At 42.0% G+C, this 70999-nt stretch overlaps 6 protein-coding genes across 8 annotated transcripts in view; all 6 read left to right on the top strand.

Annotated features, from left to right (window-relative positions):
• The window catches only part of LOC311120566 (uncharacterized protein), an 8945-nt gene extending 5445 nt beyond the window's left edge, over nucleotides 1–3500 (top strand). Inside the window, exon 2 of the mRNA XM_084195156.1 lies at nucleotides 2897–3500. Coding sequence (XP_084051282.1) covers nucleotides 2897–3264 — 368 coding nt within the window. The 3' untranslated portion in view covers nucleotides 3265–3500. The remainder of the gene's footprint in view (nucleotides 1–2896) is intronic.
• An 8291-nt stretch (nucleotides 3501–11791) lies between these two features.
• LOC311120556 (uncharacterized protein) lies at nucleotides 11792–28478 on the top strand. Of its 3 annotated transcripts, none has more exons than XM_084195143.1 (2): nucleotides 11792–12589; nucleotides 27142–28478. In XM_084195143.1, exons 1-2 carry the CDS (start codon nucleotides 12058–12060, stop codon nucleotides 27915–27917), a joined length of 1308 nt encoding a protein of 435 aa, XP_084051269.1. In that variant the 5' UTR covers nucleotides 11792–12057; the 3' UTR covers nucleotides 27918–28478. The 3 variants fall into 3 exon arrangements, 2 of the variants coding, with proteins under 2 accessions (XP_084051269.1, XP_084051270.1); XM_084195144.1 differs by lacking the exon at nucleotides 27142–28478 and adding an exon at nucleotides 20354–21783; XR_014612169.1 differs by lacking the exon at nucleotides 11792–12589 and adding an exon at nucleotides 23641–23751 and having other exon boundaries at nucleotides 27142–28325.
• An 819-nt stretch (nucleotides 28479–29297) lies between these two features.
• On the top strand, nucleotides 29298–41483 carry LOC311120522 (uncharacterized protein; the record flags this gene model as incomplete). Its single annotated transcript, XM_084195107.1, has 3 exons — nucleotides 29298–30133; nucleotides 39923–40271; nucleotides 41477–41483. Exons 1-3 carry the CDS (start codon nucleotides 29509–29511, stop codon nucleotides 41481–41483), a joined length of 981 nt encoding a protein of 326 aa, XP_084051233.1. The 5' UTR covers nucleotides 29298–29508.
• On the top strand, nucleotides 30958–34213 carry LOC311120571 (uncharacterized protein). The gene is made up of 2 exons (XM_084195161.1): nucleotides 30958–32339; nucleotides 32896–34213. Exons 1-2 carry the CDS (start codon nucleotides 32182–32184, stop codon nucleotides 33515–33517), a joined length of 780 nt encoding a protein of 259 aa, XP_084051287.1. The 5' UTR covers nucleotides 30958–32181; the 3' UTR covers nucleotides 33518–34213.
• A 696-nt stretch (nucleotides 41484–42179) lies between the features above and the next one.
• On the top strand, nucleotides 42180–53734 carry LOC311120552 (uncharacterized protein). Its single transcript, XM_084195138.1, has 2 exons — nucleotides 42180–43084; nucleotides 52674–53734. Exons 1-2 carry the CDS (start codon nucleotides 42376–42378, stop codon nucleotides 53423–53425), a joined length of 1461 nt encoding a protein of 486 aa, XP_084051264.1. The 5' UTR covers nucleotides 42180–42375; the 3' UTR covers nucleotides 53426–53734.
• Nucleotides 53735–66917: 13183 nt separating this feature from the next.
• LOC311120536 (piggyBac transposable element-derived protein 3-like) overlaps nucleotides 66918–70999 on the top strand; it is a 4432-nt gene continuing 350 nt past the window's right edge. The window contains exons 1-4 of the mRNA XM_084195119.1: nucleotides 66918–67449; nucleotides 68539–68736; nucleotides 68841–69014; nucleotides 69187–70999. The exon at nucleotides 69187–70999 is cut by the window's right edge and continues 350 nt beyond it. Coding sequence (XP_084051245.1) covers nucleotides 67179–67449; nucleotides 68539–68736; nucleotides 68841–69014; nucleotides 69187–70739 — 2196 coding nt within the window. The 5' untranslated portion in view covers nucleotides 66918–67178 and the 3' untranslated portion in view covers nucleotides 70740–70999. The remainder of the gene's footprint in view (nucleotides 67450–68538; nucleotides 68737–68840; nucleotides 69015–69186) is intronic.

The raw sequence follows: 70999 nt of genomic DNA, 5'->3' as shown, positions 1-70999 counted from the left end.
TGTTGGTCTGTACTGTAGGAGTTGTTATGTTGGTCTGTACTGTAGGAGTTGTTATGTTGGTCTGTACTGTAGGAGTTGTTATGTTGGTCTGTGCTGTAGGAGTTGTTAAAGACTGGGGGCCACCAACAAAACGTTAACTATGAAAAACAGCGTCTCTACAGGGAGAGGAAGAAAGGCCAGATTAGAGAAAAGACCTGGAATATAAAAAATGCAGAGAGGAAATGCAATGCCAGATCAGCCAAGCCTGAGGCAGTCGAGAGGAGATGAGGAAATGGAAAATCCAAGGAGGAGGCTGTAGTTGTTTAACTTGCACGTAATGACAGACATCTCTTTCTGTAGCGCTTTGTTCAATACTCAACATCCCATAAGAACCACACGTTTTGAATGACGCATCTTAGGAATGACCCAAACAACTTAATAATCATTTAAAAATAACGAAATATGTGGGTCATTCCACCAAACCGGTACGATGTTTTACGGTGGCGTATTGCTGCCACTGAGATTTTTTATATATAATTATTATGAGATAAGATCACGTTATTCTGAAATAATTCAGTAAATGAATGATAACATTACTAGGAAAAAGTTCTCGTTATTATGAGAAAGATTGTGTTATAATTAGAAAGATGTCGTTATTGCGAAATATCCCAGTTGCACTTTATTATGAGAAAGAGCCTTCATTATGCTGAAACGTCCGCATTAGCTACTGGCAAGCTTGGCTTCCTCTCAAGCACAGGTTGACATTATGGCCGGTTTGTTTGAGTTGATCAACTTTTATTTTCTCATTGGTTTGAGGCATTGAGAGATATTCATGTAATTGAGCAATATGGATGGTGTTGTCAATAGTTGACATACATTGCGGAGAAATATCGGACCTCCTTGACATAGCGTTATTCCTTCTTGATCAACTGGGACAACGTGAAGCATCATGGATACAATCTAATACATCTTAAATGCATCAAAGTGGGATATGCAGTGATCCAAAATACAGTCAGACGTTTAGTGCAACGGAGACGCAGGAATCACATTCGACTACGTCTTTACAGGAACCGAGGTCCGATTTTTTTTGTGGCACGTTAACTCCTATGATAAGCTGAAGCCATATGGCATTTGTAATAATACGTTTAGGAGATAGGTTAAAGGGTTAAGGTTAGGGTGAGGGGAAGGGTTAGCTAACATGCTAAGTAGTTGCAAAGTATCTAAAAAATAGTAAGTAGTTGAAAAGCTTCTAATTAGCTAAAATGCTAAAGTTGTCCATGATGAGATTCGAACTCGCAACCTTTGGTTTGCTAGACATTCATGTTATAAGACCAATCATTCTACTTTTGTTTGTGCCTTAAGTAACCATACCATACATAGCATATCATACTAATTTGAGTGTCCCGGATTTACATTTTCTATGTTACGTTTAGTCTATGAGACCAGGCTGGGTGAAGGGATAAAAGAGGATGATAGCAGTGTGATGATTGTCAGGTGTTATACAAATTCGACAGTCACAAGATGGAGACGTTAAATGGGACTATGGCACATCAAGGGAACTGTAGCCTTCCGTTCAGATGTGTTAAATGTTAACTGAAATCTGGACACTGACTGTAGGTCTATAACCTCTCACATAGCCTTAATAATAACTCCTGCAGAATTAAGCATTTCTTGCAGTAAAATGATACACCAAATGTAGGCTAAATTATTACTCGGGAACAGGAGTGGAGAAATATGATTTCTTTATTTCAACATCTTGAGAGAATGCGAATGCACAATTAGATACCACCTGTAGAGGTACTATCTTTATCAGCATCATAAAAGCTGATTAGTATTTCAAGCACATAAAATATGCATCCTAGCCGAACTGCAATCTTAGCAGAAGAGTCAATATCACTATGAGGTGCCTTTGGTGTCCTCATCAGACTCACTCAGTCATCATGAAAATGTAGCAGAATAATGAAAGTCTGAGGTCTTATTATAAGTGGCCAAACATTTGCACACATATCAGTAGAATGATAAGTCTCTAAAAAAGTGTTTCCTTCATTTTATAAAAAAAAATTCATTGGATGTACGTGATTTTGGCATGTCCCACACACTGCTCTGCTAACTACAGTGTGTGTAATAAGTGGTTAAATGATACTAAATCCAATTTTTTTTTTTACATGGTTTTACTGTCCACAATAAGTTATTTGATAAAACAAGTAATTTTGATCATGCATATTGTATTTTCATAATCATATTGAACATTTTGCATGTGTCCCTGAAATTGCTGTCCACCCTGTCATTATGGGGTAACTGCCCCTTTAAGAAACCCACTGATGTTTTCAGTGACATCACTACGAGCATTTTGTCTTTCTTCAATGAAGGCTGAAGCAGTGTCTAGTTGCAGAGTAAGTATTTACACTTATGTTTCATAATTTTCATCATATTACGTGTGTAGTTGGATGTTGTCAAGCTTAACATGTCCACTCTGTCATAGTGAAATATCAATTGATAGAAAAACCTATCAGAACTTTGAAATATATTTGTAAAACAGTACAAAGTCAGCTTGTTAACTGTAGTATGTTGCTAAGTGAAGGTCCACCATGTGCTCATTAAATGCTAACATTAGACAAAAATGTCCACCCTGTCATTGTCCACCCTGTCAGCAAGCCTTCCATGACAGGGTGGACATGGTTCATGACAGGAAGGACATGTGCATAGTTTAGGCCACATACTGATAATGTTACACATATTACAACAGCTATTACACACATTTTATAACAGTACATGCTATACATAGTAAGAATGGACAATATGGACAATTTTTTTGCCGATATCGGTATCAGCAAACCTAGTTTGATAATGCAAGCCTAGTTTACCGGGACTGCCAATTAAAGTGTGTAAGGGAACATTTTGAATCGTCTTTTTCAAGGAATGAGATCAAAAGGAGCTGAGATAGCAAGGAGATATCGGGAACGTCGTGATGCTGACCCAGACAGAAGAAGAAAGTACCTTGAGAAAGAAAGGGTCAAATGGAAAAAAGACAGAGAGACTGGAAAGAAGAAGGGTGTCAATGAGCTCAGTGAGAGAGAGAAGAGGGCTAAAATAAAGAAATGGAGAGAGGCAAAAAGTCAAGCCAGAGCCAGAAACAGGTCCAGTGCTTTGCTACAGTCAGAGACACCACCCAACTCCCCTGCTGAAACTCCTGAAAATCAGCATGGTCCAGGGCCTTCCAGGTTGCGCTCTGTACAGATTGAAGTGTCTGCATGGAAGTATGTGGAAAAGCAACTGCAGAACTGAGCCATGTCTCTGCAGAAAGGGAGAGACTGTTTGGAGATGCGTCCAAGTGATCTTTCTGTAATATTCTGTTTTTTCAAATCAACTGTTCTCCACTTAAAAAACATTTTCCTTCTTGTTCTACAGTTGAATGTTTGACTTTCACTGTGCAGAATGATATACAGAGTTTAACGCTAGAAGGCCACATTAATGTCTCATTTTGGGCATCTTTATTCAGTGGCTGCATGCAGGTAGAGTGGATCAAAAACAGTCTGTTCAACTTGTAATTTCCCCCTACATGGGAAAAGGCATTTTTTACATCATTTTCTTGCATTGTTCCTTGCATTTATGAGGCCATTCAATGACATTTCACAACGTGTCCACCCTGTCATGCCCAGGGTCCACCCTGTCATGTCACTGTCCACCCTGTTATTTTCATGTTCTATGAAAATAAACAAATTATTTTCACAAGTTAGCAAAATCTTTTGTGTGATTCCTTTATAAACAAATGAGGGCCAAATAGTATTGTTTGAAAGTTTGACCAGATATCTTTTTTGTTAGATTTTATTTAGAAAAGAAAGTGCAACTCTCACTGATTTTATAGAGAAACAAATAGTTTGCCATAATTTCATTATTATCCAAATACTTTTCCCATAAACTAAAATATATTGTTGAGAAAGTGACTAAATAGTTTTCTGAAAATGTACGTTTTATAATCACTATGTAATTGCAATGTATTTATTCTGCTTTGAAATTGTCCATGACAGGGTGGACATATTTTGCTGTTTGCATGTAAATTGTCTGCTTGCAGTTAATTTATAAAAAGTGTGGGAGCTTGACCAATATGCATTTCTAACAGCATAACATATACTTAATACAATGAATATGAAGTTCAATGGAAAATCTCAGCTTTTTGGGGGGGAAATGGGGAAGTCTCAAAGGCACCTTATGGTGATATTGACCCAAATGTGTTTTGTCTGAAAACATGTTGCTGATCATGCTGTGGAGGACAAGGAGATCCGCTGACACTGTACTTTGATTATAAAGGTTTATTCATAACAAAGGATTTCAGCGTCGATTTACAGATACCTGCATGCATCTGGAGAACAGTGGACCCAAACGAATATGTTGTTCTGACCTCCTTTGTCCTCACCAAGTATTTATAATCTTTACCAAGATAGGGGTGGTTTCCCCTACAGACCAATCCCATCACTCCACACAACAGACTTCCTCTGTTTTAGGGTACTCCTATAGAACTGCTCTCCAGATGTCTCCCTGGGCCAAATCAACATTCTCTAAGCTACCATTTGCAAACACTAACAAAGTAATAAATTCCTTAGATACCACACTACCATTTGCAAAGATAACAAAGTCATGAATTCCTTAGATACCACAAATGTTAACTGAAATCTGGACACTGATTGTAGGTCTATAACCTCTCACATAGCCTTAATATTACTTCCTGCAGAAATGTACACCAAATGTAGGCTAAATTCTTACTCGGGAACAGGAGTGGAGAAATATGATTTATTTCTTTCAACATCTTGAGAGAATGCGAATGCACAATGAGATACCACCTGTAGAGGTACTATCTTTATCAGCATCATAAAAGCTGATTAGTATTTCAAGCACATAAAATATGCATCCTAGCCGAACTGCAATCTTAGCAGAAACAGGTTGGCTCGTTTTCACAGCTTTCTATGTCCTTACAACCGGTCAAACTGATGGCATTTGGAAATGATGCAGATAAAATCTTTCCCGTTTTTAAAATGTTTATTGCATTTTCTCCCAAGTCCCTAAACGTCTTTGCTCCGCGAAAGAAGCAGAGATGACAGAGAAAACGTTACCGATTCAAACTAGATTGAAGCATTCATTCTATCGATGTGTGACATTATTCTGGTGAGCAAGGGTTTATTTAGCCTTCTAGGGCAACATAATGACAGAAGAGAAGCTGCATGTATCTAATTATAGACAAGATGACTAACAAATAGCCTACCAAAATGTCGAGAATTATAAGCAGTAACATCTAAATCAGGTTAAAAAAAATATCCTGCACCCCCTGTAAAAAATAAATAAATAATTCCGCAGTCTCTGACTGTAGTCTACAGCGTATTTCCTATATTAGCGAGTTAGGGTCGTGTACGTGCCTCAGATGTCCACTTTATCACATATAATCGGGCTGTTGCGGTTGCAGATGGGTTATTTTCAATTGCGGGTGAACAATCAGCTGACCCGCGCACCACTAGCCACCATACTATTCAGATTCTACATCTGCGTAGAGGAAATTATTATCTGTAAGAAGTAAGAGAAAAGATATCTGGTTATTTTTTACAATTATTTGTTTTGACATTGTTTGCAAGAATTGTTTTTTTTTTGTTAAACTGCGTTTCCCACTCCAGTCAGCAGATGGCGATGTGAGTCTTTCAGGTGATGATTCTTGCGTGACGTAAAATCTAGTGGACGGGACGCTTCTTCTTCAACAACAACAACAACAACAACAACCACCATCTCGGTAACTTGCTAGCAAACATAAAACCAAAACATTGAAGCTATTTGGACCATTTTTGTGTATATTAACCTCAGTGTTTTAAACACACTGTATATGTATGTACTAGTTAATCCATTTAATTTCATATTTACGTTGTCAGCTCTCTGGCTTGTTCAGTTAGCCCAGCACTAGGTTAGTCGCTAATGCTAACTAGCTAGCTAGCTCACGTCCCCTACTATGAGCTCACTAAGTTACTCTCCCCCTGCTAAAGAAAATGAGGTCTGTTGGACGGAGAAAGAAACTCCCGTGCTGAACATTTACGTGAAAGAAGAAGAATTTACTGTGAAAGAAGAGGAAGTGGAGGAAGCTATCACAGTGAAAGAAGAAGAACAGGATGTTACGGTAGAGGAAGAAGCTTTCGGAGTGAAAGAGGAGGGTACTGTGTTTGTAGTGAAAGAGGAGAAGATGACTGGTGCATTGAAAGAAGAGGAAGAACGTTTTGAAATGAAGGAGGAGGGGGAGATTACTGTCACATTGGAAGAAGAAGAAGAGGAGACTGGAGATCTGATTAACACCAGTGAGTTCAATCTTAAACAGGGGCACTCTGCAGTTGTTGAACTAATGTGTGCTATAAAAATGGCATTCTACTGCAGTTCTACACTTGAATAATTTACCGCCGTAAATTTGTTTTCACGGTAGATCAGGGGTCTCCAACCTTTTCAAGCATGAGAGCTACTTTAAAAAATGAAACATGTCTGTAGCTACTCCTTTTCTTCTTCTAGCTTTCAATTAGGCACATTCTTTATTCTCTTCTAATCCCCAGGAGCGGTGCGTGGGTAAAATCACTGGGGGAACCAGGGGGGGAAAAAGCCATATTACAACCTATGTGTTGTGATAATTGCGTTGTTTGCTCTATAACCTGTTAGTTCATATGCCTCAGGACCGTGATATATATAGGCCTAAAGGCAGAGACAATAAGAAGACAGTGGCAGAATAAATTCAACCACACCTTTGTTTCATCACAAAACCGGAGTGCAACCTCTGTCTGGTGAAGTCCACAAAGCATATTGCATGTAACAAACAGTTACATGACCTACAGCATGGTCAAGCAAGTTAACGTTTCCGACATTTTTGTACCACTAAACAACGATTGATTTAGAACGACAGAGTTACCGCAAGTCGCAAAGATAACAGGAGCTGCCTCCACTATTCCAGCACCATTTCAACTTCAACATTTCAACATCATCAAATCACCTATGTTTAGTCTAATACAGTGACAACTAAAAGATACCAAAAATGATTTAGTCCAATCAACGTAAGCTAAATATCATGTGCCTGTCCATGTTTCTGATTTCTGTGTGCATGCATTCGTGCAAGTAGAAAAAACATGTTGACTCACCCTACTTGTAGAGAAACGCCAATGCCATCCTCCTCTCTTTCATGTAGACTAAATGGTCTAGCACTCTTTAATACAGTACATGTTTTTATTTATTTGTTGTCCTAGGCTACCTGGCTAAAATGCTTGCTCGCTAGCCTAACTTCCTTTCATGGGTAACGTTAGCCAGTTAACATTAGCCTTCTACATCTAGCTACATATTGAACTTTCATCCTCTCAGGACAGGGGCACAATGTATAAATTAATTGTTGGATCAGAATCGACATTATAATCATTGGCCAGTACGGAGAATTAAGTAAAACCACAAATCCCTATCTCCATCGATGGCTAATTTAGGAAAGGGCCGATTTTAGCTAGCTAGCTAACCACCGGAGGACAACAACACAACGAGATGCAACAAGAACAGAACATCTGTCTGTCAATTATGTATTTCTCTTGATGCGATTTGATTGGAGTGAAGACAAATTCAAACTGGCTTCCTTGACACTTTTTATTGGTGCGCCAGGACCATTCACAGTTGAGCTCACTCAGTTTAGCTCAACGCTGATTGGCTATTATTTTATACTTTTTTTTAATCAAGTGAGGACAAATGCTCGCTGGTTTAACTTGCATTCAATGCTATGGGCGGCAACAATGTCATACTCTTTCGGACCCGACAGCATCAGATAGATGGCCTACCCATACAGAGATAGAGGGGCGCTGTTTCGCTTGCTCTGATGCTTTCTCCGGTGAGATACATTCAGCCTCTTGCGAAGTGAAGGAAACACAGAGGGACAAAAGATAAATGATTGTATGTTTTTTGGGAAAGCCTGGCTTCCCTTGGCATACATGAATATATGCCACTGCTCCTCTCCCCTGCAACTATTCCCCAGGTCCTTAGTGTACAAGAGAAAGTAGTGCACTATGTTGTCAACTTTTCCTGTGGTCCTTAGTGTACAAGAGAAAGTAGTGCACTATGTTGTCAACTCTTCCTCTGGTCCTTAGTGTACAAGAGAAAGTAGTGCACTATGTTGTCAACTCTTCCTCTGGTCCTTAGTGTACAAGAGAAAGTAGTGCACTATGTTGTCAACTTTTCCTGTGGTCCTTAGTGTACAAGAGAAAGTAGTGCACTATGTTGTCAACTCTTCCCGTGGTCCTTAGTGTACAAGAGAATGTAGTGCACTATGTTGTCAACTCTTCCCGTGGTCCTTAGTGTACAAGAGAAAGTAGTGCAGTATGTTTTCTGTCAATATACACTACCATTCAAAAGTTTGGGTCACTTAGACATTTCCTTGTTTTCTAAAGAAAATCATTTTTTTTGTCCATTAAAATAACATCAAATTGATCAGAAATACAGTGTAGACAATCATGTTGTAAATGGCTATTGTAGCTGGAAACGGCTGATTTTTTTAAATGGAATATCTACATAGTTGTACAGAGGCCAATTATCAGCAACCATCAGTCCTGTGTTCAAATGGCACGTAGAAAAAGCCTTTGATTAGATAGTAGCTGGGAGCTTGTGTCGGATACTTGTGAGATTTGTTTATGACAGTTGGCGATGGAACACATGAAAAATTGCATTTACTTTCGGAATTGTTTGGCGAGCTATGAGCTGTTGGAGACCCCTGCATCAGACACTTGTTTGATATTTGGGAGTTCGCTCGTCAATACCTCTTCAATGAAGGTCATAGGATGATGAGAGTGATATGTCTAGAATCAGATTAAGGTAGCGATTAAGCTACACCCTACATTTTGGCCATTCCATTCCGTTTTCAAAAAGTGACTATTGGGTTTCAATGGGGGAATGTTTGCACTTTTGGCAAAGGGACCGTCTTAAAAGTACAATCTGCAGAACATGGTGTTTACAGAAAAACTGGCAATTCTCACATAGAAACTTCATCGGAAGGAAGGATGTTTGACATGCCAAAACATTCAGGAGGTAGAGGTCCTCAAAATTGACCCTTTCTGCATACCCCACCCTACCGTGAGACACGCATATCTTGGTCATTGATCAAGACAAAAGGGTTGATTTTGATATTATTCGAAATCTTACAAATAGTATTGAAGCTCTGTGTCATTTGTTTTTAAAATCTGAATGGTGTTATTAGGTCCTTAATATTTTAGCTGTAAGGTAAGACGGACTGATCTGATGGAACTCTGCTACCGCATCATATATCCTATAATTACAACTCATGTCTGATTTCATGACATTTTGGTTGACATTTTCCGTTTCTTTTCAAATGATTAAGAGGACAGAATCAAGACCATGCCTGATCATTTTTGTTCATTTGATCATTGTGGATTAAATGTTTTTTAATTTTTAAATGACCTCCGGTTATTGAGGGATCTAGTCTGTATTAAACCTATTAAAGAAGGCAGTTTGATCATGTGGAGGTTTCATTCAGGGCTCGAATCCACACAGCGTCTCAGAGTAAGAGTGCTGTACTAGCATCAGTATTGACTTTTATATAATAATGAATTAGATTGTATGGACCTGATCCTAGATCAACATCCCTACTATGAGACGCTTTGTGAATATGGGCCCAGGTCTCTCTGTTTACTAAATACTGTCTGTCTTTGGCAGGAGAGAGACTAGACTCTCACTCTGATAGAGGGAAGAGTCCTTCAGGGGAACCAGACCCAGAGACTTCCAAACCAGCAAGACGACACCCCTGCTCCCAGTGTGGAAAGAGATTTTCTGTATCAGGGCAATTGAAAAAGCATGAGAGAATACACACAGAAGAGAAGCCCTACCAGTGCTCCCAGTGTGGAAAAAGATTTTCTGTATCAGGGCAATTGAAATTACATGAGCGGACACACACAGGAGAGAAGCCCTATCAATGCTTCCAGTGTAAAACGAGATTTTCTCAGTTAGGGAATTTGAAATCACATGAGAGGACACACACAGGAGAGAAGCCTTTCCACTGTTGCCAGTGTGGAAAGAGTTTTTCCCTATCAGGGTCCCTTAAAAAGCATGAGCAAACACATTCTTTAGAAAAGCCTTTCCACTGTTCACATTGTGAAAAGAGTTTTACGAATTTAGAGTACCTGAAAATGCATGAGAAAAGACATACACGGGAGAAGCCTTTTCACTGCTCCCACTGTGGAATGAAATTTACCTGGTTTCAGCAACTGAAGGAGCATGAAAGAATCCACACCAGAGAGAAACGTTATGAATGCTCCCAGTGTGGAAAGATATTTACCCAGTTAGGGCACCTGAAAGACCATGAGATAACACACACAGGAAAGAGGCCTTACCACTGCTCCCAGTGTGGAAAGGAATATAACACGTCAAATGGACTAAAAGTTCATGAGAGAACACACATGCTGCTCCCACACTTGTCTCATATTTTTGACTGAGAAATTGTGCTTTTGTTTAACGGCACATGAAATCAAATTGTATAAAGCGCATTCCAAAAGACATTTGTATGTTTTTTTTATTTAAACACCTGAACTGAATATGGAGGATGTCAGTTTGAAAGTAGAGTTTGTCAGTTTGAATGTAGATACTGTAGTGTCGAGATAACGATGCTAATTATGCTGTGATGACAAGAAATCCGCTGACACTGTCCTTGATTATAATGGTTTATTACATCAAAGATTTCAGCGTCAATTTACAGACTCCTGCAGACATCTGGAGATCAACTGACCCAATCTCTAATATGTTATATTCTCCCCGTCCTTTGTTTCAACCATGGTATTTATAATATGTAACATAATATGGGTGGTTTTCCCACAGACCAATCCCAGGCCTCCACATAACAGACTTCCTCTGTTTTAGGGGGCCCCTATAGTAATGCTTTCCAGATGCTTCCGCAAGCTGAGTCAACTTCCTCTAACACACCATTTGCAAACGTCAGCAAAGTCATAAACTGTTTAGATACTACAATACTCTGTGATTAAATTATCATTTTCAAACTCTGTGTTTTCTTTCTGTGTGTGTGTTTATCTGCGTGTCATTCCTCGAGCACTACACATCATCAAGTGTCTATCTGCTGTTTTCTCCATTGTTTATATTTGTGTTGGTGGCTCATGCTGACATTTGTATCTTACAGAGTGTGACTTTAAGGGAATAGATTTTGTCTTTAAAGGGGCAATCTGCTATTGCTACATCCATTTTCAAATGAATGATATACAGTTGTGGCCGATACTGTAAGTGCCTTTGAACGGGGTGTGGTAGTACGTGCCAGGCGCACTGGTTTGTGTCAATAACTATTTTGGAAGCGATATAATTGCATTTATTCATGTCTACATTCGTTTTTGACACATTTATTCAATTACAGACACCTTAATGCATACTTTTAAATTATATTCTGTGAGCTAATCATACAAATAAAAAATGAAAACCATTATTTAAAAAAATGCCTTAAAGTATTTGTTTTGAGAGTTCTAATGTAACTGTCCCCACTACATCAAAAAATACTTGAATACATGTAATTTCATTCATTACTATGCTATGGAGGACTGCTCCTACTGGCGAGTGCCAATATGGCCGACCCGTGGCTTGAAAGCCTCTCAATGGCCAATACATAGCATCTGCAATCCAGGATTCATATACATAATTTCTTATGACATTGTTTGCCAGAATGATATGAATATTTTCCTAAACTGCGTTACCCACTCCAGTCAGCAGATGACGATGTCTCTTTCAAGTGATGTTTCTTGCTTTAACCACGTGTAATCTAGTGGACGGGACGGGAAGCTTTTTCAACAACAAGATGACTACTCATTAGCTGCCTCGGTATCTTGCTAGAAAACATCAAACCAAAACATCGGGGATCTTGGAACCATTTTGTGAATATTAACCTCAGTGTTTTAGACGCACTGTGTATTTACTCCATTTCGTATATATGTTGTTAGTCAAGCTAGCTGGTTAAGATAGCGTCTAGCCGAGTGCTAGGCTATCGCTAATTAACAAGCAAGCTAGGTAGCTAGCTAGCTAACATCCACAACCATGAGCTCAATAAGCTACTCGCCCCCTACTAAAGAAGAGGTCCGCTGGACGGAGAAAGAAGCTCTGGGACTGAACATTGTCGTGAAAGAGGAAGAGGAGGATATCACAGTGAAAGAGGAGGAGATGACTGTCACAGTCAAAGAAGAAGATAAAGAAGGTTTCGGAATGAAAGAAGAAGAGGAGGAGGAGAAAGCTATCACATTGAAAGAAGAAGATGATGATGTTACAGTGAAAGAAGAGGAAGAAGGTTTTGGAGTAAATGGGGTGATGGATGTTACAGTGAAAGAAGAGGATGCCGTTTTTGGAGTGAAAGAGGAGGACATGACTGTCACAGGGAAAGGAGAGGAAGAAGCTTTCAGGGTGAAAGAGGATATTTTAGTGAAGGAAGACGAGGACCTTTTTCAAGTGAAAGAGGAGGAGGAGGAAGAAGTTTTGAGAGTGAAAGAGGAGGGGAATGAAGAGAAGATGACTGTCACAGTGAAAGGGGAGGAGGAGGATGAAGAGGAGGAGACTGGAGATCAGATTAACACCAGTGAGTATTGTCTTAAAAACAGGGGCACAAACTATGCAGTAGTTGAACTAATGTGTGTTTTTAAAGGGGCGAGTTGTTATGTTGGTCTGTACTGTAGGAGTTGTTATGTTGGTCTGTACTGTAGGAGTTGTTATGTTGGTCTGTACTGTAGGAGTTGTTATGTTGGTCTGTACTGTAGGAGTTGTTATGTTGGTCTGTACTGTAGGAGTTGTTATGTTGGTCTGTACTGTAGGAGTTGTTATGTTGGTCTGTGCTGTAGGAGTTGTTATGTTGGTCTGTGCTGTAGGAGTTGTTATGTTGGTCTGTGCTGTAGGAGTTGTTATGTTGGTCTGTGCTGTAGGAGTTGTTATGTTGGTCTGTGCTGTAGGAGTTGTTATGTTGGTCTGTGCTGTAGGAGTTGTTATGTTGGTCTGTGCTGTAGGAGTTGTTATGTTGGTCTGTACTGTAGGAGTTGTTATGTTGGTCTGTACTGTAGGAGTTGTTATTTTGATCTGTACTGTAGGAGTTGTTATGTTGGTCTGTACTGTAGGAGTTGTTATGTTGGTCTGTACTGTAGGAGTTGTTAAAGACTGGGGGCCACCAACAAAACGTTAACTATGAAAAACAGCGTCTCTACAGGGAGAGGAAGAAAGGCCAGATTAGAGAAAAGGCCTGGAATATAAAAAATGCAGAGAGGAAATGCAATGCCAGATCAGCCAAGCCTGAGGCAGTCGAGAGGAGATGAGGAAATGGAAAATCCAAGGAGGAGGCTGTAGTTGTTTAACTTGCACGTAATGACAGACATCTCTTTCTGTAGCGCTTTGTTCAATACTCAACATCCCATAAGAACCACACGTTTTGAATGACGCATCTTAGGAATGACCCAAACAACTTAATAATGATTTCAAAATAACGAAATATGTGGGTCATTCCACCAAACCGGTACGATGTTTTACGGTGACGTATTGCTGCCACTGAGATTTTTTTATATAATTATTATGAGATAAGATCACGTTATTCTGAAATAATTCAGTAAATGAATGATAACATTACTAGGAAAAAGTTATTGTTATTATGAGAAAGATCGTGTTATAATTAGAAAGATGTCGTTATTGCGAAATAATCCAGTTGCACTTTATTATGAGAAAGAGCCTTCATTATGCTGAAACGTTAGCATTGGCTATTGGCAAGCTTGGCTTCCTCTCATGCACAGGTTCACATTATGGCCGGTTTGTTTGAGTTGATCAACTTTTATTTTCTCATCGGTTTGAGGCATTGAGAGATATTCATGTAATTGAGCAATATGGATGGTGTTGTCAGTAGTTGACATACATTGCGGAGAATTATCGGACCTCCTTGACATAGCGTTATTCCTTCTTGATCAACTGGGACAACGTGAAGCATCATGGATACATTTACATTTACATTTTACATTTTAGTCATTTAGCAGACGCTCTTATCCAGAGCGACTTACAGGAGCAATTAGGGTTAAGTGCCTTGCTCAAGGGCACATTTACATCATTTAGCAGACGCTCTTATCCAGAGCGACTTACAAATTGGTGCATTCACCCTATAGCCAGTGGGATAACCACTTTACAAATAATTGTTTTGTTCTTTTTTTATTTTTTTATTATTATTATTATTATTTTATTATTTTTTTTGGGGGGGGGGGGGTAGAAGGATTACTTTATCCTATCCCAGGTATTCCTTAAAGAGGTGGGGTTTCAAATGTCTCCGGAAGGTGGTGAGTGACTCCGCTGTCCTGGCGTCGTGAGGGAGCTTGTTCCACCATTGGGGTGCCAGAGCAGCGAACAGTTTTGACTGGGCTGAGCGGGAACTATGCTTCCGCAGAGGAAGGGGAGCCAGCAGGCCAGAGGTGGATGAACGCAATGCCCTCGTTTGGGTGTAGGGACTGATCAGAGCCTGAAGGTACGGAGGTGCCGTTCCCCTCACTGCTCCATAGGCAAGCACCATGGTCTTGTAACGGATGCGAGCTTCAACTGGAAGCCAGTGGAGTGTGCGGAGGAGGGGGGTGACGTGAGAGAACTTGGGAAGGTTGAACACCAGACGGGCTGCGGCATTCTGGATGAGTTGTAGGGGTTTAATGGCACAGGCAGGGAGCCCAGCCAACAGCGAGTTGCAGTAATCCAGACGGGAGATGACAAGTGCCTGGATTAGGACCTGTGCCGCTTCCTGTGTAAGGCAGGGTCGTACTCTCCGAATGTTGTAGAGCATGAACCTGCAGGATCGGGTCACCGCCTTGATGTTAGCGGAGAACGACAGGGTGTTGTCCAGGGTCACGCCAAGGCTCTTCGCACTCTGGGAGGAGGACACAACGGAGTTGTCAACCGTGATGGCGAGATCATGGAACGGGCAGTCCTTCCCCGGGAGGAAGAGCAGCTCCGTCTTGCCAGGGTTCAGCTTGAGGTGGTGATCCGTCATCCATACTGATATGTCTGCCAGACATGCAGAGATGCGATTCGCCACCTGGTTATCAGAAGGGGGAAAGGAGAAGATTAGTTGTGTATCGTCAGCGTAGCAATGATAGGAGAGGCCATGTAAGGATATGACAGAGCCAAGTGACTTGGTGTATAGGGAGAAAAGGAGAGGGCCTAGAACTGAGCCCTGGGGGACACCAGTGGTGAGAGCACGTGGTGCGGAGACAGCTTCTCGCCACGCCACTTGGTAGGAGCGACCGGTCAGGTAGGACGCAATCCAGGAGTGAGCCGCGCCGGAGATGCCCAGCTCGGAGAGGGTGGAGAGGAGGATCTGATGGTTCACAGTATCAAAGGCAGCAGACAGGTCTAGAAGGACAAGAGCAGAGGAGAGAGAGTTAGCTTTAGCAGTGCGGAGAGCCTCCGTGACACAGAGAAGAGCAGTCTCAGTTGAATGACCAGTCCTGAAACCTGACTGGTTTGGATCAAGAAGGTCATTCTGAGAGAGATAGCAAGAGAGTTGGCTAAAGATGGCACGCTCAATAGTTTTGGAAAGAAAAGAAAGAAGGGATACTGGTCTGTAGTTGTTGACATCAGTGGGATCGAGTGTTGGTTTTTTGAGAAGGGGTGCAACTCTCGCTTTCTTGAAGACGGAAGGGACATAGCCAGCGGTCAAGGATGAGTTGATCAGCGAGGTGAGGTAGGGGAGAAGGTCACCGGAGATGGTCTGGAGAAGAGAGGAGGGGATGGGGTCAAGCGGGCAGGTTGTTGGGCGGCCTGCAGTCACTAGTCGCAAGATTTTATCTGGAGAGAGAGGGGAGAAAGAAGTCAAAGCATAGGGTAGGGCAGTGTGAGCAGGACCAGCAGTGTCATTAGACTTAACAAACGAGGATCGGATGTCGTCAACCTTCTTTTCAAAGTGGTTGACGAAGTCATCCACAGAGAGGGAGGAGGGGGGGGGAGGAGGGGGGGAGGATTCAGCAGTGAGGAGAATGTGGCAAAGAGCTTCCTAGGGTTAGAGGCATATGCTTGGCATTTAGAGTGGTAGAAAGTGGCCTTAGCAGCAGAAACAGATGAAGAAAATGTAGAGAGGAGGGAGTGAAAAGATGCCAGGTCGGCAGGGAGTTTAGTTTACTTCCATTTCCGCTCAGCTGCCCGGAGCTCTGTTCTGTGAGCTCGCAATGAGTCATCAAGCCACGGAGCTGGAGGGGAGGACCGAGCCGGCCGGGAGGATAGGGGACACAGGGAGTCAAAGGATGCAGAAAGGGAGGAGAGGAGGGTTGAGGAGGCAGAATCAGGAGATTGAAGGGAGAAGGATTGAGCAGAGGGAAGAGATGATAGGATGGAAGAGGAGAGAGTAGTTGGAGAGAGAGAGCGAAGGTTGCGGCGGCGCGTTACCATCTGTGTAGGGGCAGAGTGAGTAGTGTTGGAGGAGAGCGAGAGAGAAAAGGATACAAAGTAGTGGTCGGAGACATGGAGGGGAGTTGCAGTGAGATTAGTAGAAGAGCAACATCTAGTAAAGATGAAGTCAAGCGTATTGCCTGCCTTGTGAGTAGGGGGGGACGGTGAGAGGGTGAGGTCAAAAGAGGAGAGGAGTGGAAAGAAGGAGGCAGAGAGAAATGAGTCAAATGTAGACGTAGGGAGGTTGAAATCCCCCAAAACTGTGAAGGGTGAGCCATCCTCAGGAAAGGAACTTATCAAGGCATCAAGCTCATTGATGAACTTTCCAAGGGAACCTGGAGGGCGATAGATGACAAGGATATTAAGCTTAAATGGGCTAGTGACTGTGACAGCGTGGAATTCAAATGAGGAGATAGGGTTAGGGGAAAAATTGAGAATGACCACTTGGGAGAGATGAGGATTCCTGTGCCACCACCCCTCTGACCAGATGCTCTCGGGGTATGCGAGAACACATGGTCAGACGAGGAGAGAGCAGTAGGAGTAGCAGTGTTTTCAGTGGTAATCCATGTTTCCGTCAGCGCCAGGAAGTCGAGGGACTGGAGGGTAGCATAGGCTGGGATGAAGTCAGCCTTGTTGGCAGCAGAACGGCAGTTTCAGAGGCTGCCTGAGACCTGGAACTCCAGGTGTGTGGTGCGTGCAGGGACCACCAGGTTAGAGAGGCAGCAGCCACGCGGTGTGAGGCGTTTGTGTAGCCTGTGCGGAGAGGAGAGAACAGGGATAGGCAGAGGCATAGTTGACAGGCTGTAGCAGATGGCTACAATAATGCAGAGGAGATCGGAATGAAATGAACTAAACATCTGGGAAAGGAGAGAGCAGGGCCTCCCTCACCAAAAAAATATAACTCTCCCAACTTCCACCTCAGAAACTATAATTGTTTCACTGAACCACCCGAATAAAACTCTCCAACTTCCACTTTGGAAATTAGAATTGTTGTAAACTACAGCGGTTCAATGTTTCAAGGAATGGACTCAACTTACTTTATTCAGCTAGCTAACTATGACGCCATAGCTAACTAGCATGCTAGCATCCAATAACACACAGTTTAGCACCAATACTTGGTTACAACAAACTACCAATAGTGTGTTAACACACTAAACAGATAATTCGTGTCCGTGTCTAGTTCTTTCATAACGCAGCAATAATTAAACGTTGGCTAGCTAGCACAAAGATATTGTATTTAGCTACTACAGTACAGCTAGCTGGTAGTGTTGGCTAGCTAGCAATGGCTGCTGTGTTGACTTTGTTTGAAAAACGGCGTCGCTGCGAACGAATGTAGCTGGCTAAAAGGATATTGTATTTAGTAGCTACCGTTGCTAATAGCTACTCGCCAGCTAGTTCAGGAGGTGAGTTAGCTAGCTAGCTTCGTGCTACACCCGGCACCGCCGAATACAAAAGTAACCTACAATAACTACATACAACAACTACCCACAACAGCCCACGATGCCTACCTATAATACCTAATAATATACAGCCCACGATGCCTACCTATAATACCTAACTACAATCTAAATACATAGTTTAAGCCTTACTCGACAAAGCCCAAGTTATGTATAAAGCCAAACTTACCCGACGCCAGCTGTCTGGGTGGCAGACTGCAATCAGTAGCTGTAATTAAGTACAGCAGCTACCAACCACCTAACGTTAATGCCTCGGATAAGGAGGTTAGAAACACAGCTGAATGGTAGGCAGCTAGCTGGCTCAATCACAGGTACTCTTAAGCATGAAATAACATTGGAAACAACTAACCACAGTTGCTAAAAGTTACCAGTAGCTACCCGCTAGCTAGCTAGCTTTGTTGGTCCAAGTAGTGGGTTAGCTAGCCTCGTGCTTCGCCGGGGTCCGCCGAATACAATACTTACCTACAATGATTACCTACAATAACCTACAATAACCTACAATAACTACCTAAGTAAGCTACCTATAATACCTAACTACAATACCTACCTACAATCTAAATACATGGTTTAAGCTTTACTCAACACCATATAAGAAGCCAAGCTTACCTCCTGCTAGAGAAAACACAACCTCTCCCGACCACCGTCCACCTCTGTGATACAATCTAATACATCTTAAATACAATCTAATACATCTTAAATGCATCGAAGTGGGATATGCAGTGATCCAAAATACAGTCAGACGTTTAGTGTAACAGAGACGCAGGAATCACATTCGACTACGTCTTTACAGGAACCCAGGTCCGATTTTTTTGTGGCACGTTAACTCCTACGATAAGCTGAAGCCATATGGCATTTGTAATAATAAGTTTAGGAGATAGGTTAAAGGGTTAAGGTTAGGGTGAGGGGAAGGGTTAGCTAACATGCTAAGTAACTAAGCAAAGTAGCTAAAAAGTAGTAAGTAGTTGAAAAGTTGCTAATTAGCTAAAATGCTAAAGTTGTCCATGATGAGATTCGAACTCGCAACCTTTGGGTTGCTAGACATTCATGTTATACGACCAATCATTCTACTTTTGTTTGTGCCTTAAGTAACCATACCAAACATAGCATATCATACTAATTTGGTGTCCCGGATTTACATTTACTATGTTACGTTTAGTCTATGAGACCAGGCTGGGTGAAGGGATAAAAGAGGATGATAGCAGTGTGATGATTGTCAGGTGTTATACAAATTCGACAGTCACAAGATGGGGACGTTAAATAGGACTATGGCACATCAAGGGAACTGTAGCCTTCCGTTCAGATGTGTTAAATGAGTCAATATCACTATGAGGTGCCTTTGGTGTCCTCATCAGACTCACTCAGTCATCATGAAAATGTAGCAGAATAATGAAAGTCTGAGGTCTTATTATAAGTGGCCAAACATTTGCACACATATCAGTAGAATGATAAGTCTCTGTCCTCTGTAGCTCAACTGGTAGAGCACGGCGCTTGTAACGCCAAGGTAGTGGGTTCGATCCCCGGGACCACCATTACACAAAAATGTATGTACGCATGACTGTAAGTCGCTTTAGATAAAAGCGTCTGCTAAATGGCATATTATTATTATTATTATTATTATAAAAAAGTGTTTCCTTCATTTTATTAAATTTTTTTCATTGGATGTACGTGATTTTGGCATGTCCCACACACTGCTCTGCTAACTACAGTGTGTGTAATAAGTGGTTAAATGATACTAAATCCAATTTTTTTTTACATGGTATTACTGTCCACAAGAAGTTATTTGATAAAACAAGTAATTTTGATCATGTATATTGTATTTTCATAATCATATTGAACATTTTGCATTGCTGTCCACCCTGTCATTATGGGGTAACTGCCCCTTTAAGAAACCCACTGATGTTTTCAGTGACATCATTACGAGCATTTTGTCTTTCTTCAATGAAGGCTGAAGCAGTGTCTAGTTGCAGAGTAAGTATTTACACTTATGTTTCATAATTTTCATCATATTACGTGTGTAGTTGGATGTTGTCAAGCTTAACATGTCCACTCTGTCATAGTGAAATATCAATTGATAGAAAAACCTATCAGAACTTTGAAATATATTTGTAAAACAGTACACAGTCAGCTTGCTAACTGTAGTATGTTGCTAAGTGAAGGTCCACCATGTGCTCATTAAATGCTAACATTAGCCAAAAATGTCCACCCTGTCATTGTCCACCCTGTCAGCAAGCCTTCCATGACAGGGTGGACATGGTTCATGACAGGAAGGACATGTGCATAGTTTAGGCCACATACTGATAATGTTACACATATTACAACAGCTATTACACACATTTTATAACAGTACATGCTATACATAGTAAGAATGGACAATATGGACAATTTTTTTGGCGATATCGGTATCAGCAAACCTAGTTTGATAATGCAAGCCTAGTTTACCGGGACTGCCAATTAAAGTGTGTAAGGGAACATTTTGAATCGTCTTTTTCAAGGAATGAGATCAAAAGGAGCTGAGATAGCAAGGAGATATCGGGAACGTCGTGATGCTGACCCAGACAGAAGAAGAAAGTACCTTGAGAAAGAAAGGGTCAAATGGAAAAAAGACAGAGAGACTGGAAAGAAGAAGGGTGTCAATGAGCTCAGTGAGAGAGAGAAGAGGGCAAAAATAAAGAAATGGAGAGAGGCAAAAAGTCAAGCCAGAGCCAGAAACAGGGCCAGTGCTTTGCTACAGTCAGAGACACCACCCAACTCCCCTGCTGAAACTCCTGAAAATCAGCATGAGCCAGGGCCTTCCAGGTTGCGCTCTGTACAGATTGAAGTGTCTGCATGGAAGTATGTGGAACAGCAACTGCAGAACTGAGCCATGTCTCTGCAGAAAGGGAGAGACTGTTTGGAGATGCGTCCAAGTGATCTTTCTGTAATATTCTGTTTTTTCAAATCAACTGTTCTCCACTTAAAAAACATTTTTCTTCTTGTTCTACAGTTGAATGTTTGACTTTCACTGTGCAGAATGATGTACAGAGTTTAACGCTAGAAGGCCACATTAATGTCTCATTTTGGGCATCTTTATTCAGTGGCTGCATGCAGGTAGAGTGGATCAAAAACAGTCTGTTCAACTTGTAATTTCCCCCTACATGGGAAAAGGCATTTTTTACATCATTTTCTTGCATTGTTCCTTGCATTTATGAGGCCATTCAATGACATTTCACAACGTGTCCACCCTGTCATGCCCAGGGTCCACCCTGTCATGTCACTGTCCACCCTGTTATTTTCATGTTCTATGAAAATAAAAAAATTATTTTCACAAGTTAGCAAAATCTTTTGTGTGATTCCTTTATAAACAAATGAGGGCCAAATAGTATTGTTTGAAAGTTTGACCAGATATCTTTTTTGTTAGATTTTATTTAGAAAAGAAAGTGCAACTCTCGCAGATTTTATAGAGAAACAAATAGTTTGCCATAATTTCATTATTATCCAAATACTTTTCCCATAAACTAAAATATATTGTTGAGAAAGTGACTAAATAGTTTTCTGAAAATGTACGTTTTATAATCACTATGTAATTACAATGTATTTATTCTGCTTTGAAATTGTCGATGACAGGGTGGACATATTTTGCTGTTTGCATGTAAATTGTCTGCTTGCAGTTAATTTATAAAAAGTGTGGGAGCTTGACCAATATGCATTTCTAACAGCATAACATATACTTAATACAATGAGTATAAAGTTCAATGGAAAATCTCAGCTTTTTGGGGGGGAAATGGGGAAGTCTCAAAGGCACCTTATGGTGATATTGACCCAAATGTGTTTTGTCTGAAAACATGTTGCTAATCATGCTGTGGAGGACAAGGAGATCCGCTGACACTGTACTTTGATTATAAAGGTTTATTCATAACAAAGGATTTCAGCGTCGATTTACAGATACCTGCATGCATCTGGAGAACAGTGGACCCAAAAGAATATGTTGTTCTGACCTCCTTTGTCCTCACCAAGTATTTATAATCTTTACCAAGATAGGGGTGGTTTCCCCTACAGACCAATCCCATCACTCCACACAACAGACTTCCTCTGTTTTAGGGTACTCCTATAGAACTGCTCTCCAGATGTCTCCCTGGGCCAAATCAACATTCTCTAAGCTACCATTTGCAAACACTAACAAAGTCATAAATTCCTTAGATACCACACTACCATTTGCAAAGTTAACAAAGTCATAAATTCCTTAGATACCACAAATGTTAACTGAAATCTGGACACTGATTGTAGGTCTATAACCTCTCACATAGCCTTAATATTACTTCCTGCAGAAATGTACACCAAATGTAGGCTAAATTCTTACTCGGGAACAGGAGTGGAGAAATATTATTTATTTCTTTCAACATCTTGAGAGAATGTGAATGCACAATTAGATACCACCTGTAGAGGTACTATCTTTATCAGCATCATAAAAGCTGATTAGTATTTCAAGCACATAAAATATGCATCCTATCCGAACTGCAATCTTAGCAGAAACATGTTGGCTCGTTTTCACAGCTTTCTATGTCCTTACAACCGGTCAAACTGATGGCATTTGGAAATGATGCAGATAAAATCTTTCCCGTTTTTAAAATTTTTATTGCATTTTCTCCCAAGTCCCTAAACGTCTTTGCTCCGCGAAAGAAGCAGAGATGACAGAGAAAACGTTACCGATTCAAACTAGATTGAAGCATTCATTCTATCGATGTGTGACATTATTCTGGTGAGCAAGGGTTTATTTAGCCTTCTAGGGCAACATAATGACAGAAGAGAAGCTGCATGTATCTAATTATAGACAAGATGACTAACAAATACCCTACCAAAATGTCGAGAATTATAAGCAGAAACATCTAAATCAGGTAAAAAAAATATCCTGCACCCCCTGTAAAAAATAAATAAATTATTCCGCAGTCTCTGACTGTAGTCTACAGCGTATTTCCTATATTAGCGAGTTAGGGTCGTGTACGTGCCTCAGATGTCCACTTTATCACATACAATCGGGCTGTTGCGGTTGGGGATGGGTTATTTTCAAATTGCGGGTGAACAATCAGCTGACCCGCGCACCACTAGCCACCATACTATTCAGCTTCTACATCTGCGTAGAGGAAATTATTATCTGTAAGAGAAAACATATCTGGTTATTTTTTACAATTATTTGTTTTGACATTGTTTGCAAGAATTGTTTTTGTTTGTTAAACTGCGTTTCCCACTCCAGTCAGCAGATGGCGATGTGAGTGTTTCAGGTGATGATTCTTGCGTGACGTAAAATCTAGTGGACGGGACTCTTCTTCTTCAACAACAACAACAACAACAACCACCATCTCGGTAACTTGCTAGCAAACATAAAACCAAAACATTGAAGCTATTTGGACCATTTTTGTGTATATTAACCTCAGTGTTTTAAACACACTGTATATGTATGTACTAGTTAATCCATTTAATTTCATATTTACGTTGTCAGCTCTCTGGCTTGTTCAGTTAGCCCAGCACTAGGTTAGTCGCTAATGCTAACTAGCTAGCTAGCTCACGTCCCCTACTATGAGCTCACTAAGTTACTCTCCCCCTGCTAAAGAAAATGAGGTCTGTTGGACGGAGAAAGAAACTCCCGTGCTGAACATTTACGTGAAAGAAGAAGAATTTACTGTGAAAGAAGAGGAAGTGGAGGAAGCTATCACAGTGAAAGAAGAAGAACAGGATGTTACGGTAGAGGAAGAAGCTTTCGGAGTGAAAGAGGAGGGTACTGTGTTTGTAGTGAAAGAGGAGAAGATGACTGGTGCATTGAAAGAAGAGGAAGAACGTTTTGAAATGAAGGAGGAGGGGGAGATTACTGTCACATTGGAAGAAGAAGAAGAGGAGACTGGAGATCTGATTAACACCAGTGAGTTCAATCTTAAACAGGGGCACTCTGCAGTTGTTGAACTAATGTGTGCTATAAAAATGGCATTCTACTGCAGTTCTACACTTGAATAATTTACCTCCGTAAATTTGTTTTCACGGTAGATCAGGGGTCTCCAACCTTTTCAAGCATGAGAGCTACTTTAAAAAATGAAACATGTCTGTAGCTACTCCTTTTCTTCTTCTAGCTTTCAATTAGGCACATTCTTTATTCTCTTCTAATCCCCAGGAGCGGTGCGTGGGTAAAATCACTGGGGGAACCAGGGGGGGAAAAAGCCATATTACAACCTATGTGTTGTGATAATTGCGTTGTTTGCTCTATAACCTGTTAGTTCATATGCCTCGGGACTGTGATATATATATATATAGGCCTAAAGGCAGAGACAATAAGAAGACAGTGGCAGAATAAATTCAACCACACCTTTGTTTCATCACAAAACCGGAGTGCAACCTCTGTCTGGTGAAGTCCACAAAGCATATTGCATGTAACAAACAGTTACATGACCTACAGCATGGTCAAGCAAGTTAACGTTTCCGACATTTTTGTACCACTAAACAACGATTGATTTAGAACGACAGAGTTACCGCAAGTCGCAAAGATAACAGGAGCTGCCTCCACTATTCCAGCACCATTTCAACTTCAACATTTCAACATCATCAAATCACCTATGTTTAGTCTAATACAGTGACAACTAAAAGATACCAAAAATGATTTAGTCCAATCAACGTAAGCTAAATATCATGTGCCTGTCCATGTTTCTGATTTCTGTGTGCATGCATTCGTGCAAGTAGAAAAAACATGTTGACTCACCCTACTTGTAGAGAAACGCCAATGCCATCCTCCTCTCTTTCATGTAGACTAAATGGTCTAGCACTCTTTAATACAGTACATGTTTTTATTTGTTTGTTGTCCTAGGCTACCTGGCTAAAATGCTTGCTCGCTAGCCTAACTTCCTTTCATGGGTAACGTTAGCCAGTTAACATTAGCCTTCTACATCTAGCTACATATTGAACTTTCATCCTCTCAGGACAGGGGCACAATGTATAAATTAATTGTTGGATCAGAATCGACATTATAATCATTGGCCAGTACGGAGAATTAAGTAAAACCACAAATCCCTATCTCCATCGATGGCTAATTTAGGAAAGGGCCGATTTTAGCTAGCTAGCTAACCACCGGAGGACAACAACACAACGAGATGCAACAAGAACAGAACATCTGTCTGTCAATTATGTATTTCTCTTGATGCGATTTGATTGGAGTGAAGACAAATTCAAACTGGCTTCCTTGACACTTTTTATTGGTGCGCCAGGACCATTCACAGTTGAGCTCACTCAGTTTAGCTCAACGCTGATTGGCTATTATTTTATACTTTTTTTTAATCAAGTGAGGACAAATGCTCGCTGGTTTCACTTGCATTCAATGCTATGGGCGGCAACAATGTCATACTCTTTCGGACCCGACAGCATCAGATAGATGGCCTACCCATACAGAGATAGAGGGGCGCTGTTTCGCTTGCTCTGATGCTTTCTCCGGTGAGATACATTCAGCCTCTTGCGAAGTGAAGGAAACACAGAGGGACAAAAGATAAATGATTGTATGTTTTTTGGGAAAGCCTGGCTTCCCTTGGCATACATGAATATATGCCACTGCTCCTCTCCCCTGCAACTATTCCCCAGGTCCTTAGTGTACAAGAGAAAGTAGTGCACTATGTTGTCAACTTTTCCTGTGGTCCTTAGTGTACAAGAGAAAGTAGTGCACTATGTTGTCAACTCTTCCTCTGGTCCTTAGTGTACAAGAGAAAGTAGTGCACTATGTTGTCAACTCTTCCTCTGGTCCTTAGTGTACAAGAGAAAGTAGTGCACTATGTTGTCAACTTTTCCTGTGGTCCTTAGTGTACAAGAGAAAGTAGTGCACTATGTTGTCAACTCTTCCCGTGGTCCTTAGTGTACAAGAGAATGTAGTGCACTATGTTGTCAACTCTTCCCGTGGTCCTTAGTGTACAAGAGAAAGTAGTGCAGTATGTTTTCTGTCAATATACACTACCATTCAAAAGTTTGGGTCACTTAGACATTTCCTTGTTTTCTAAAGAAAATCATTTTTTTTGTCCATTAAAATAACATCAAATTGATCAGAAATACAGTGTAGACAATCATGTTGTAAATGGCTATTGTAGCTGGAAACGGCTGATTTTTTAAAATGGAATATCTACATAGTTGTACAGAGGCCAATTATCAGCAACCATCAGTCCTGTGTTCAAATGGCACGTAGAAAAAGCCTTTGATTAGATAGTAGCTGGGAGCTTGTGTCGGATACTTGTGAGATTTGTTTATGACAGTTGGCGATGGAACACATGAAAAATTGCATTTACTTTCGGAATTGTTTGGCGAGCTATGAGCTGTTGGAGACCCCTGCATCAGATACTTGTTTGATATTTGGGAGTTCGCTCGTCAATACCTCTTCAATGAAGGTCATAGGATGATGAGAGTGATATGTCTAGAATCAGATTAAGGTAGCGATTAAGCTACACCCTACATTTTGGCCATTCCATTCCGTTTTCAAAAAGTGACTATTGGGTTTCAATGGGGGAATGTTTGCACTTTTGGCAAAGGGACCGTCTTAAAAGTACAATCTGCAGAACATGGTGTTTACAGAAAAACTGGCAATTCTCACATAGAAACTTCATCGGAAGGAAGGATGTTTGACATGCCAAAACATTCAGGAGGTAGAGGTCCTCAAAATTGACCCTTTCTGCATACCCCACCCTACCGTGAGACACGCATATCTTGGTCATTGATCAAGACAAAAGGGTTGATTTTGATATTATTCGAAATCTTACAAATAGTATTGAAGCTCTGTGTCATTTGTTTTTAAAATCTGAATGGTGTTATTAGGTCCTTAATATTTTAGCTGTAAGGTAAGACGGACTGATCTGATGGAACTCTGCTACCGCATCATATATCCTATAATTACAACTCATGTCTGATTTCATGACATTTTGGTTGACATTTTCAGTTTCTTTTCAAATGATTAAGAGGACAGAATCAAGACCATGCCTGATCATTTTTGTTCATTTGATCATTGTGGATTAAATGTTTTTTAATTTTTAAATGACCTCCGGTTATTGAGGGATCTAGTCTGTATTAAACCTATTAAAGAAGGCAGTTTGATCATGTGGAGGTTTCATTCAGGGCTCGAATCCACACAGCGTCTCAGAGTAAGAAGAGTGCTGTACTAGCATCAGTATTGACTTTTATATAATAATGAATTAGATTGTATGGACCTGATCCTAGATCAACATCCTACTATGAGACGCTTTGTGAATATGGGCCCAGGTCTCTCTGTTGACTAAATACTGTCTGTCTTTGGCAGGAGAGAGACTAGACTCTCACTCTGACAGAGGGAAGAGTCCTTCAGGGGAACCAGACCCAGAGACTTCCAAACCAGCAAGACGACACCCCTGCTCCCAGTGTGGAAAGAGATTTTCTGTATCAGGGCAATTGAAAAAGCATGAGAGAATACACACAGAAGAGAAGCCCTACCAGTGCTCCCAGTGTGGAAAAAGATTTTCTGTATCAGGGCAATTGAAATTACATGAGCGGACACACACAGGAGAGAAGCCCTATCAATGCTCCCAGTGTAAAACGAGATTTTCTCAGTTAGGGAATTTGAAATCACATGAGAGGACACACACAGGAGAGAAGCCTTTCCACTGTTGCCAGTGTGGAAAGAGTTTTTCCCTATCAGGGTCCCTTAAAAAGCATGAGCAAACACATTCTGTAGAAAAGCCTTTCCACTGTTCACATTGTGAAAAGAGTTTTACGAATTTAGAGTACCTGAAAATGCATGAGAAAAGACATACACGGGAGAAGCCTTTTCACTGCTCCCACTGTGGAATGAAATTTACCTGGTTTCAGCAACTGAAGGAGCATGAAAGAATCCACACCAGAGAGAAACGTTATGAATGCTCCCAGTGTGGAAAGATATTTACCCAGTTAGGGCACCTGAAAGACCATGAGATAACACACACAGGAAAGAGGCCTTACCACTGCTCCCAGTGTGGAAAGGAATATAACACGTCAAATGGACTAAAAGTTCATGAGAGAACACACATACTGCTCCCACACTTGTCTCATATTTTTGACTGAGAAATTGTGCTTTTGTTTAACGGCACATGAAATCAAATTGTATAAAGCGCATTCCAAAAGACATTTGTATGTTTTTTTTATTTAAACACCTGAACTGAATATGGAGGATGTCAGTTTGAAAGTAGAGTTTGTCAGTTTGAATGTAGATACTGTAGTGTCGAGATAACGATGCTAATTATGCTGTGATGACAAGAAATCCGCTGACACTGTCCTTGATTATAATGGTTTATTACATCAAAGATTTCAGCGTCAATTTACAGACTCCTGCAGACATCTGGAGAACAACTGACCCAATCTCTAATATGTTATATTCTCCCCGTCCTTTGTTTCAACCATGGTATTTATAATATGTAACATAATATGGGTGGTTTTCCCACAGACCAATCCCAGGCCTCCACATAACAGACTTCCTCTGTTTTAGGGGGGCCCTATAGTAATGCTTTCCAGATGCTTCCGCAAGCTGAGTCAACTTCCTCTAACACACCATTTGCAAACGTCAGCAAAGTCATAAACTGTTTAGATACTACAATACTCTGTGATTAAATTATCATTTTCAAACTCTGTGTTTTCTTTCTGTGTGTGTGTTTATCTGCGTGTCATTCCTCGAGCACTACACATCATCAAGTGTCTATCTGCTGTTTTCTCCATTGTTTATATTTGTGTTGGTGGCTCATGCTGACATTTGTATCTTACAGAGTGTGACTTTAAGGGAATAGATTTTGTCTTTAAAGGGGCAATCTGCTATTGCTACATCCATTTTCAAATGAATGATATACAGTTGTGGCCGATACTGTAAGTGCCTTTGAACGGGGTGTGGTAGTACGTGCCAGGCGCACTGGTTTGTGTCAATAACTATTTTGGAAGCGATATAATTGCATTTATTCATGTCTACATTCGTTTTTGACACATTTATTCAATTACAGACACCTTAATGCATACTTTTAAATTATATTCTGTGAGCTAATCATACAAATAAAAAATGAAAACCATTATTTAAAAAAATGCCTTAAAGTATTTGTTTTGAGAGTTCTAATGTAACTGTCCCCACTACATCAAAAAATACTTGAATACATGTAATTTCATTCATTACTATGCTATGGAGGACTGCTCCTACTGGCGAGTGCCATATGGCCGACCCGTGGCTTGAAAGCCTCTCAATGGCCAATACATAGCATCTGCAATCCAGGATTCATATACATAATTTCTTATGACATTGTTTGCCAGAATGATATGAATATTTTCCTAAACTGCGTTACCCACTCCAGTCAGCAGATGACGATGTGACTCTTTCAAGTGATGTTTCTTGTTTAGCTACGTGTAATCTCGTGGACGGGACGGGAAGCTTTTTCAACAACATGACTACTCATTAGCTGCCTCGGTATCTTGCTAGAAAACATAAAACCAAAACATCGGGGATCTTGGAACCATTTTGTGAATATTAACCTCAGTGTTTTAGACGCACTGTGTATTTACTCCATTTCGTATATATGTTGTTAGTCAAGCTAGCTGGTTAAGATAGCGTCTAGCCGAGTGCTAGGCTATCGCTAATTAACAAGCAAGCTAGGTAGCTAGCTAGCTAACATCCACAACCATGAGCTCAATAAGCTACTCGCCTCCTACTAAAGAAGAGGTCCGCTGGACGGAGAAAGAAGCTCTGGGACTGAACATTGTCGTGAAAGAGGAAGAGGAGGATATCACAGTGAAAGAGGAGGAGATGACTGTCACAGTCAAAGAAGAAGATAAAGAAGATTTCGGAATGAAAGAAGAAGAGGAGGAGAAAGCTATCACATTGAAAGAAGAAGATGTTACAGTGAAAGGAGAGGAAGAAGGTTTTGGAGTAAATGGGGTGATGGATGTTACAGTGAAAGAAGAGGAAGAAGGTTTTGGAGTAAATGGTGTGATGGATGTTACAGTGAAAGAAGAGGAAGAAGGTTTTGGAGTAAATGGGGTGATGGATGTTACAGTGAAAGAAGAGGATGCCGTTTTTGGAGTGAAAGAGGAGGACATGACTGTCACAGGGAAAGGAGAGGAAGAAGCTTTCAGGGTGAAAGAGGATATTTTAGTGAAGGAAGACGAGGACCTTTTTCAAGTGAAAGAGGAGGAGGAGGAAGAAGTTTTGAGAGTGAAAGAGGAGGGGAATGAAGAGAAGATGACTGTCACAGTGAAAGGGGAGGAGGAGGATGAAGAGGAGGAGACTGGAGATCAGATTAACACCGGTGAGTATTGTCTTAAAAACAGGGGCACAAACTATGCAGTAGTTGAACTAATGTGTGTTTTTAAAGGGGCGAGTTGTTATGTTGGTCTGTACTGTAGGAGTTGTTATGTTGGTCTGTACTGTAGGAGGTGTTATGTTGGTCTGTACTGTAGGAGTTGTTATGTTGGTCTGTACTGTAGGAGTTGTTATGTTGGTCTGTACTGTAGGAGTTGTTATGTTGGTCTGTACTGTAGGAGTTGTTATGTTGGTCTGTACTGTAGGAGTTGTTATGTTGGTCTGTACCAGGGGCGGTGTGTTCAATAGGGCGATATGGGCGACGCACTGCCAAACGGGAAAAGGAAGGGATTTTTTTTCTAATCAATTATATCACGGCAACAGTAGTTATCAGTGTTGTAATCTATCTGCCACAGTGCCACACTGCCACTAAATGTCCAATCAGGCTAAAGTCGTGCTTCAAATGGCTCCCCCCCCTTTTGGGGCGATTTCAGTCAGGTTGAAAATCGCCCAGAAGTCTGTCATAGACTCCCATGTAAAATCTTTTTTTTTCAAATTTCAGAGCTTTCAACAGAATCTCCAAGGGTGTCTGAGGGCTTGCACTTACGCGCTTTCGTCATACGTAACGTAACCATGAACGTAACTAAGAAAAGAGAGGGTAGCAGCCTCAATCAATTCACTACTACTATCAACATGGCTAGGCTTCAGTGCAACTCGATTGTGTCTTTGAAAGAAGTTCCTTTTTGTCGGCGAACAAATGAAGATAAATTGGCAACGAAACAATTAGGACCTCCCAGACCAAATTTAATAATTCAACAGGTTTCTACTAAAGGGGGGAAGTCCTACACCCGAGGATTTTCCAAAAATTGGTATGAACGAAAAACCTGGCTAGCAGGCTGCGATGTAGCTAATGCAGTTTTCTGCTACCCCTGCTTACTCATTCACCCTGAAGGCGGCACTTCAGACAGCACCGCTTGGACAGCGACTGGTGTAACCGACATGCACCATCTTTCAGAAAAGATTAAGAAACATGAGCTGTCAAAGACCCACATGGATAGCTGTTTGAGAATTTCTGCTTTGGGGAGAGTGAATATTGCCACTCAACTGGATGAGGGATACAGGCTAGCTGTCCGCCGCCACAACGATGAGGTTAGCAAGAACCGCCATATCCTCAGCCGGCTAATCCAGTCTGTGAAGTTTTGCGGAGTGTTTGAGTTAGCTTTGCGAGGCAAAGATGAAACTGAGGGCTCCACCAACCCTGGTATTTTTCTTGGACTTGTCAACTTTGTGGCACAATTAGATGAGGTGTTTGATGACCATCTTAAAAATGCTAAAGTTTTCAAGGGCACATCAAAGACCATTCAAAACGAGGTACTGGAGTGTATGCTAGCGGTCACGAGGGAACATATTGTGGAGGAGGTGAAGTCTGCGAACTTCGTAGCTATCCAAGCTGACGAGACCACGGATGTTTCTACACAGACACAGTTGGTGCTTGTGCTGAGGTACATAGATAGCAAGCACAAAGTGCAGGAGCGCTTTTTTGAGTTCCTTCCCATCTCGGAATCAACCTCAGTCTCAATCGCCAGTGTACTTTTGGAGAGACTGAACGGTCTTTTTGCCGATGACGAGAAAGTCAAACTCATTGCGCAAGCTTACGATGGAGCCAGTGTGATGAGGGGAGAGAAGGCTGGTGTGCAGAAAAAGGTGCGTGAGCATTTCAAGAATGCCCATTACGTGCATTGCTATGCGCATCAGCTGAATTTGATCATGCAGCAAGCTACTTCTCGCATCAAAAAAGTGAACATTTTCTTTTCCGATCTGAGCGGGATTACAACTTTTTTTTCCCGGTCACCCAAACGCACCAGCATTCTTGACCAGACTGTTGCATGAAGACTGCCCAGACCTTCATCCACACGGTGGAACTTCAACAGCAGAGTCGTGAACACTGTCTACGAGAATCGAGACGACCTCATAGAATGTTTTGAAGCCATCCGGACGGGTTCATTGGGTTCATTTGACAAGGCCACAGTGAGAGAGGCATCTGGCTACGTGAGGATGCTGCATGATGAAGATTTTATTTTTTTCCTGCGGCTTTTTCACAAAATCATGCCCCACGTCGACATTCTGTACCAGAAGCTACAGAAGAAGGACATCGATGCTGTCTTTATCAAAAGTGCCCTCGACAGCTTCACAAGCAGTGTGCAGGCCATAAGGTAAGATTAAACAATATCATTCAATCTTTCTCAAAGCAGAGCTTTATTTGAAAATGTATGCATGAAAGGAGACTGCATTTGTGTTTGAAATTACATTATTCTTATGGCCTTATGGCCAGTGGTGTAATCTATTTTATGTTATATACTATGTGTACTGTGCAGTGGTGCTCATAAGTGTATGAACACATTCTAAAGTTGACTAAAAAGAGGAATAAAAAAATCTTCTTTTGGAAATTTATCTTAATGACTTAATTAAAAAAGTTGGAAAATCCAACCTTTATGGACACCAATTTTCTTTTCTTTTTTATTCCTCTTTTTAGTCAACTTTAGCATGGGATCATAAGCTTATGAGCACCACTGTATACTGTGCTGAACATCCAGGCTATGTGAGACACAAAGGCTAACTTAAACACTAAAGACTTTATGCATCCCTGCCCATTTTAAGTGGACTGAAATATTTGTACTATACATCATGGATACATTGCATATACCTGTGCATCACATAGACAACAATACTGTACAAAGCCAACAAACACATTGGTCTGTTTGCCTTCAGGGACTCCTCTCAACAGCAGCTGCAAGAAGCAACAGGAGCCAAAAGACCCAGAACAGCTTTGAGAGAAGAGGAGAAGCAGAGGCTGTCTGAAGAGGTCTGCAACACCATCCTGGATCACACCAAAGAAAGGTTCTCTTTCTCTGGCCACCTTGTGAGTGCTACCTTACTGCAAGCAGACATGTTTGAAAGGTACTGCCATTCATTTCCTGATGAGGCTCTGAATGCCACTGTGAATGCATACCCCATGCTGAGCAAGGCAAAGCTCAAGACAGAACTATCTCTGATCTATGAGAATCCTGAATACAAGGGAGGCTGTGGTGCACTGGCACTGTACCAGGTTCTCATGAGCTACAACCTCCAGGAGACGTTCTCTGAGACTGTGACTCTGTTGAACATCCTCATAACTACTCCCATGACAACAGCTGAAGCTGAGAGATGTTTCTCAACTTTGACACGAGTTAAGACATTCCTGCGAAATTCAATGGGCCAGGAACGTCTGAATGCACTGGCCATGCTTTCCATGGAGAGGGAACTAGTCCTCAGCATGCCTGATTTCAATGAGAAAGTCATTGAACACTTTGCTGTATTGAAACAGAGAAGAGAACAGTTTCAGTACAAGTAATGTAGCCTCTCTCTCTCTTTGTCCCTCCCTCCCTGTCTCTTTAACACACACACGCCCAAATCAGTTCACAGTTGATGTTGTTTAAAATAGTTATTTTTCATTTTAAAAAAAAGTAAAACAAACAAAAAAATCTGTTCATGTTCATTTTTACAAATCTATACAATTGGCCAGAATATGGTTGTTCATATTTACAAATCTATACAATTGGCCAGAATATGGTTGTTCATTTTTACAAAGCCATACAGATAGCTGTGTTTACCTTTTCTAGAAATTACTTTCAAATTCTGTTTTCAGGCAAAATGTCTATCACTGTTCATTTTCACAAATCTATACAAGAGGGCAGAATATGGAAGTCTATAAAAATGTCTTATTACCAATAACTTGCATCAATGTTTTCAGTAGCCTCTATCAAAAGCTCCTGCTTGCTTGTTGTGAATTATGCTCAGGTGCACATATTTCCAATTCAACCATGAGGCAAAAAATGTGGTAAAAGCTCTTGTTGATCCTGCAATCTGAACAAATACCAAGATGCTGTATTTTCAGCTGATATTTCATTTGTTTATGGAAATGCATATTGTTTATGCAGTGTTGAGGAATGTGAAAGAACACCCTTGATTATTTTTACTGTGATAACTTATTTTGATTTTGTAAGCCAACACTTTTGAGATCAGTCAATAAATGCTTCTGGTATTGACTTATATGCTGCCCCTGTCTTCATGTTGTTGCTGGACATATCTTTTTAAAAATGTGTGTAGGTCACCTAAATCATCAGAAAAATTGCCCCCCCTGAGAATTTTTTCAGGAGCCGCCACTGGTCTGTACTGTAGGAGTTGTTATGTTGGTCTGTACTGTAGGAGTTGTTATGTTGGTCTGTACTGTAGGAGTTGTTATGTTGGTCTGTACTGTAGGAGTTGTTATGTTGTTCAGTACTGTAGGAGTTGTTATGTTGGTCTGTACTGTAGGAGTTGTTATGTTGGTCTGTACTGTAGGAGTTGTTATGTTGGTCTGTACTGTAGGAGTTGTTATGTTGGTCTGTACTGTAGGAGTTGTTATGTTGGTCTGTACTGTAGGAGTTGTTATGTTGGTCTGTACTGTAGGAGTTGTTATGTTGGTCTGTACTGTAGGAGTTGTTATGTTGGTCTGTACTGTAGGAGATGTTATGTTGGTCTGTACTGTAGGAGTTGTTATGTTGGTCTGTACTGTAGGAGTTGTTATGTTGGTCTGTACTGTAGGAGATGTTATGTTGGTCTGTACTGTAGGAGTTGTTATGTTGGTCTGTACTGTAGGAGTTGTTATGTTGGTCTGTACTGTAGGAGTTGTTAAAGACTGGGGGCCACCAACAAAACGTTAACAATGAAAAACAGTGTCTCTACAGGGAGAGGAAGAAAGGCCAGATTAGAGAAAAGGCCTGGAATATAAAAAATGCAGAGAGGAAATGCAATGCCAGATCAGCCAAGCCTGAGGCAGTCGAGAGGAGATGAGGAAATGGAAAATCCAAGGAGGAGGCTGTAGTTGTTTAACTTGCACGTAATGACAGACATCTCTTTCTGTAGCGCTTTGTTCAATACTCAACATCCCATAAGAACCACACGTTTTGAATGACGCATTTTAGGAATGACCCAAACAACTTAATAATCATTTCAAAATAACGAAATATGTGGGTCATTCCACTAAACCGGTACGATGTTTTACGGTGGCGTATTGCTGCCACTGAGATTTTTTATATATAATTATTATGAGATAAGATCACGTTATTCTGAAATAATTCAGTAAATGAATGATAACATTACTAGGAAAAAGTTCTCGTTATTATGAGAAAGATCGTGTTATAATTAGAAAGATGTCGTTATTGCGAAATAATCCAGTTGCACTTTATTATGAGAAAGAGCCTTCATTATGCTGAAACGTCAGCATTAGCTACTGGCAAGCTTGGCTTCCTCTCAAGCACAGGTTGACATTATGGCCGGTTTGTTTGAGTTGATCAACTTTTATTTTCTCATCGGTTTGAGGCATTGAGAGATATTCATGTAATTGAGCAATATGGATGGTGTTGTCAATAGTTGACATACATTGCGGAGAAATATCGGACCTCCTTGACATAGCGTTATTCCTTCTTGATCAACTGGGACAACGTGAAGCATCATGGATACAATCTAATACATCTTAAATGCATCAAAGTGGGATATGCGGTGATCCAAAATACAGTCAGACGTTTAGTGTAACAGAGACGCAGGAATCACATTCGACTACGTCTTTACAGGAACCTAGGTCCGATTTTTTTGTGGCACGTTAACTCCTATGATAAGCTGAAGCCATATGGCATTTGTAATAATAAGTTTAGGAGATAGGTTAAAGGGTTAAGGTTAGGGTGAGGGGAAGGGTTAGCTAACATGCTAAGTAGTTGCAAAGTAGCTAAAAAATAGTAAGTAGTTGAAAAGGTTCTAATTAGCTAAAATGCTAAAGTTGTCCATGATGAGATTCGAACTCGCAACCTTTGGTTTGCTAGACATTCATGTTATACGACCAATCATTCTACTTTTGTTTGTGCCTTAAGTAACCAGACCATACATAGCATATCATTCTAATTTGAGTGTCCCGGATTTACATTTACTATGTTACGTTTTGTCTATGAGACCAGGCTGGGTGAAGGGATTAAAGAGGATGATAGCAGTGTGATGATTGTCAGGTGTTATACAAATTCGACAGTCACAAGATGGGGACGTTAAATAGGACTATGGCACATCAAGGGAACTGTAGCCTTCTGTACAGATGTGTTAAATGTTAACTGAAATCTGGACACTGATTGTAGGTCTATAACCTCTCACATAGCCTTAATAATAACTCCTGCAGAATTAAGCATTTCTTGCAGTAAAATGATACACCAAATGTAGGCTAAATTCTTACTCGGGAACAGGAGTGGAGAAATATTATTTCTTTATTTCAACATCTTGAGAGAATGCGAATGCACAATTAGATACCACCTGTAGAGGCGCTATCTTTATCAGCATCATAAAAGCTGATGAGTATTTCAAGCACATAAAATATGCATCCTAGCCGAACTGCAATCTTAGCAGAAACATGTTGGGTCGTTTTCACAGCTTTCTATGTCCTTACAACCGGTCAAACTGATGGCATTTGGAAATGATGCAGATAAAATCTTTCCCGTTTTAAATTTTTTTATTGCATTTTCTCCCAAGTCCCTAAACGTCTTTGCTCCGCGAAAGAAGCAGAGATGACAGAGAAAACGTTACCGATTCAAACTAGATTGAAGCATTCATTCTATCGATGAGCATATTTCCTATATTAGCGAGTTAGGGTCGTGTACGTGCCTCAGATGTCCACTTTATCACATATAATCAGGCTGTTGCGGTTGCGGTTGCGGATGGGTTATTTGCAATTGCGGGTGAACAATCAGCTGACCCGCGCACCACTAGCCACCATACTATTCAGCTTCTACATCTGCGTAGAGGAAATTATTATCTGTAAGAAGTAAGAGAAAACATATCTGGTTATTTTTTTACAATTATTGTTTTGACATTGTTTGCGAGAATTGTTTTTGTTTGTTAAACTGTGTTTCCCACTCCAGTCAGCAGATGGCGATGTGAGTCTTTCAGGTGATGATTCTTGCGTGACGTAAAATTTAGTGGACGGGACGCTTCTTCTTCAACAACAACAACAACAACAACCACCATCTCGGTAACTTGCTAGCAAACATAAAACCAAAACATTGAAGCTATTTGGACCATTTTTGTGTATATTAACCTCAGTGTTTTAAACACACTGTATATGTATGTACTAGTTAACCTAAACATAGGTGATTTGATGATGTTGAAGTTGAAATGGTGCTGGAATAGTGGAGGCAGCTCCTGTTTTCTTTGCGACTGTCAATATACACTACCGTTCAAAAGTTTGGGTCACTTAGAAATGTCCTTGTTTTCGAAAGAAAAGCATTTTTTTTGTCCATTAAAATAACATCAAATTGATCAGAAATACAGTGTAGACAATCATGTTGTAAATGGCTATTGTAGCTGGAAACGGCTGATTTTTTTAAATGGAATATCTACATAGTTGTACAGAGGCCCATTATCAGCAACCATCAGTCCTGTGTTCCAATGGCACGTAGAAAAAGCCATATCTCAGACTGCCCATCTTAATCTTTTATTTTTATTGGCCAGTCTGAGATATGGCTTTGTCTTTGCAACTCTGCCTAGAAGGTCAGCATCCCAGAGTCGCCTATTCACTGTTTACTTTGAGACTGGTGTTTTGCGGGTACTATTTAATGAAGCTGCCAGTTGAGGACCTGTGAGGCGTCTGTTTCTCAAACTAGACACTCTAATGTATTTGTCCTCTTGCTCAGTTGTGCACCGGGGCCTCCCACTCCTCTTAGAGCCAGTTTGCGCTTTTCTGTGAAGGGAGTAGTACACGGCGTTGTACGAGATCTTCAGTTTCTTGGCAATTTCTCACATGGAATATAGCCTTCATTTCTCAGAACAAGAATAGACTGACGAGTTTCAGAAGAAAGTTATTTGTTTCTGGCCAGTTTGAGCCTGTAATCGAACCCACAATTGCTGATGCTCCAGATACTCAACGAGTCTCAAGAAGGCCAGTTTTATTGCTTCTTTAATCAGCACAACAGTTTTCAGCTGTGCTAACATAATTGCAAAAGGGTTTTCTAATGATTAATTAGCCTTTTAAAATGATAAACTTGGATTAGCAAACACAACGTGCCATTGGAACACAGGACTGATGGTTGCTGATAATGGGCCTCTGTACGCCTATATAGATATTCCATAAAAAATCAGCCGTTTCAAGCTACAATAGCCATTTACAACATTAACAATGTCTACACTGTTATTTCTGATCAATTTGATGTTATTTTCATGGACCAAAAAAATTGCTTTTCTTTCTAAAGTAAGGACATTTCTAAGTGACCCCAAACTTTTGAACGGTAGTGTACCTTGTATAATAATGACTAATAAACAACTCCAAGGGGGGCTCTATAAAATCTGGGATTTTTTCCCCCAAATAATGTTTTCTTACAGATTTCTTTTTGAGTGTAATTCCCCTTTAATTGTGCATCTGGCCCTTTAATTAATTTAATTGTGCATCTGGCCCTTTAATTAATTTAATTGTGCATCTGGCCCTTTAATTAATTTAATTGTGCATCTGGCCCGTTATTTAATTTAATTGCCCGTCTAACGAGTGAGGAATGTGCCATCTAATGTGCTGGTCTAGCGATGGTTCTGTACTGCTGTTTCTCATTTCATGGCAGAGTTTGCAAATACCAAATAATAGTTACTCATGATATGCTTCTGCCAGGTAAGCCTACTTGCACTTAACATTTCATTGAGAAGGTTTTGGTGAAAGTATTTCAACCTTCTCAATTAAACGTTAAGTGCACGTAGGCTTACAGTTGTCACGTCAACTTGCTACACACGGAGTGATAGAGAAACGCCCTCACTACACAGACAGACTGGGGCAATATTGCTGGATATTAATTGGCAGATATTGTGTTAAGTTTGGCTTTTTAAGCCTATAGTGGCTAACCAGGGGTGGAAAATGTCAATGTTGCGTTGATTAGATGGTAGCTGGGAGCTTGCGGTGTCAGATACTTGTGAGATTTGTTTATGACAGTTTGCGATGGAACACATGAAAAATTGCATTTACTTTCGGAATTGTTTGGCGAGCTATGAGCTGTTGGAGACCCCTGCATCAGATATTTCTTTTATATTTGGAGTTTGCTCAGGAGGTAGAGGCAGAGGTCCTCAAAGTTGACCCTTTCTGCATACCCCACCCTACCATGAGACATCCATATCTTGGTCATTGATCAAGACAAAAGTTTGATTTTGATATTATTCGAAAATCTTACAAATAGGATTGAAGCTCTGCGTCATTCGTTTTTAAAATCTGAATGGTGTTATTAGGTCCTTAATATTTTAGCTGTAAGGTAAGACAGACTGAGCTGATGGAACTCTGCTACCGCATCATCTATCCTATAATTACAACCAACTCATGTCTGATTTCATGACATTTTGGTTGACATTTTCAGTTTCTTTTCAAATGATGAAGAGGACCGAATCAAGAACATGCCTGATCATTTTGTTCATTTGATCATTCTGGATTTAAAATTTTTTGTAAAAAATTGATGACCTCCGGTTATTGAGGGATCTAGTCTGTATTAAACCTATTAAAGAAGGCAGTTTGATCATGTGGAGGTTTCATTCAGGGCTCGAATCCACACAGCGTCTCAGAGTAAGAGTGCTGTACTAGCATCAGTATTGACTTTTATATAATAATGAATTAGATTGTATGGACCTGATCCTAGATCAACATCCCTACTATGAGACGCTTTGTGAATATGGGCCCAGGTCTCTCTGTTGACTAAATACTGTCTGTCTTTGGCAGGAGAGAGACTAGACTCTCACTCTGATAGAGGGAAGAGTCCTTCAGGGGAACCAGACCAAGAGACGTCCAAACCAGCAAGACGACACCAGTGCTCCCAGTGTCAAACTAGTTTTTCCTCCTCAGGGACCCTGAAATCACATGAGAGAATACACACGGGACAGAAGCCTTACCAATGCTCCCAATGTGGAAAGGGTTTTCGCTGGTCAGGGCAACGGAAAAAGCATGAGAAAATACACACAGGAGAAAATCCTTACCACTGCTCTCAATGTGGAAAGAGGTTTACCACTTCAGGGACCCTGAAAGATCATGCAAGAATACATACAGGAGAGAAGCCCTACCACTGCTCCCAGTGTGAAAATAGTTTTACCCGGTTATCGGGCCTGAAATCACATGAGAGGACGCACACAGGAGAGAAGCCTTACCACTGCTCCCAGTGTGGAAAGTGTTTTACCACATCAGTGTCCCTGAAAAACCATGAGCAAACACATTCTGTAGAAAAGCCTTTTCACTGTTCAAATTGTGAAAAGTGTTTTACGAATTTAGAGTACCTGAAAAGGCATGAGAAAAGACATACACGGGAGAAGCCTTTTCACTGCTCCCACTGTGGAATGAAATTTACCTGGTTTCAGCAACTGAAGGAGCATGGAAGAATCCACACCGGAGAGAAACGTTATGAATGCTCCCAGTGTGGAAAGATATTTACCCAGTTGGGGCACCTGAAAGACCATGAGATAACACACACAGGAAAGAGGCCGTACCACTGCTCCCAGTGTGGAAAGGAATATAACACGTCAAATGGACTTAAAGTTCATGAGAAAACGCACATGCTGCTCCCACACTTGTCTCATATTTTTGACTGAGAAATTGTGCTTTTGTTTAACGGCACATTAAATCAAATTGTATAAAGCGCATTCCAAAAGACATTTGTATGTTTTTTTATTTAAACACCTGAACTGAATATGGAGGATGTCAGTTTGAAAGTAGAGTTTGTCCGTTTGAATGTAGATACTGTAGTGTCGAGATAACGATGCTAATTATGCTGTGATGACAAGAAATCCGCTGACACTGTCCTTGATTATAATGGTTTATTACATCAAAGATTTCAGCGTCAATTTACAGACTCCTGCAGACATCTGGAGAACAACTGACCCAATCTCTAATATGTTATATTCTCCCCGTCCTTTGTTTCAACCATGGTATTTATAATATGTAACATAATATGGGTGGTTTTCCCACAGACCAATCCCAGGCCTCCACATAACAGACTTCCTCTGTTTTAGGGGGCCCCTATAGTAATGCTTTCCAGATGCTTCCGCAAGCTGAGTCAACTTCCTCTAACACACCATTTGCAAACGTCAGCAAAGTCATAAACTGTTTAGATACTACAATACTCTGTGATTAAATTATCATTTTCAAACTCTGTGTTTTCTTTCTGTGTGTGTGTTTATCTGCGTGTCATTCCTCGAGCACTACACATCATCAAGTGTCTATCTGCTGTTTTCTCCATTGTTTATATTTGTGTTGGTGGCTCATGCTGACATTTGTATCTTACAGAGTGTGACTTTAAGGGAATAGATTTTGTCTTTAAAGGGGCAATCTGCTATTGCTACATCCATTTTCAAATGAATGATATACAGTTGTGGCCGATACTGTAAGTGCCTTTGAACGGGGTGTGGTAGTACGTGCCAGGCGCACTGGTTTGTGTCAATAACTATTTTGGAAGCGATATAATTGCATTTATTCATGTCTACATTCGTTTTTGACACATTTATTCAATTACAGACACCTTAATGCATACTTTTAAATTATATTCTGTGAGCTAATCATACAAATAAAAAATGAAAACCATTATTTAAAAAAATGCCTTAAAGTATTTGTTTTGAGAGTTCTAATGTAACTGTCCCCACTACATCAAAAAATACTTGAATACATGTAATTTCATTCATTACTATGCTATGGAGGACTGCTCCTACTGGCGAGTGCCATATGGCCGACCCGTGGCTTGAAAGCCTCTCAATGGCCAATACATAGCATCTGCAATCCAGGATTCATATACATAATTTCTTATGACATTGTTTGCCAGAATGATATGAATATTTTCCTAAACTGCGTTACCCACTCCAGTCAGCAGATGACGATGTGACTCTTTCAAGTGATGTTTCTTGTTTAGCTACGTGTAATCTAGTGGACGGGACGGGAAGCTTTTTCAACAACAACATAACTACTCATTAGCCGCCTCGGTATCTTGCTAGAAAACATAAAACCAAAACATCGGGGATCTTGGAACCATTTTGTGAATATTAACCTCAGTGTTTTAGACGCACTGTGTATTTACTCCATTTCTTATATATGTTGTTAGTCAAGCTAGCTGGTTAAGATAGCGTCTAGCCGAGTGCTAGGCTATCGCTAATTAACAAGCAAGCTAGGTAGCTAGCTAGCTAACATCCACAACCATGAGCTCAATAAGCTACTCACCCCCTACTAAAGAAGAGGTCCGCTGGACGGAGAAAGAAGCTCTGGGACTGAAAATTGTTGTGAAAGAGGAAGAGGAGGATATCACAGTGAAAGAGGAGGAGATGACTGTTACAGTCAAAGAAGAAGATAAAGAAGCTTTCGGAATGAAAGAAGAAGAGGAGGAGAAAGCTATCACATTGAAAGAAGAAGATGATGATGTTACAGTGAAAGGAGAGGAAGAAGGTTTTGGAGTAAATGGGGTGATGGATGTTACAGTGAAAGAAGAGGAAGAAGGTTTTGGAGTAAATGGGGTGATGGATGTTACAGTGAAAGAAGAGGAAGAAGGTTTTGGAGTAAATGGGGTGATGGATGTTACAGTGAAAGAAGAGGAAGAAGGTTTTGGAGTAAATAGGGTGATGGATGTTACAGTGAAAAAAGAGGAAGAAGGTTTTGGAGTAAATGGGGTGATGGATGTTACAGTGAAAGAAGAGGATGCCGTTTTTGGAGTGAAAGAGGAGGAGGAGGACATGACTGTCACAGGGAAAGGAGAGGAAGAAGCTTTCACGGTGAAAGAGGATGTTTTAGTGAAGGAAGACAAGTACCTTTTTCAAGTGAAAGAGGAGGAGGAAGAAAATATGACTGTCACAGTGAAAGAGGAGAAGGAGGATGACGAAGAGGAGGAGGAGACTGGAGATCAGATTAACACCAGTGAGTATTGTCTTTAAAACAGGGGCACAAACTATGCAGTTCTTGAACTAATGTGTGGTTTTAAAGGGGCATTCTACTGAAGTTGTATACTTCAATATGTTGGTCTGTACTGTAGGAGTTGTTATGTTGGTCTGTACTGTAGGAGTTGTTATGTTGGTCTGTACTGTAGGAGTTGTTATGTTGGTCTGTACTGTAGGAGTTGTTATGTTGGTCTGTACTGTAGGAGTTGTTATGTTGGTCTGTACTGTAGGAGTTGTTATGTTGGTCTGTGCTGTAGGAGTTGTAATGTTGGTCTGTGCTGTAGGAGTTGTTATGTTGGTCTGTACTGTAGGAGTTGTTATGTTGGTCTGTGCTGTAGGAGTTGTAATGTTGGTCTGTACTGTAGGAGTTGTTATGTTGGTCTGTACTGTAGGAGTTGTTATGTTGGTCTGTACTGTAGGAGTTGTAATGTTGGTCTGTACTGTAGGAGTTGTTATGTTGGTCTGTACTGTAGGAGTTGTTATGTTGGTCTGTACTGTAGGAGTTGTTATGTTGGTCTGTACTGTAGGAGTTGTTATGTTGTTCTGTACTGTAGGAGTTGTTATGTTGGTCTGTACTGTAGGAGTTGTTATGTTGGTCTGTACTGTAGGAGTTGTTATGTTGGTCTGTACTGTAGGAGTTGTTATGTTGGTCTGTACTGTAGGAGTTGTTATGTTGGTCTGTATTGTAGGAGTTGTTATGTTGGTCTGTACTGTAGGAGTTGTTATGTTGGTCTGTACTGTAGGAGTTGTTATGTTGGTCTGTACTGTAGGAGTTGTTATGTTGGTCTGTACTGTAGGAGTTGTTATGTTGGTCTGTACTGTAGGAGTTGTTATGTTGGTCTGTACTGTAGGAGTTGTTATGTTGGTCTGTACTGTAGGAGTTGTTATGTTGGTCTGTACTGTAGGAGTTGTTATGTTGGTCTGTACTGTAGGAGTTGTTATGTTGGTCTGTACTGTAGGAGTTGTTATGTTGGTCTGTACTGTAGGAGTTGTTAAAGACTGGGGGCCACCAGCAAAATGTTAACTATGAAAAACAGCGTCTCTATAAATCAATTCAAATTGTATTTGTCACATACGTGTGTTTATCAGATATTATAGCGGGTGTAGTGAAATGCTTGTGCTTCTAGCTCCGACAGTGCAGTAATATCTAACAAGTAATATCTAACAATTTCACAACATATACCCAATACACACAAAACTAGTAAGGAATGGAATTTAAGAAAATATACATATATGGACAAGCACTGAGAGCGGCATGGACTAAGATACAGTAGAATATTATAGAATAGAATGCAGTATATACATATGAGATGAGTAGTGCAAGATATGTAAACATTATTAAAGTGACTAGTGTTCCATTTCCTAAAGTGGCCAGTTATTTCAATAGGCAGCAGCAGCCTCTAATGTGCTAGTGATGGCTATTTAACAGTCTGATGGCCTTGAGATAGAAGCTGTTTTTCATTCTCTCTGTCCCAGTTTTGATGCACCTGTACTGACCTCGCCTTCTGGATGATAGCGGGGTGAACAGGCAGTGGCTCGGGTGGTTATTGTCCTTAATGATCTTTTTGGCCTCCGTGTGATATCGGGTGCTGTATGTGTCTTGGAGGGCGGGTAGTTTGCCCCCGGTAATGCGTTCGGCAGGTCGCACCACCCTCTGGAGAGCCCTGCGATTGCGGGCGGTGCAGTTGCCGTACCAGACGGTGATACAGCCCGACAGGATGCTCTCAATTGTGCATCTGTAAAAGTTTGTGAGGGTTTTAGGTGCCAAACCAAATTTCTTCAGCCTCCTGAGGTTGAAGAGGCACTGTTGTGCTTTCTTCACCACACTGTCTGCGTGGGTGGACCATTTCAGTTTGTCGGTGATGTGTACGCGAAGGAACTTAAAGCTTTCCACCTTCTCCACTGCGGTCCCGTCGATGTGGATAGGGGGGGGCACCCTCTGCTGTTTCCTGCAGTCCACGATCATCTCCTTTGTTTTGTTGACGTTGCGTGACCGCAGTGGAGAAGGTGGAGAGCACATACAGCACCACACTCCCAGAGCCCTCACCTCCTCCCTGTAGGCGGTCTCGTCATTGTTGGTAATCAAGCCTACTACTGTTATGTCGTCTGCAAACTTGATGATTGAGTTGGAGGCGTGCTTGGCCACGTAGTCATGGGTGAACAGGGAGTACAGGAGGGGGCTGAGCACGCACCCTTGTGGGGCTCCAGTGTTGAGGATCAGCGAAGTGGAGATGTTGTTTCCTACCTTCACCACCTGGGGGCGGCCCGTCATGAAGTCCAGGACCCAGTTGCACAGGGCGGGGTTCAGACCCAGGGCCTTGAGCTTAATGATGAGCTTGGAGGGTACTATGGTGTTGAATGCTGAGCTATAGTCAATGAACAACATTCTTACATAGGTATTTATCTTGTCCAGGTGGGATAGGGCAGTGTGCAGTGTGATGGCAATTGCATCGTCTGTGGATCTATTGGTGCGGTAAGCAAATTGAAGTGGGTCTAGGGTGACAGGTAAGGTAGAGGTGATATGATCTTTGACTAGTCTCTCAAAGCACTTCATGATGACAGAGGTGAGTGCTACAGGGCGATAGTCATTTAGTTCAGTTACCTTTGCTTTCTTGGGTACAGGAACAATGGTGGCCACCTTGAAGCATGTGGGAACAGCAGACTGGGAAAGGGAAAGATTGAATATGTCCATAAACACACCAGACAGCTGGTCTGCGCTAGGGATGCTGTATGGGCCGGCGGCGGTGTCGGCGACATGGCTGGTTTTCCTTTTGTAGTCCGTGATTGTCTGTAGAGCCTGCCACATACGTCTTGTGTCTGAGCCGTTGAATTGCGTCTCCACTTTGTCTCTATACTCTATATTGATGTTTTGCCAGTTCAATTGCCTTGTGGAGTGAGTAGCTGCACTCTTTGGGAGAGGAAGAAAGCCCAGATTAGAGAAAAGGCCTGGAATATAAAAAATGCAGAGAGGAAATGCAATGCCAGATCAGCCAAGCCTGAGGCAGTCGAGAGGAGATGAGGAAATGGAAAATCCAAAGAGGAGGCTGTAGTTGTTTAACTTGCACGTAATGACAGACATCTCTTTCTGTAGCGCTTTGTTCAATCTCAACATCCCATGAGAAAAAACATGTTTTGAAGCTCTATGTTGTTTGTTTTTTAAATCTCAATGGAGTTATTCGGTCTTTAGTTATAAAGTCATGTCTTACTTCATGGCATTTGGTTGAAATCTTGCCTTTCAGTTTCTTTTCAAATGATGAAGAGGAAAGAGTCAAGACAGGGAAGGATCATTTTGATCTGGATTAAATGTTCTATTGAAACTGGCCACAGGTTATTTCATTTAAGCAGTAAGGCACTCAAACCCGTGGATTATCGTGAATAACACACAACTAAGGGCTGTTCGTAGCCCTTTACACCCGTACCCGTGGACGGATTGAAAATGGCAGAATTGGACACTGATAAGCGCCTAAATTGAAACACAGTGGCTGTACAGTAACACAGGAGACATCAGAGCTCAGGGTCTGTACAGTAACACAGGAGACATCAGAGCTCAGGGTCTGTACAGTAACACAGGAGACATCAGAGCTCAGGGTCTGTACAGTAACACAGGAGACATCAGAGCTCAGGGTCTGTACAGTAACACAGGAGACATCAGAGCTCAGGGTCTGTACAGTAACACAGGAGACATCAGAGCTCAGGGTCTGTACAGTAACACAGAAGACATCAGAGCTCAGGGTCTGTACAGTAACACAGGAGACATCAGAGCTCAGGGTCTGTACAGTAACACAGAAGACATCAGAGCTCAGGGTCTGTACAGTAACACAGGAGACATCAGAGCTCAGGGTCTGTACAGTAACACAGAAGACATCAGAGCTCAGGGTCTGTACAGTAACACAGAAGACATCAGAGCTCAGGGTCTGTACAGTAACACAGGAGACGTCAGAGCTCAGGGTCTGTACAGTAACACAGGAGACATCAGAGCTCAGGGTCTGTACAGTAACACAGAAGACATCAGAGCTCAGGGTCTGTACAGTAACACAGAAGACATCAGAGCTCAGGGTCTGGACAGTAACACAGAAGACATCAGAGCTCAGAGTCTGTACAGTAACACAGAAAACATCAGAGCTCAGGGTCTGTACAGTAACACAGAAGACATCAGAGCTCAGGGTCTGTACAGTAACACAGAAGACATCAGAGCTCAGGGTCTGTACAGTAACACAGAAGCCATCAGAGCTCAGGGTCTGTACAGTAACACAGAAGCCATCAGAGCTCAGGGTCTGTACAGTAACACAGAAGACATCAGAGCTCAGGGTCTGTACAGTAACACAGGAGACATCAGAGCTCAGGGTCTGTACAGTAACACAGAAGACATCAGAGCTCAGGGTCTGTACAGTAACACAGAAGACATCAGAGCTCAGGGTCTGTACAGTAACACAGGAGACATCAGAGCTCAGGGTCTGTACAGTAACACAGAAGACATCAGAGCTCAGGGTCTGTACAGTAACACAGAAGACATCAGAGCTCAGGGTCTGTACAGTAACACAGGAGACATCAGAGCTCAGGGTCTGTACAGTAACACAGGAGACATCAGAGCTCAGGGTCTGTACAGTAACACAGGAGACATCAGAGCTCAGGGTCTGTACAGTAACACAGGAGACATCAGAGCTCAGGGTCTGTACAGTAACACAGGAGACATCAGAGCTCAGGGTCTCCGGCTTCACAGCGCTGTATGAGTTTTGACCGACAGCCATTATTCTGAACTTGAGCACCGCACAACAAGAAGTTGCCTCCATCCCTCCCACTGATTGGGCAACTTTAGCAAATGTTTTGTTGTCTTGAGTGAAGGAAATACTGTAAACTAAGAGGGCTCGATATATTTTGAAAGACGAGACGTTGAGGATTATAATAAATACCGCTTCGATGTCATACAAGCAAAACCAAACACCCGTGGGTCCAAATGTGCACTTCGCATGTCATTTCCACATCATATAAACCTCATGTCACATACAGTGTAAATGTTCAGGATCACTAGGTTTGATGTACAGTTACAAGATGACATGGCGTCATACCCTGGGTTGTTCTGAACAGAATGAGCCTATGGGTTGTCCTGAACAGAATGAGCCTATGGGTTGTCCTGAACAGAATGAGCCTATGGTTGTTGTATTGTGAAGAACATGTTCCGCAGACCACACACTTGAATGCACTCATGACTCCATTCTATGCGCACCAAATTACGATCTGCTTCTCTGAATTGCCTTGTGAAAGCCTGACACTGTAAGATCACATTTGATCATTTAGCATCTAGTCATGTTGGCAATAGAACAAGCTTTCAAATTATACCCACCTGACCCAGATTGTGATTTATAATGGACCGTTTTTGGATTGCATAAACAACAACAGTAATTCAAATCAAACTGTTTTAGTCACATGCTTGGTAAACAACAGGTGTAGACTAACAGTGAAATGCTTACCCTTCCCAACAATGCAGAGAGACATTTTTTCAAATAATAGAAAAATAATAACACGAGGAATAAATCCACAACGAGTAAAGATAACTTGGTTATATACACTGGGTACCAGTACTGAGTCGATGTGCAGTGATACGAGGTAGATATGTACATATAGGTAGGGATAAAGTGACTAGGCAACAGGATAGATAATAGACAGTAACAGGAGCGTATGTGTTGAGTCAAAAGAGTAAATGCAGATAGTCCGGGTAGCTAGTGGTTAACTATTTAACTAACTATTTATGGCTTGGGGGTAGAAGCTGTTCAGGGTCCTGTTGGTTCCAGACTTGGTCCATTGGTACCGCTTGCCGTGCGGTAGCAGAAAGAACAGTCTATGACTTGGGTGGCTGGAGTCTTTGACAATTTTTAGGGCCTTCCTCTGACACCGCCTGGTATAGAGGTCCTGGATGGCAGGGAGTTCGGCCCCAGTGATGTACTGGGCCGTACGCACTACCCTCTGTAGCGTGTACCCTCTATTTAATTGTGTAAAGGCAGGATGCAGGGCTGTGTTCCAAACAAAACAACTACAAAGTGTTCTTGCTTTAGTTCCTCAACGGAACAGCTAGGAGAGCTCAAAAAAGCTCCTTATAGTTGAAGAGTTCTTTGAGTAATAAAATGCATTGAAACATCACACTCAAACGCTTGTAATTTCTTTGCTTTATGTTGTACCTACACCAAATTCAGATTTGGAGTAGGTATAATGTATGCACTCACTAACTGTAAGTCTGCTAAATGACTAAAATGTAAAATATATAAAGTACAGTAAATGTAAAATGCACATGAAATCAACAGTGTAATTTACATTTACGTAATTTAGCAGATGCTCTTATCCAGAGCGACTTACAAATTGGTGTATTCAACTTATGATAGCCAGTGGGACAACCACTTTTTAAAATATTTAATTTTTTGAGGGGGGGAGGGGTAGAATGATTACTATTATACTATTCCAGGTATTCCTTAAAGAGGTAGGGTTTCAAGTGTCTCCGGAAGGTGGTCAGTGACTCTGCTGTCCTGGCGTCGTGGGGGAGCTTGTTCCACCATTGTGGTGCCAGAGCAGCGAATAGCTTTGACTGGGCTTAGCGGGAACTGTGCTTCCGTAGAGGTAGGGGGGCTAGCAGGCCAGAGGTGGATGAACGTAGTGCCCTCGTTTGGGTGTAGGGTCTGATCAGAGCCTGACGGTAAGGAGGTGCCGTTCCCCTCACAGCTCCGTAGGCAAGCACCATGGTCTTGTAGTAGAGACAAGCCTCAACTGGAAGCCAGTGGAGTGTGCGGAGCAGTGGGGTGACATGAGAGAACTTGGGAAGGTTGAAGACCAGACGGGCTGCAGCGTTCTGCAGCGTTCTGGATAAGTTGTAGGGGTTTAATGGCACAGGCAGGGAGCCCAGCCAACAGCGAGTTGCAGTAATCCAGACGGGAGATGACAAGTGCCTGGATTAGGACCTGTGCCGCTTTCTGTGTAAGGTAGGGTCGTACTCTGCGAATGTTGTAGAGCATGAACCTGCAGGATCGGGTCACCGCTTTGATGTTAGCAGAGAACGACAGGGTGTTGTCCATGGTCACGCCAAGGTTCTTTGCACTCTGGGAAGAGGACACAATGGAGTTGTCAACCGTGATGGCGAGATCATGGAGTGGGCAGTCCTGCCCCGGGAGGAAGAGCAGCTCTGTCTTGCCGAGGTTCAGCTTGAGGTGGTGATCCGACATCCACACTGATATGTCTGCCAGAGATGCGATTCGCCACCTGGTTATCAGAAGGGGGAAAGGAGAAAATTAATTGTGTGTCGTCTGCGTAGCAATGATAGGAGAGACCATGGGAGGATATGACAGCCAAGTGACTTGGTGTATAGAGAGAATAGGAGAGGGCCTAGAACTGAGCCCTGGGGGACACCAGTCGTGAGAGCACGTGGTGCGGAGACAGATTCTCGCCACGCCACCTGGTAGGAGCAACCTGTCATGTAGGACGCAATCCAAGAGTGAGCAGCACCGGAGATGCCCAACTCGGAGAGGGTGGAGAGGAGGATCTGATGGTTCACAGTATCAAAGGCAGCAGATAGGTCTAGAAGGATAAGAGCAGAGGAGAGAGTGTTAGCAGCAGAAACAGAGGAAGAGAATGTAGAGAGGAGGGAGTGAAAAGATGACAGGTCCGCAGGGAGTCTAGTTTTCCTCCATTTCCGCTCAGCTGCCCGGAGCCCTGATCTGTGAGCTCGCAATGAGTCGTCAAGCCATGGAGCAGGAGGGGAGGACCGAGCCGGCCGGGAGGATAGGGGACATAGAGAGTCAAAAGATGCAGAAAGGGAGGAGAGGAGGGTTGAAGAAGCAGAATCAGGAGATCGGAGGGAGAAGGATTTAGCAGAGGGAAGAGATGATAGGATGGAAGAGGAGAGAGTAGCGGGGGAGAGAGAGCGAAGGTTGCGACGGCACATTACCATTTGAGTAGGGGAAGAGTGAGTAGTGTTGGAAGAGAGCGAGAGAGAAAAGGATACAAAGTAGTGGTCGGAGACTTGGAGGGGAGATGCAGTGAGATTAGTAGAAGAACAGCATCTAGTAAAGATGAGGTCAAGCGTATGAGCCTTGTGAGTAGGGGGGGGGGGGGGGGGGGTGAGAGGGTGAGGTCAAAAGAGGAAAGGAGTGGAAAGAAGGAGGCAGAGAGAAATGTGTAAAAGGCAGACGTAGGGAGGTTAAAGTCACCCAGACCTGTGAGGGGTGAGCCATCCTCAGGAAAGGAACTTGTCAATCTCATTGATGAACTCTCCAAGGGAACCTGGAGGGCGATAAATGATAAGGATGTTAAGCTTGAATGGGCTAGTGACTGTGACAGCATGGAATTCAAATGAGGAGATATGTCCACTTGGGAGAGATGAGGATTCCTGTGCCACTGCCGCGCTGACCAGATGCTCTCGGGGTATGCGAGAACACATGATCAGACGAGGAAAGAGCAGTAGGAGTAGCAGTGTTTTCTGTGGTAATCCATGTTTCCGTCAGCGCCAAGAAGTCGAGGGACTGGAGGGTAGCATAGGCTGAGATGAACTCTGCCTTGTTGGCCGCAGAACGGCAGTTCCAGAGGCTGCCGGAGACCTGGAACTCCACGTGTGTCAGGTGAAATGTTGTCCTCACCTTTAGTCTAATAACTGTTCCCTTTTAATCGCTACCATGGTTATGAACTCCTGAGTGACGCAGTGGTCTAAGGCACTGCATCGCAGTGCTAACTGTGCCACTAGAGATCCTGGTTCGAATCCAGGCTCTGTCGCAGCCGGCCGCGACCGGGAGACTCATGGGCAGCGCACAATTGGCCCAGCGTCGTCCAGGGTAGGGGAGGGAATGGCCGGCAGGGATGTAGCTCAGTTGATAGAGCATGGCGTTTGCAACGCCAGGGTTGTGGGTTCGATTCCCACGGGGGCCAGTATAAAAAAATATGTATTCACTAACTGTAAGTCGCTCTGGATAAGAGCGTCTGCTAAATGACTAAAAATGTAAAATGTAAAAATGTTATGCCTTCCATATTTCTTCTTAAGAAACTTTTCAATGTAGCCCTATCCATAAAGACCAATTCCCACATGTGTAAGGGGTTAAGCATGACGTGGAGAGAGGAGTGCCAGGAAACCTTTAAGAGTGTGTTATTCATAGTAATCCACAGGGTTGAGTGACTTGTTGCATTTTTTAAAGGTTATTATTATATTCTTTCTAAATTGCAACATTGTTGAAGAGGTCGGAGAGGCAGATACTGTAACAAGGTTGATATAAATCCCCTCTGTTACAAACTAAATGTTAGACTGGAAGCATGGGGTAAAAATGTCCATATGATTTTTTTTCAGTGGAGATTTGTTTATAAATTGCCTGGCTGGGCTGTGGGGCAGTGGATGTGTAGGGATAATTCAAATGGAACTGTTAACAGGTATGACCAGTGGATTATCGTGCATAACTAACAGCTATCAACCAATCAGCATCCAGGATCCAAACTAACCATTTTATATTTAGGGATCTAGTCTGGATTAAACCTCATAGACAGTTTTATCATGTGAAGATTTTATTCAGGTCTCTCTGTTTAACCAAATACTCTGTCTTTGACAGGAGAGAGACCAGACTCTCATTCTGACAGTGGGAAGAGTCCTTCAGAGGAACCAGACCCAGAGACATCCAAACCAGCAAGACCACACCAATGCTCCCAGTGTGGAAAGAGATTTATCCGCATAGGGCATCTGAAAGAACATAAGAGAACACACACAGGGGAGAAGCCTTATCACTGCTCCCAGTGTGGAAAGGGTTTTGGACAGTCAGGGTATCTAAAAGTGCATAAAAGAAAACACACTGGAGAGAAGCCGTATCAATGCTCCCAGTGTGAAAATACATTTTTCTCATCAGGGAACCTGAAATCACATGAGAGAACACATTCTGTAGAGAGGCCTTTCGAATGCTCTCAGTGTGGAAAGAGATTTATTCAGTCATCGCATCTGAAAGATCATCAGAGAATACACACAGGAGAAAAACCGTTCCAATGCTCTCAGTGTGGAAAGGGTTTTACCTGGGTAGGGAGCCTGAAAGCACATGAGATGAAACACACCGGAGAGAAGCCTTTTCAGTGCTCACAGTGTGGAAAAAGTTTTACCCGGTTAGGGAACTTAAAAACTCATGAGATGACACACACAGGAGAGAAGCCTTTCCACTGCTCCCTGTGTGGAAAAAGTTTTAGCCATTTATGGAACCTGAAAATGCATGAGAAGACACACAAAGGAGAGAAGCCTCACCTCTGCTCCCATTGTGGAAAGGGTTTTGTTCAGTTAGTGCACCTAAAAAAACATCTAAGGACACACACAGGAGAGTAGCCTCACATCTGCTCCCAGTGTGGAAAGGGTTTTGTTCAGTTAAGTGGCCTGAAAGAGCACAAGAGAGAATACATACAGATCTTAAGAAGCAGGAGACATACCATAGGAGCAGGGAAAGCTTCATTCCGGCAGGACAGATGTAGGCTGAACAGTGGGACATAGGACAGATGAAGGCTGCTGAACAGTAGGACATAGGACAGATGTACTGATTTTCCAGTGTTTTCCGTACAGCATGTATTATAGTGTATTGTGTTTGACTTCACAAAATGAATTTCTATGTAAATGGACAATAAAGTATATCGTTTTTGGAATTGGAATTACTTTCTGAATTGAAATGGAATTGACCCCAACCCTAGTTTTGACTGTTTGTGCACCATTAAATCTAATTGTACATATGAAATCATACTCGAAAATAGGCCTACATTTGTTTAGATTTTTTTTATCTCGAGACATGATCATATCTAACAGACCTGGGTTCAAATACTAGTTCAGGTATTTCAATTACTTTTCAATAAATTTCTAAACAAGTATTTAGATTACCTTTATTTGAAAAAAAACAAGTAGTTGAAAATTGGAATGCATTTGAAAATACCATTTGGAAAGTATTGGCATGTATTTACAATTACTTCAAATACATAACGTTTTAAGTATCTGAAATACAGTATTTTCAAATAAATATTTGAATTATTTGGATGTATTTGAAAATAGTTGTGAATGTACTTAGTAGTTTCATTTTAAGTAACAAACAACTTAACATGTACAGGTCTTATTTCACTCTGTAATCACAATATGCAGCCCATACTTTACATTGGTGTTTCATGAAAGAGGACAAGATGCCATGTTACATTTAGAAAACATCAGGGTGTCAAAAAGCTTGTCAGTCATTGAGCAGCGATCTGGTCTGAAGATACAGAGAAGCCACTCCACAGCGGTTGGGGATGCTGGGACATGTAGGTACTCAGCTGTGGAGGATGCTGGGACATGTAGGTAGGCAGTGGGGGATGCTGGGACATGTAGGTAGGCAGTGGGGGATGCTGGGACATGGAGTAAGCAGTGGGGGATGCGGGGACATGGAGTAAGCAGTGGGGGATGCTGGGACATGTAGGTAAGCAGTGGGGGATGCTGGGACAAGGAGTAAGCAGTGGGGGATGCTGGGACATGTAGGTAAGCAGTGGGGGATGCTGGGACATGGAGTAAGCAGTGGGGGATGCTGGGACATGTAGGTACTCAGCAGCAACTCAGCTCAGTGTTGGTATGTGTGACTGTGTATTCCAGGATTTCAGAGGATCAGTAGTAGATGGAAGATATGGGGTGATGATGCCCTCCTCAATGTCTTTACATTTGCATTTACATTTACGTCATTTAGCAGACGCTCTTATCCAGAGCGACTTACAAATTGGTGCATTCACCTTATAGCCAGTGGGATAACCACTTTACAATGTTTTTTTTTTTTTAAATTTTAAAAAAAAAATTGGGGGGGGGTTGGGGTAAGGGGGGGTTGAAGGATTACTTCATCCTATCCCAGGTATTCCTTAAAGAGGTGGGGTTTCAAATGTCTCCGGAAGGTGGTGAGTGACTCCGCTGTCCTGGCGTCGTGAGGGAGCTTGTTCCGCCATTGGGGTGCCAGAGCAGCGAACAGTTTTGACTGGGCTGAGCGGGAACTATGCTTCCGCAGAGGTAGGGGAGCCAGCAGGCCAGAGGTGGATGAACGCAATGCCCTCGTTTGGGTGTAGGGACTGATCAGAGCCTGAAGGTACGGAGGTGCCGTTCCCCTCACAGCTCCGTAGGCAGCTCCGTAGGCAAGCACCAGTCTTTGTTGTTTGGAGTACATGCAGCTGTGCTTGGTTGTGCCGTGAAACCAAACAGTCAACATTTCTTTGCTGGTGGTGGGGTTAAGGTTCAAGGTGGATCAACTGAAGTTGAAGTTGCCCGTCGTTTGGTGCTACGCAGATCCGGTGGCGAGCGCGAGACGGAGGAGACCCTGTCTGTCCTTTTGAGTTTTGATGCAGAGTGTTTGCCGGATAAAGTCATGCTAGAGTATATAAGTTATCCCGTGAGAGCTTTTGTTTCCCGAACCCACTACGGTGTTCCAGGTGCCAAGTTTATGGTCATGTTGCAGCAGTATGCAGGAGGGAGATTCCGAGGTGTGCGAAGTGTGCAGGAGGGCATGGGACAAAAGAGTGTGTCGTTTCGGTGGGAAAAAGTGGTGTTACAATCGTGGGGGGTGGCCATGTTGCCAGGGATCAGAAATGGCCTGTGCAAGTGAGACAGATGAAAGTTTCCAGGGTGAGAGCAGTGCAGAAAGTGTCATACGCTGAGGCAGTGAGGGAAGTAGAGGATGCTGGGAAAAGCGTTAAGGGAGACTGAGAGGATCCCTGTGAGTAGCAGGCCAGTACAGAGGGACCGGAACGGTCTGTGCTTTAGTAAGGTAGGCTTCTTGGCAGTTTATTGCTGTGGTCATTATTTGTATCGTACAGATTGAAAATAAATCCCAGAAGATTGACTTGGAAGTAGCTACAGCAGAGAAGTTATTGATATCAGAGATTTTAGTTCCAGACTCCCAGGCCAACAGCCTGCTGTAGGATCTGATGGGGATAGTAGTGTATATAGGGTTAGATGGGGATAGTAGTGGATATAGGGTTAGATGGGGATAGTAGTGGATATATAGGGTTAGATGGGGATAGTAGTGGATATAGGGTTAGATGGGGATAGTAGTGGATATAGGGTTAGATGGGGATAGTAGTGGATATAGGGTTAGATGGGGATAGTAGTGGATATAGGGTTAGATGGGGATAGTAGTGGATATAGGGTTAGATGGGGATAGTAGTGGATATAGGGTTAGATGGGGATAGTAGTGGATATAGGGTTAGATGGGGATAGTAGTGGATATAGGGTTAGATGGGGATAGTAGTGGATATAGGGTTAGATGGGGATAGTAGTGTATATAGGGTTAGATGGGGATAGTAGTGTATATAGGGTTAGATGGGGATAGTAGTGTATATAGGGTTAGATGGGGATAGTAGTGTATATAGGGTTAGATGGGGATAGTAGACTAGGTGAAAAATCTGTCGATGTGCCCTTAAGCAAGGCACTTAACCCTAATTGCTCCTGTAAGTCGCTCTGGATAAGAGCGTCTGCTAAATGACTAAAATGTAAATGTAAATGTAAATATAGGGTTAGATGGGGATAGTAGTGTATATAGGGTTAGATGGGGATAGTAGTGTATATAGGGTTAGATGGGGGAAGTAGTGTATATAGGGTTAGATGGGGATAGTAGTGGATATAGGGTTAGATGGGGATAGTAGTGGATATAAGGTTAGATGGGGATAGTAGTGGATATAGGGTTAGATGGGGATAGTAGTGTATATAGGGTTAGATGGGGATAGTAGTGGATATAGGGTTAGATGGGGATAGTAGTGAATATAGGGTTAGATGGGGATAGTAGTGGATATAGGGTTAGATGGGGATAGTAGTGGATATAGGGTTAGATGGGGATAGTAGTGGATATAGGGTTAGATGGGGATAGTAGTGGTTATAGGGTTAGATGGGGATAATAGTGGGTATAGGGTTAGATGGGGATAGTAGTGGATATAGGGTTAGATGGGGATAGTAGTGGATATAGGGTTAGATGGGGATAGTAGTGGTTATAGGGTTAGATGGGGATAGTAGTGGATATAGGGTTGGATGGGGATAGTAGTGGTTATAGGGTTAGATGGGGATAGTAGTGGATATAGGGTTAGATGGGGATAGTAGTGGATATAGGGTTTGATGGGGATAGTAGTGGATATAGGGTTAGATGGGGATAGTAGTGGATATAGGGTTAGATGGGGATAGTAGTGGATATGGGGTTAGATGGGGATAGTAGTGGATATAGGGTTAGATGGGGATAGTAGTGGATATAGGGTTAGATGGGGATAGTAGTGGATATAAGGTTAGATGGGGATAGTAGTGTATATAGGGTTATATGGGGATAGTAGTGTATATAGGGTTAGATGGGGATAGTAGTGGATATAGGGTTAGATGGGGATAGTAGTGGATATAGGGTTAGATGGGGATAGTAGTGGATATAGGGTTAGATGGGGATAGTAGTGGATATAGGGTTAGATGGGGATAGTAGTGAATATAGGGTTAGATGGGGATAGTAGTGGATATATAGGGTTAGATGGGGATAGTAGTGGATATAGGGTTAGATGGGGATAGTAGTGGATATAGGGTTAGATGGGGATAGTAGTGGATATAGGGTTGGATGGGGATAGTAGTGGATATAGGGTTAGATGGGGATAGTAGTGGATATAGGGTTAGATGGGGATAGTAGTGGATATGGGGTTAGATGGGGATAGTAGTGGATATAGGGTTAGATGGGGATAGTAGTGGATATAGGGTTAGATGGGGATAGTAGTGGATATAGGGTTAGATGGGGATTGTAGTGTATATAGGGTTATATGGGGATAGTAGTGTATATAGGGTTAGATGGGGATAGTAGTGGATATGGGGTTAGATGGGGATGGTAGTGTATATAGGGTTAGATGGGGATAGTAGTGGATATAGGGTTAGATGGGGATAGTAGTGTATATAGGGTTAGATGGGGATAGTAGTGGATATAGGGTTAGATGGGGATAGTAGTGGATATAGGGTTAGATGGGGATAGTAGTGGATATAGGGTTAGATGGGGATAGTAGTGAATATAGGGTTAGATGGGGATAGTAGTGTATATAGGGTTATATGGGGATAGTAGTGTATATAGGGTTAGATGGGGGTAGTAGTGGATATAGGGTTAGATGGGGATAGTAGTGGATATAGGGTTAGATGGGGATAATAGTGGGTATAGGGTTAGATGGGGATAGTAGTGGATATAGGGTTAGATGGGGATAGTAGTGGATATAGGGTTAGATGGGGATAGTAGTGGATATAGGGTTAGATGGGGATAGTAGTGGATATAGGGTTAGATGGGGATAGTAGTGGTTATAGGGTTAGATGGGGATAGTAGTGGATATAGGGTTAGATGGGGATAGTAGTGGATATAGGGTTAGATGGGGATAGTAGTGGATATAGGGTTAGATGGGGATAGTAGTGGATATGGGGTTAGATGGGGATAGTAGTGGATATAGGGTTAGATGGGGATAGTAGTGGATATAGGGTTAGATGGGGATAGTAGTGGATATAGGGTTAGATGGGGATAGTAGTGGATATAGGGTTAGATGGGGATAGTAGTGGATATGGGGTTAGATGGGGATAGTAGTGGATATAGGGTTAGATGGGGATAGTAGTGGATATAGGGTTAGATGGGGATAGTAGTGGATATAGGGTTGGATGGGGATAGTTGTGTATATAGGGTTATATGGGGATAGTAGTGTATATAGGGTTAGATGGGGATAGTAGTGTATATAGGGTTAGATGGGGATAGTAGTGTATATAGGGTTAGATGGGGATATTAGTGGATATAGGGTTAGATGGGGATAGTAGTGTATATAGGGTTAGATGGGGATAGTAGTGTATATAGGGTTAGATGGGGATATTAGTGGATATAGGGTTAGATGGGGATAGTAGTGGATATAGGGTTAGATGGGGATAGTAGTGTATATAGGGTTAGATGGGGATAGTAGTGTATATAGGGTTAGATGGGGATAGTAGTGGATATAGGGTTAGATGGGGATAGTAGTGGATATAGGGTTAGATGGGGATAGTAGTGGTTATAGGGTTGGATGGGGATAGTAGTGGATATAGGGTTAGATGGGGATAGTAGTGGTTATAGGGTTAGATGGGGATAGTAGTGTATATATGGTTAGATGGGGATAGTAGTGGATATAGGGTTAGATGGGGATAGTAGTGTATATAGGGTTAGATGGGGATAGTAGTGTATATAGGGTTAGATGGGGATAGTAGTGTATATAGGGTTAGATGGGGATAGTAGTGTATATAGGGTTAGATGGGGATAGTAGTGTATATAGGGTTAGATGGGGATAGTAGTGTATATAGGGTTAGATGGGGATAGTAGTGTATATAGGGTTAGATGGGGATAGTAGTGTATATAGGGTTAGATGGGGATAGTAGTGGATATAGGGTTAGATGGGGATAGTAGTGTATATAGGGTTAGATGGGGATAGTAGTGGATATAGGGTTAGATGGGGATAGTAGTGGATATGGGGTTAGATGGGGATAGTAGTGGATATAGGGTTGGATGGGGATAGTAGTGGATATAGGGTTAGATGGGGATAGTAGTGGATATAGGGTTAGATGGGGATAGTAGTGGATATAAGGTTTGATGGGGATAGTAGTGGATATAGGGTTAGATGGGGATAGTAGTGGTTATAGGGTTAGATGGGGATAGTAGTGGATATAGGGTTAGATGGGGATAGTAGTGGATATAGGGTTAGATGGGGATAGTAGTGGATATAGGGTTAGATGGGGATAGTAGTGGATATAGGGTTAGATGGGGATAGGTGTGTATATAGGGGTAGATGGGGATAGTAGTGTATATAGGGTTAGATGGGGATAGTAGTGGATATAGGGTTAGATGGGGATAGTAGTGGTTATAGGGTTAGATGGGGATAGTAGTGTACAGTGGGGAAAAAAAGTATTTAGTCAGCCACCAATTGTGCAAGTTCTCCCACTTAAAAAGATGAGAGAGGCCTGTAATTTTCATCATAGGTACATGTCAACTATGACAGACAAATTGAGAAAAGAAAATCCAGAAAATCACATTGTAGGATTTTTAATGAATTTATTTGCAAATTATGGTGGAAAATAAGTATTTGGTCACCTACAAACAAGCAAGATTTCTGTCTCTCACAGACCTGTAACTTCTTCTTTAAGAGGCTCCTCTGTCCTCCACTCGTTACCTGTATTAATGGCACCTGTTTGAACTTGTTATCAGTATAAAAGACACCTGTCCACAACCTCAAACAGTCACACTCCAAACTCCACTATGGCCAAGACCAAAGAGCTGTCAAAGGACACCAGAAACAAAATTGTAGACCTGCACCATGCTGGGAAGACTGAATCTGCAATAGGTAAGCAGCTTGGTTTGAAGAAATCAACTGTGGGAGCAATTATTAGGAAATGGAAGACATACAAGACCACTGATAATCTCCCTCGATCTGGGGCTCCACGCAAGATCTCACCCCGTGGGGTCAAAATGATCACAAGAACGGTGAGCAAAAATCCCAGAACCACACGGGGGGACCTAGTGAATGAGCTGCAGAGAGCTGGGACCAAAGTAACAAAGCCTACCATTAGTAACACACTACGCCGCCAGGGACTCAAATCCTGCAGTGCTAGACGTGTCCCCCTGCTTAAGCCAGTACATGTCCAGGCCCGTCTGAAGTTTGCTAGAGTGCATCCAGAAGAGGATTGGGAGAATGTCATATGGTCAGATGAAACCAAAATATAACTTTTTGGTAAAAACTCAACTCGTCGTGTTTGGAGGACAAAGAATGCTGAGTTGCATCCAAAGAACACCATACCTACTGTGAAGCATGGGAATGAAAACATCATACTTTGGGGCTGTTTTTCTGCAAAGGGACCAGGATGACTGATCCGTGTAAAGGAAAGAATTAATGGGGCCATGTATCGTGAGATTTTGAGTGAAAACCTCCTTCCATCAGCAAGGGCATTGAAGATGAAACGTGGCTGGGTCTTTCAGCATGACAATGATCCCAAACACACCGCCCGGGCAACGAAGGAGTGGCTTCGTAAGAAGCATTTCAAGGTCCTGGAGTCTCCAGATCTCAACCCCATAGAAAATCTTTGGAGGGAGTTGAAAGTCTGTGTTGCCCAGCGACAGCCCCAAAACATCACTGCTCTAGAGGAGATCTGCATGGAGGAATGGGCCAAAATACCAGCAACAGTGTGTGAAAACCTTGTGAAGACTTACAGAAAACGTTTGACCTGTGTCATTGCCAACAAAGGGTATATAACAAAGTATTGAGAAACGTTTGTTATTGACCAAATACTTATTTTCCACCATAATTTGCAAATAAATTCATTAAAATTCCTACAATGTGATTTTCTGGATTTTATTTCCTCATTTTGTCTGTCATAGTTGACGTGTACCTATGATGAAAATTACAGGCCTCTCTCATCTTTTTAAGTGGGAGAACTTGCACAATTGGTGTCTGACTAAATACTTTTTTTTCAAATCAAATCAAATCAAATTTTATTGGTCACATGCGCCGAATACAACAGGTGCAGACATTACAGTGAAATGCTTACTTACAGCCCTTAACCAACAGTGCATTTATTTTAAACAAAAAAAGTAAGAATAAAACAACAACAAAAAAAGTGTTGAGAAAAAAAGAGCAGAAGTCAAATAAAGTGACAGTAGGGAGGCTATATATACAGTAAAATAAAGTGACAGTAGGGAGGCTATATATACAGGGGGGTACCGTTGCAGAGTCAATGTGCGGGGGCACCGGCTAGTTGAGGTAGTTGAGGTAATATGTACATGTGGGTAGAGTTAAAGTGACTATGCATAAATACTTAACAGAGTAGCAGCAGCGTAAAAAGGATGGGGTGGGGGGGCAGTGCAAATAGTCCGGGTAGCCATGATTAGCTGTTCAGGAGTCTTATGGCTTGGGGGTAGAAGCTGTTGAGAAGTCTTTTGGACCTAGACTTGGCACTCCGGTACCGCTTGCCGTGTGGTAGCAGAGAGAACAGTCTATGACTAGGGTGGCTGGAGTCTTTGACAATTTTGAGGGCCTTCCTCTGACACCGCCTGGTATAGAGGTCCTGGATGGCAGGGAGCTTTGCCCCAGTGATGTACTGGGCCGTACGCACTACCCTCTGTAGTGCCTTGCGGTCAGAGGCCAAGCAGTTGCCATACCAGGCGGTGATGCAACCAGTCAGGATGCTCTCGATGGTGCAGCTGTAGAATTTTTTGAGGATCTGAGGACCCATGCCAAATCTTTTTAGTCTCCTGAGGGGGAATAGGCTTTGTCGTGCCCTCTTCACGACTGTCTTGGTGTGTTTGGACCATGATAGTTCGTTGGTGATGTGGACACCAAGGAACTTGAAGCTCTCAACCTGTTCCACTACAGCCCCGTCGATGAGAATGGGGGCGTGCTCAGTCCTCTTTTTTTTCCTGTAGTCCACAATCATCTCCTTTGTCTTGGTCACGTTGAGGGAGAGGTTGTTGTCCTGGCACCACACGGCCAGATCTCTGACCTCCTCCCTATAGGCTGTCTCATCGTTGTCGGTGATCAGGCCTACCACTGTTGTGTCGTCGGCAAACTTAATGATGGTGTTGGAGTCGTGCCTGGCCATGCAGTCATGGGTGAACAGAGAGTACAGGAGGGGACTGAGCACGCACCCCTGAGGGGCCCCCGTGTTGAGGATCAGTGTGGCAGATGTGTTGTTACCTACCCTTACCACCTGGGGGCGGCCCGTCAGGAAGTCCAGGATCCAGTTGCAGAGGGAGGTGTTTAGTCCCAGGATCCTTAGCTTAGTGATGAGCTTAGAGGGCACTATGGTGTTGAATGCTGAGCTGTAGTCAATGAATAGCATTCTCACGTAGGTGTTCCTCTTGTCCAGGTGGGAAAGGGCAGTGTGGAGTGCGATAGAGATTGCATCATCTGTGGATCTGTTGGGGCGGTATGCAAATTGGAGTGGGTCTAGGGTTTCTGGGATTATGCTGTTGATGTGAGCCATGACCAGTCTTTTTCCCCCACTGTATATAGGGTTAGATGGGGATAGTAGTGGATATAGTGTTAGATGGGGATAGTAGTGTATATAGGGTTAGATGGGGATAGTAGTGGATATAGGGTTAGATGGGGATAGTAGTGTATATAGGGTTAGATGGGGATAGTAGTGGATATAGGGTTAGATGGGGATAGTAGTGGATATAGGGTTAGATGGGGATAGTAGTGGATATAGGGTTGGATGGGGATAGTAGTGTATATAGGGTTAGATGGGGATAGTAGTGTATATAGGGTTAGATGGGGATAGTAGTGGATATAGGGTTAGATGGGGATAGTAGTGTATATAGGGTTAGATGGGGATAGTAGTGGATATAGGGTTAGATGGTGATAGTAGTGGATATAGGGTTAGATGGGGATAGTAGTGGATATAGGGTTAGATGGGGATAGTAGTGGATATAGGGTTAGATGGGGATAGTAGTGGATATAGGGTTAGATGGGGATAGTAGTGTATATAGGGTTAGATGGGGATAGTAGTGGATATAGGGTTAGATGGGGATAGTAGTGGATATAGGGTTAGATGGGGATAGTAGTGGATATAGGGTTAGATGGGGATAGTAGTGGATATAGGGTTAGATGGGGATAGTAGTGGATATAGGGTTAGATGGGGATAGTAGTGGATATAGGGTTAGATGGGGATAGTAGTGTATATATTTCAAAACTGAAATATCACATTTACATAAGTATTCAGACCCTTTACTAAGTACTTTGTTGAAGAACCTTTGGCAGTAATTACAGCTGTGAGTCTTCTTGGGTATGATTCTACAAGCTTGGCACACCTGTATTTAGGAAGTTTCTCCCATTTTTCTCTGCAGATCCTCTCAAACTCTGTCAGTTTGGTTGGGGAGTGTCACTGCACAGCTATTTTCAGGAGATGTTCTATCCAGTTTAAGTTCAGGCTCTGGCTGGGCCACGCAAGGACATTCAGAGACCGAAGCCACTCCTGCGTTGTCTTGGCTGTGTGCTTAGGGTCATTGTCCTGTTGGAAGGCGAACCTTCGCCCGAGTCTGAGGTCCTGAGCGCTCTGGAGCAGGTTTTCATTAAGGTTCTCTCTGTACTTTGCTCCGTTCATCTTTCCCTCCATCCTGACTCGTCTCCTAGTCCCTGGCGCTGAAAAACATCCCCACTGCTAACACCACCATGCTTCACCATAGCGATGGTGCCAGGTTTCCTCCAGACGTGAAGCTTGGCATTCAGGCCAAAGAGTTCAATCTTGGTTTCATCAGACCAGAGAATCTTGTTTCTCATGGTCTGAGAGTCCTTTAGGTGCCTTTTGGCAAACTCCAAGCGGGCTGTCATATGCCTTTTACTGAGGAGTGGCTTCCGGCTGGCCACTCTACCATAAAGGCCTGACTGGTAGTGCTGCAGAGATGGTTGTCCTTCTGGAAGCTTCTCCCATCTCCACAGAGGTACTCTGGAGCTCTGTCAGAGTGACCATCGGGTTCTTGGACATCTCCCTGACCAAGGCCCTTCTCCCCTGATTGCTCAGTTTGGCCGGGCGGCCAGCTCTAGGAAGAGTCTTGGTGGTTCCAAACTTCTTCCATTTAAGAATGATGGAGGCCACTGTGTTCTTGGGGACCTTCAATGCTGCAGAATATTTTTGGTACCCTTCTCCAGATCTGTGCCTCGACACAATCCTGTCTCTGAGCTCTACGGACAATTCCTTCGACCTCATGGCTTGGTTCTTGCTCTGACATGCACTGTCAACTGTGGGACCTTATATATACAGGTGTGTGCCTTTCCAAATCATGTCCAATCAATTGAATTTACCACAGGTGGACTCCAATCAAGTTGTAGAAACACATCAAGGATGATCAACAGAAACAGGATGCACCTGAGCTCAATTTCAAGGGTCTGAATACTTATGTAAATAATGTATTTCTGTTTTTTATAAATTTTAAAAATTTGCACATATTTCTAAAAACCAGTTTTTGCTTTGTCATTATGGGGTATTGTGTGTAGATTGATGAGGGGAAAAAACAATTTCAATTTTATAATAAGGCTGTAACGTAACAAAATGTGGAAAAAGTGAAGGGGTCTGAATACATTCCGAATAGCAATAAGGCACCTCGGGGATTTGTGGTATCCAGGCACGCTGCGTTGCCCAATAAGGCACCTCGGGGATTTGTGGTATCCAGGCACGCTGCGTTGCGTCGTGCATAAGAACAGCCCTTGGCCGTGGTGTATTGGCCGTATGCCACACCACCTCGTGCCTTATTGCTTAAATATACCACATTACTTCTTACTAGTAATCCATTTATTTTTTTAGAAACATGACATGCTCATCCGTTTTTTGTGTTTTGTTGGTGTAATTTTAGCTAATTTGGTGTAATTTTTGGCTGGTAAAAAATCTGAGTGGCTGGTAGATTTTTTAATCTATCTGCCACAGTGGCTGGTGGACAAAATAAGTTAATTTTAGGCCCTGTTGGCAAGGGTCTTTACTTCAACATTATTGTATTTTGATGTATTTCTAATACCCTTTGACTTTTTCAGGGAGATGGTTTCTAAGACCCCTTTTCCATCTGTTTGACCAGAAATCAAAGCCATTACTTTTTAAGATGGAATATGGTTGACAAATCTATCTATGCCTTCATTTCCCAAAGATATAGACTCTTAGCTTTCATTTGACACCCAATTTGACATGCTCCTATGAACTTCACATGTTGGTGCTCATGGGTCCTTTCACATGGAAATGACCTGGGACACATGGTAAGCTTTAACTTTATGCTACACACGCATGGATAAGTTTTAAGGCATCATGCTGTGAAATAAAGTAAAGAAAGTGTTTGATCCTATTAGGAATGTTTCTGAGGTGTAGGAATGCTTTTGACAGACTGGTTTCGTCTGGACAAACAAAAAAACTCAAAACCTCAAACTAACTATAAATTGTAGAAATTAATATACAAATATTGAAAGCATTTAATGAGAAAAAAATTGGCAAACACCTTTTCACCTGCAAACACACGAGACCAACTCAAGTTTGAATTCAGTCATGGCAAGATTGAAAACAAGGCCAAATCACTAAGTTCAGCCCTCTTTAAACTGTGTATTTTATTTTGATTATGGATTTTTATTGATTGAATACAATATATTTCAAAATGTAAATTATTAAAAGGATGAATAGAATGTGCATTTCTAAATTCTAACCTTGAAAACCTCTTGAATGTAGTTGTATTGTTTAATTGAGTTAATTTGTGTACTAGTCATCAAGCTAGAGGTGAAATGTGATGAAGTTGTTCTGAAAACAGCATTGATAAGTTGTTGACATTAAAAACATTCACTACCTCATGAATGTTTCCATCAGTATCATTTCACCATGTCAACAACAACGTGTGCTGATTTGTTTAAAAAAAAAAATTGATTAATGGAATACATTTTTATCTGAATAGAATGTGGAACGCCGTTAGTGGACGTTCATTATATACATCTACATTATGTATTGTTACACCATGTAGGAGCAGTATAGACCTAGTCTGGTCATTATATACATCTACATGACGTATTGTTACACCATGTAGGAGCAGAAGGCTGCGTTTAGACGTTTTTTTCACTAATTGGTCTTTTGACTAATCAGATCTGATTTGAAAAGATCTGTTGTAATTGGTCAAAAGACCAATTAGTGGAAAAATTTGCAGAATTGGGCTGCCTGTGTAAACGAAAATGAAATAAATGACAAATAAACGTTTTCCTGAAAATAAAATACATATTTCCTTAAACAGCATTACCCACTCCAGTCAGCAGATGGCGATATGAGTTTTACAGGCGATGCTGCCAGAGTGTGACGTGACGTATAAACTAGTGGACGGGACACTTCTTCTACAACAACAGCTAATCAGCCACCTAGGTAGCTTGCTATCCAACATAGCCGAAACATTTGAGCTTTTTTTAGACGTTTTCGGGGTATATTAAGCACTGTGTTTTAAACACACGTCTTTCGTATCTACTAGTTACCCATTTCCCCATCCCTTCATATTTACGTTGTCAGTCAGCTGACTGGTTAAATTAGCACCAGGCTATTCGCTTATGCTAACTATCTAGCTAGCTTAATAACATCCAGGACCATGAGCTCACTAAACAACTCCCCCCCTGCTAAAGAAGATGAGGTCTGCTGGACTGAGAAACAGGGTCTGTGGCTTAATGTTGTCGTGAAAGAAGAGGAGGAAGAGGAGGATGTCACAGTGAAAGGCGATGAAGAAGCTTTCAGAGTGAAAGAGGAGGATGAGGAAGAGATTACTGTCACATTGAAAGAGGAGGATGAGGAAGAGATTACTGTCACATTGAAAGAGGAGGACGAGGATGAAGAGGATGAGACTGGAGAGCTGATTAACACCAGTGAGTACCATCTTAAAAACAGGTGCACAAACTGCCAGTTGTTGAACTGATGTGTGGTTTCAAAGTGAATTCGAACAACAACAAAATGGCCGCCATGACACTCGTTTTGGTAAACAGCTAAAGGTTGTGTGCTGGAAACACCGGTATGTAAACACTGTCAAATTCCATAAAATATCTATGAATACAAGGACTGACCATCCACAATATAAAAATAATAGTTTTAAGCAGGTTTTCAAACTATACAGTGTTTGTTTACAAAAAAATCATTAAACAAGATATCAGCCAAATCGACGTGTAAATTACAACACACATTTCAGTTTTCAATAACATGGCTGAATGGAATTTCTACTAAGGAGACTCAGTGCATCCAATGGCAATGTCCACGATAGGTATAGCCTCCTAGGGCTTAGTGGTCACATACGTGGACAGCACTTTTTAGCTCTTATGTCCACAATTGTGTTCACTGCTGAATTGGTGGTGTTACGGACACGTATGGGGGTACTTACACTGCCATCTGGTGGTGTCAGAAGTTTATAACACACTACGGTCAAAATTCAAAATGGCGGCGAACACAAGGGAAGATTCAAGTGGTAGCTCCATACACAAACGTCGACCAGGTAAGAAGTTATGTCATATTTCATGGCTTATTCTGATTTAGATATTTATAAAAGCCTTGTATATTTGTCATGACATGCAAATTTGAAAAAAAAGTGTAAAACTAGCAACTTTGTAGGTCGCTAAACATGAAGTACACGTAAGTGTACTTATGGACTGAGGCTCCTCGAAACAGCTAATATGCTTGTAAACATGCACACACGTAAAATGGGAAAAAAGCTAGCTCTGATGCAGCTAAAAAGCTGTACATGGTCCTAATGAAATAAATAACAATTAAATCACTAAATACATACATACATACTTAAATTAGTTGTGTTGAAAATGTTAGTAAAAATGTAATATGCTAGTAAAAATGTGCACATGTAAATTAGCTTGCATATTATCCCATTGGAATAAATAACAAATTAATAATGCAAACCTACATACATAAATGAAATTAATTTGTATTTGATTTTATCATGTTTTTATTTCCAGAGCGTTTTTCTCTGCAAAGAGCATTGGAGCTACTTGGGTTAATTGATGGAAACAACTCAGATTTGGACGTGTCTGACAACGATGATCCTATCCTGGATGGCAATTACCAACCATCACCACAGGAGGAAAGCAGCAGTGAGCACAGTAGTGATGATGAGGACCCCGTTCCTGAGCCCACTGACCACAGTGCAGATAATGGTTAGCCAAGACCCAGTAGATATTTGTTTATTTTATGCAGTTAGGGCCTTAGGGCTATGTGAAGGATTGGAAGCAAAATGCTTATTTACAAAACTTGTTGACAGGTTCATGGACAGGGACAGAGACAGGTACAGGCACAGGTACAGGTTCATCCCGCACTCTCAGACGTCGCCGTCAAAGTCAAGAGATTGAGGCTGATAGCTCAGAAGATGACTTGGAAGAGCCAACACCAAGACCAAGCCAAACAAAAAAAAAGAAAAAGGGAGACTCTGAACAAGGTAATTGTTATTAGTTTTGGCCTTCACAACTTGAGGGTAAATCTTCAAATTTCATATAAACTTCCACACAGATTCAAGTATTTTATGCACCAATATACCTCAATTGCTTACATGGGTAAAAATGTAACTTCCTACAATAAATACTATTTTTATTCTGATTCTGGTTGTGCAGGACGTGGACTACGCTGGAAGGCTACTCCATTGACGCCAAACCTGGCAGAGTATCAGCATCAGGACCAAACTGATCTAGACAGACATGGCTGGACCCCACTAGACTATTTTGAACAGTACATAGATAGAGATTTGATGATGACGATTGCAGAATGCTCTAATATTATGTCACTGTATAAGAGTGGGGAGCCACTTAACATGACAGTAGATGAGGTTTACCACTTTTTTGGTGCCTGTATTTTGATGTCCTGCATCCGATACCCAACCATTAGGATGTACTGGTCCAAAGCCTTGAAAATCACTGCCATCACTGACAAATTCACACGTGCCAGATTCTTCAAACTGAGGGGAGCAATAAAAGTGGTTATTGATCATGATGTGCCAGAAGACCTGAGAATGTTGGACAAATTTTGGAAGGTGAGGCCTTTTCTGGATCAGATTCTGCAAGTCTGCTTGTCTCTGAATCGACCTGATTGCGCATCTATTGATGAGCAGATGATTCCTTTCACAGGAGCCTGTCCGTGCAGACAATATCTGCCAATGAAGCCAAACCCAGTTGGCATAAAGAACTTTGTTTGTGCTACAGCAGATGGCATTGTGCTTGACTTTGAGCTGTATCAAGGCACAGGTTCACTGATTGAGAAGGTCGAAGAACCAGAGGGCCTGAGTTTGGGAAGCTTAGTCATCGAGCGTCTGTGCCAAACTCTGCATCGTGGCACAAAGGTGTATTGTGACCGGTTCTTCACCACCATCAAAGATGCGCAACGAATGATGGAGAAAGAGCTGTACATGACTGGTACAATAATGAAGAACCGACTCGCTGAAGCGAAGCATAAGTTACCCAGTGACAAAGCCATGAAAAACGCAGGAAGAGGTACCTCATCAGAAGTTTCCGCTGAAGATGGAAAGTTGTGTGTAGTGAAGTGGTACGACAACAAACCAGTATTGCTGATGTCTGTTGTTCATGGTACACAGCCTGAAGACACCTGCCAGCGCTGGGACAAGAAAGTGAAACAATATGTCACTGTCTCGCGACCAAGCATTGTCCGTGAGTACAACATCAAGATGGGTGGAGTTGATTTGATGGATAGAATGATAAGTTACTATCGCATGAGCACCCGTACTAAGAAGTGGACAATGCGGATGGTAATGCACTTCACGGATCTGGCTTTAGCCAACAGCTGGCTACTCTACCGAAAAGACCATGCAATATGTGCTGGACCAAAGACAAGACCCATCCAGTTCCTTCAGTTCCGCATGGAAGTGGCTAAGATCCTCTTGGCCCAGCATCACGGTGCAGATGCAGACCTTTCGACACAGTCAGAGGAAGAAGAAGATTCAAACCAGGGAGTGAAACGTCACGTGACAGAGTTGCCCCATGTCTCGGTCCGTAGGAGGGCTAATGCCCACCTCCCAGAGATGATCGGCCTGAAGAATGCAATGCGCTGCAGACAACTAGGCTGCACTGGAAGAACCCGAGTGCGTTGTATGACCTGCAAAGTGTTCTTGTGCTTGCAAACCGAGCGCAACTGTTACTCAGCCTTTCACACATAAGTGATGGCAGTGTTTCTCAAGGTGTGTACATGTTCCTTGGTTCCTCCATGTTCTCCGACTCCGTGAAGGTCAATCAATCAGGTGACCTCTGGGCCTCTGAAAGCAGGCCTGGTCCTTCAGTGCTCAGTTATCGCAGCCTTTAACATGTTCCCTTTTTTACATTACCAATGCAAAATGTCACATGAGCTACTCACCTACTATTTTTTCTTTTTTTTCACTATGATGTTCAAAACACATTAGTAGCCTAATGCAAGAGTGAC

Source organism: Coregonus lavaretus (genome assembly GCF_964263955.1).
Source record: "Coregonus lavaretus genome assembly, contig: HAP1_SCAFFOLD_47, whole genome shotgun sequence".
NCBI classification, from domain to species: Eukaryota; Metazoa; Chordata; class Actinopteri; order Salmoniformes; family Salmonidae; genus Coregonus; species Coregonus lavaretus.
Note: the sequence above shows the minus strand (reverse complement) of the source record. Positions and strands in the feature narration are given on the sequence as shown.

What these genes read in the sequence shown, in the direction of transcription:
- LOC311120556 (XM_084195143.1), top strand. Translation starts at nt 12,058, where the DNA reads ATGAGCTCAATAAGCTACTCGCCCCCTACTAAAGAAGAGGTCCGCTGG. An exon ending in TGGAGATCAGATTAACACCA is followed by an intron (nt 12,590 to 27,141) that starts GTGAGTATTGTC and finishes TGTCTTTGGCAG; the next exon opens with GAGAGAGACTAGACTCTCAC.
- LOC311120571 (XM_084195161.1), top strand. Translation starts at nt 32,182, where the DNA reads ATGCTGCATGATGAAGATTTTATTTTTTTCCTGCGGCTTTTTCACAAA. An exon ending in AGCAGTGTGCAGGCCATAAG is followed by an intron (nt 32,340 to 32,895) that starts GTAAGATTAAAC and finishes GTTTGCCTTCAG; the next exon opens with GGACTCCTCTCAACAGCAGC.
- LOC311120552 (XM_084195138.1), top strand. Translation starts at nt 42,376, where the DNA reads ATGAGCTCAATAAGCTACTCACCCCCTACTAAAGAAGAGGTCCGCTGG. An exon ending in TGGAGATCAGATTAACACCA is followed by an intron (nt 43,085 to 52,673) that starts GTGAGTATTGTC and finishes TGTCTTTGACAG; the next exon opens with GAGAGAGACCAGACTCTCAT.